This window comes from Cervus elaphus, chromosome 30, assembly GCF_910594005.1.
Source record: "Cervus elaphus chromosome 30, mCerEla1.1, whole genome shotgun sequence".
NCBI lineage: Eukaryota > Metazoa > Chordata > Mammalia > Artiodactyla > Cervidae > Cervus > Cervus elaphus.
This window is the reverse complement of record NC_057844.1, coordinates 28,463,894-28,535,982: the sequence shown is the minus strand read 5'-3', so window position 1 is coordinate 28,535,982 and position 72,089 is coordinate 28,463,894. Positions and strand designations below refer to the sequence as shown.

At 40.2% G+C, this 72,089-nt stretch overlaps 1 long non-coding RNA gene across 1 annotated transcript; it reads left to right on the top strand.

Annotated features, from left to right (window-relative positions):
* Nucleotides 1-37,196: 37,196 nt before the first annotated feature.
* On the top strand, nt 37,197-47,178 carry LOC122686961. The gene is made up of 3 exons (XR_006338963.1): nt 37,197-37,265; nt 37,350-37,441; nt 46,489-47,178. It is a non-coding gene; the product is annotated as an uncharacterized LOC122686961 (long non-coding RNA).
* Nucleotides 47,179-72,089: the final 24,911 nt, after the last annotated feature.

Sequence of the window (72,089 nt, the reverse complement as noted above, 5' to 3'; positions counted from 1 at the left end):
GGACTGCAAGAAGATCCAATTAGTCCATCCTAAAGGCAATCAGTCCTGAATATTCATTGGAAGGACAGATGCTAAAGCTGAAACTCCAATACTGTGGCCACCTGATGTAAAGAACTGACTCATTGGAAAAGACCCTGATGCTGGGAAAGATTGAAGGTGGGAGGAGAAGGGGACAACAGAGGATGAGATTGTTGGATGGCATCACCAACTCAATGGACATGAGTTTGAGTAAACTCCAGGAGTTGGTGATGGACAGGGATGCCTGGTGTGCTGCAGTCCATGGGGTGGCAAAGGGTCGAACATGACTGAGAGACTGATCTGAATTGAGTGTTTTTTGTAATAGTAATATAGGTTAATAAAATAAGTTGGGGAGTATGGTAAGCTAAATAAAATCCCCATGGACTATAGCCTGCCAGGATCCTCTGTCCATGGAATTTGCAAGGCAAGAATAATGGAATGCAATGAGTTCCATTCTCCAGGGGATCTTCCTAACCCAGGGATCAAACCTGGGTCTCCTGCATTGCAGGTGGATTCTTTACTATTTGAGCCACCAGGGAATCCCAAATAAAGTCCTCAAAGATATGCTAATCCCCAGAATCTCTGATTGTCATCTTAAATATAAGTAGAATTTTTCTAATATGATTAAGTTGAGGTTATGGGGAAATTGTCTTGAAATGGGAAAATTGTCTCAGATTATCAAGATGTCTGTAAATGCAATCATTAAATGTCCTTACAAGTAAGAGGCAGAGGGAGATTTCACACAGATGGAAAGGGAGAAGAGAAGGAGGCAGTGAGACCATGGAGGCATAGATTGGAGTAACAGGTCACATGCCAAGGAATGCTGATAACTACTGGAAGTTGAAAGAGTCCAGGAAAGGGTTCTACATAGAGCCTCTGAGGGAAGCACAGTCCAACTGACACCTTGATTTTGGCCCAGTCATGCTATTTGGATTTCTGGCATCCAGAACAGTGAGGGAATAAATTTCTGTTGTTTTAAGCCAACAAATTTATGTTAAGTTGATACACCAGCCTCAAGGCAATGAATAGAGGAAGTATTCCCTTCTATATATTCTGAAAGATTTTGTGTAGGATGGGTACTATTTCTTCTTTAAATGTTTATTAGAATTCACCTGTGAAGTTCTCCAGACATACATTTTTTTAATGCAAAGAGTATAAATTATAATTTCAATTTTAAAGAATTAATATAGAATTTAGATTTTCTATTTCATCCTGAATTAGTTTTTGCTGTTTGTGTATTTCAAAGACTTTGTTGACTTCATCTATATAGTTGGGCTTATTGGCCTAAAGTTATCAGTAATATTTTCTATCATCCTTTTAATTTCTATGAGATGTGTGGTAAAGTCCTCTCTTTCATTCCTGATATTGGTAATTAATTTATTTCTTGTCTCTTTTGTTCTTGTTCAATGTAGGTAGGTGTATATCAATTTCATGAATTTTTTCAAAGAACTTTGTTTTAGTTTTATTGATTTTATCTATTGTTTAATTTTTATTTTTAAACTTATAATATTATTTCTTTTCTTTTCCTTATTTTGGGCTTTACTTATCCTTTTATCTCTTAAAAAGGGAATTTTAGATAATTGATTTTAGTTGTTCCTTCATTTCTGTTATTAACATTTGAAACTATATTTTCCTTTAAGCATTTCTTTCACTAAACTTCATAAGTTTTGATATCTTATGTTTTCAGTTAAGTTTAGCTGAATATATTCTAATTTGTTTTGTGATTTATTTCTCTGATCCTTCAATTACTTAGAAATATATTGCTTAATTTCCAAATATATGGATATACCCAAATGCATTTCTGTTATTAAGTTCTGATTTTATACTTTTGTGGGTCATAAAGCACATGCTATGTGAGTTCAGTCCTTTTGTATTTACTGAGATTATTTTTTTTGGTCTGGCATATGGTCTATCTTGATGAATGTTTCACATGCGCTTTGTTAGGTGGAACATCAATAAATGTCAATTTAGTCATGTTGGTTGATAGTTTTGTTCAAATTTTTCATATTTTTACTGATTTTATGTCTACCTGTTCTATCAATTACTGAGAGGGGTGTGAAATTTTGGCTCAGATTGTTGTCTATTTCAGTTTAGACAGCTCTTGCTTTATGTATCATGCAGTTCTTTTAGTAGGTGTTGTACATGTATGATTGTTATATCTTAACTTTTCTTTTTTTGTCTCTGGAAAGTTTCCTTGTCTTCAAGTCTTTCTTATCTGATATTAATAGAGTCTCTATATCTTCCTTATGCTTACTGTTTGCATGATATGTCTTTTTTATTTTACTTTCAATCTATTTGTACCTTTGTATTTTAAATGCTTCTGTGATAGAGCACATACAGCTGAGTGTTGCTTTTTATATGATATAAATATTTCTATCTTTTAATCAGAGTATTTAGTCTATTACACTCAAAGTAATTAATCATGTGGTTGAATTTAGGTCCACTATTTTGTCATTTTTTTCAGTTTGCATCATTTCTTTTTGTTCCTCTGTATCTCCTTGCCTGTCTTCTTTCTTTGTACATGAAATGTTTTTAGTAACATTTTGATTTAATCTACTGGCTCTTTAGGTATATTTATTTGCATTTAAGGGGGTTTCCCTGATAACTCAGTTGGTAAAGAATCCTCCTGCAATGCAGGAGACCCCAGTTTGATTCCTGGGTCGGGAAGATCTGCTGGAGAAGGGATAGGCTACCCTCTCCAGTACTCTGACCTGGAGAATTCCATGGACTGTATTTGCATTTAGCACTTGCTCTAGGGATTACAACATGGATCTTTTATTGATCACAGCTTATTTAAATTACAATAGGGACCTTACCTCAGTACATGGATCCACACACATTTGTATTTTAATATTCTTTTTGGTTTTTATTTGATGAAATGCTGTTAAATTTTTTTTTTTTTGATAGATGCTAGTTACATAACCAAATGATTGACCTCTTTTAAACGTGAACTTACTGAGGCATTTGCCAAGAGAAAGTCTGAGGAGGAAATTAGAACAAGGTGTCAAGTGGTGTAACATCATACATATAGATTATAAAAGGCAGAGGGGCTTCAGAGAGATTGTGGCTGATGGAGAATGGGAGAGAGGAATATTGTTGCAGAAGGAAGGATAGATCTGAGGTTCAGCCATCCATGAGCTATGGCTTCTGCAAGATAAGGAAAGTTGGAGAGTGGGTGGGTGGGTAATATTTGGAAACTCAGTTGAGACACTTAGTTTTTTTTTTAAGATTTTTTTATGCACACCATAAAGACTTTTTAACAGTCTTTATTGAATTTGTTACAATACTGCTTCTGTTTTAGGTTTTGATTTTTTTGGTGGTGAGGCATATGGGATCTTATCTCCCCAGCCAGAAATCGAACTCACAGCTCTCTGCATTGGAAGGTGAAGGCTTAACCACTGAACTGCCAGGAAAGTCCCTTGGCGCTTTTAAATCAAGAGATTAAAATTAACAAAAAATGTGTTAATATGCAAAAGTATATTTTACTAGCACCTCGACTATATACCTGAGAGTAAGCTGAGCTAGGAAAACCAGCGAAAATTCTTGAAGAAATTTTTAGAAAAAAAAAGAAATAAAAAAAGAATGAATTGAACTTGAATGCTGCCCTAATTTAGAAATCTATTTATTAGCCTCTCTTTAAAGATGAGAAAAATGACTCTTCATGTTTTTACATAGTATGTAAATCTAGGGTAAATTAACAAATTCTTTTTTTTTTGTTATATGTATATAAAAATTTCCCCTGTAAAACACTATCAAGTGAATTGTATTCTACCTCGTTTTTGTCTGTATGTGTGTGTGTTTGTCTCTTCCTGAGGAAATCTTAACTATTGCACCTGTTCTGATTCTCAAAAAAGCATCTTTAATCACCCGACAGATGCGCCAGTGGCAAGGGAAAACATGAGGTCTTGAGCAGCTCATTAGATGAACCCTAGGATAGGATTGGTTACATTTAATTCCCAAAGCCCTCATATTATATTTCTCTTTAAGGGCTGTTGCAATATAGTTTTTATGAGCTGGAAGGTTGTCATATCTTGGGAAATTTTAATATTTCATCTTGTCCTTTAATGTGCCTGCCAAAGTATTTAAAGAGTTGAATAAGAATTATATGTATTAGGATGATGAAAAATGTTTTAACCACTTTAAATGATTTAAACCATTTTCCATTGGAAATAAATTCAGAAAGATAAAATTAATAAAGAGGCCCAGATATGCTGCCACGTGGTATTGACATGGTTGAAATTGGACATGATGATACTCCAGCATTTAATGGTTGACAGTTGAATGTAATCAGTTGCCTCATGTAGATTTCCAAGACTCATCAGCCAGTGACACTCAGGGGCTTCATCTCAATATTTCATCATCTGTTGTTCTCACCTGCTTACAGAGGACCTCCCACCCTTGCAAATTCTTCCCAAAGTATGTTAGGGTGTTCTTGGAGTTTTGCGGTGTGTTCCTGATGAGTTTCTCCTAAGTTCGCCATGCCGCCTCCTCTTCTGTGTCAAAGCCTGATGTGCAGGGAGGGAAGGGGGAGTGCCGTCTTTCCGCGCATAGCACACTCTGTGAGTCTTAGTGGGATGCTGGGCCGTTTGTCCTCTTCGTGTTTTTCAGAGGCTGCAGGGAAGCAGCACTTTTATATTCCTTGCAGTCCTCTCTCTTTCTGGGATGCAGTCCAGGAAGATGAACATGGGATAGTCTGTAGGACAAATACTGCTGTACTCTTAAATAGCTGTTCTCAGTTTCTAAGGATTGATTACTTGGCCAAGTGGGATGTTTTCTTGCTTCTTGGCCCTTTAAGGGGTATTTCTACAGAGTTAGGTTCTCTGTTCTGGGAAGGCAGAGATCATACTTGACTTATTCCTCTCTTTGTCGCCAGAGTAGGCAAATAATAAAAACTTGTTCTCTACCTGGGGCTCTTAGGTCTTTCAGCAAAGAGAATTCTTTGGGGGCTGACCCCGCACTACTTTTAAAATATCTCATAAAGTATCTTATTGTAGTTACTGGGCTAAATTGCCTTCTTCTTAAAGAGCTTGGAAATTGTGACAAAATTTCATTGCCTATATTGATATCATTTCAACTCAGGTGTCTATTTATTTCTCTTATTTTGTTTTTGGTTAAACTATAGACTAATGTGGGCATTTCAACGATTTGATCATGATGAAATGATTTCCTTTTGCCTCACTGTTAACAAAATCTATTGGTCTAGGGTTGACAGAGAAAACACAAAATATTCAGTTAAATTTTGATTTCTAGTAAATATAATGAACAATTTTTTAGTATTATTAAATCCCATGCATTTTGGCAATGGACCATAGTCTCAAATTTACCCTAGAGTTTATTTATTATTTGTCTGAAATTCAATTTTAATTCAGTTCAGTTCAGTTCAGTTGCTCAGTCGTGTCTGACTCTTTGCAACCCTATGGATTGCAGCATGCCAGGCCTCCCTGTCCATCACCAACTTCCAGAGTTTACTCAAACTCATGTCCATTGAGTTGGTGATGCCATCCAGCCATCTCATCCTCTGTCGTCCTCTTCTCCTCCTGCCTTCAACCTTTCCCAGCATCAGGGTCTTCTCCAATGAGTTGGTTCTTTGCATCAGGTGGCCAAAGTATTGGAGTTTCAGCTTCAGCATCAGTCCTTCCAATGAATATTCAGGACTGATTTCTTTTAGGATGGACTGGTTGGATCTCCTTGCAGTCCAAGGGACTCTCAAGAGTCTTCTTCAACACCACAGTTCAAAAGCACCAATTCTTCAGTGCTCAGCTTTCTTTATAGTCCAACTCTCACATCCACACATGACTACTGGAAAAACCATAGCCTTGACTAGACGGACCTTTGTTGGCAAAGTAATGTCTCTGCTTTTTAATATGCTGTCTAGGTTGGTCCTTAACTTCTCTTCCAAGGAGCAAGCATCTTTTAATTTCATGGCTGCAGTCACCATCTGCCATGATTTTAGAGCCCCCCAAAATAAAGACTTCACTGTTTCCACTGTTTCCCTATCTATTTGCCATGAAGTGATGGGATTGGATGCCAAGATCTTAGTTTTATGAATGTTGAGTTTTAAGCCAACTTTTTCACTCTCTTCTTTCAGGTTCATCAAGAGGCTCTTTAGTTCTTCTTCACTTTCTGCCATAAGGGTGGTGTCATCTGCATATCTGAGGTTATTGACATTTTTCCCAGTAATCTTGATTCCAGCTTGCACTTCATCCAGCCCAACATTTCTCATGAAGTAATCTGCATATAAGTTAAATAAGCAGGATGACAATATACAGCCTTGAGGTACTCCTTTCCCCATTTGGAACCAGTCTGTTGTTCCATGTCCAGTTCTTCTTTTTTTTTTTTAAATTTATTTTAATTGGAGGCTAATTATTTTAAAATATTCTAGTGGTTTTTGCCGTACATTGGCATAAATCAGCTATAGATGTACATGTGTCCCCCATCCTGAACACCCTGCCCACTTCCCTCCCCACCCCATCCCTCAGGGTCATCCCAGTGCACCAGCCCTGAGCACCCTATCTCATGCATCAAACCTGGACTGGCGCTCTGTTTCACATATGATAATATACATGTTTTGGTGCTATTCTCTCAAATTATCCAACCCTCGCCTTCTTCCACAGAGTCTGTGTCTCTTTTGCTGTCTCGCATATAGCGTCATTGTTACCATCTTTCTAAATTCCATATATATGCGTTAGTATACTGTATTGGTGTTTTTCTTTCTGACTTACTTCACTCTGTATAATAGGCTCCAGTTTCATCCGCCTCATTAGAACTGATTCAAATGTATTTTTTTTAATGGCTGATACTCCATTGTGTATATGTACCGCAACTTTCTTATCCATTCATCTGCCGATGGACATCTATGTTGCTTCCATGTCCTGACTATTATAAACAGTGCTGCAATGAACATTGGGGTACACGTGTCTCTTTCAATTCTGGTTTCCTCGGTGTGTATGCCCAATAGCATACAGGATTGCTGGGTCATGTGGCAGTTCTATTTCTAGTTTTTTAAGGCATCTCCACACTGTTCTCTACAGTGGTCGTACTAGTTTGCATTCCCACCAACAATGTAAGAGGGTTCCCTTTTCTGCACACCCTCTGCAGCATTTATTTTTTGTAGACTTTTGGATAGCAGCCATTCTGACCAGCATGAGATGGTACCTTATTGTGGTTTTGATTTGCATTTCTCTGATAATGAGTGATGTTGAGCATCTTTTCATGTGTTTTTTTAGCCATCTGTATGCTTCTTTGGAAAATGTCCATTTAGTTCTTTGGCCCATTTTTTGATTGGGTCGTTTATTTTTCTTAAATTGAGCTGCAGGAGCGGCTTATATATTTTTGAGATTAATTCTTTGTCAGTTGCTTCATTTGCTATTATTTTCTCCCATTCTGAAGGCTGTCTTTTCACCTTGCTTATAGTTTCCTTCATTGTGCAAAAGCTTTTAAGTTTAATTAGGTCCCATTTGTTTATTTTTGCTTTTATTTCCATTACTCTGGGAGGTGGGTCATGGAGGATCCTGCTGTGATTTATGTCAGAGAGTGTTTTGCCTATGTTTTCCTGTAGGAGTTTTATAGTTTCTGGTCTTACATTTAGATCTTTAATCCATTTTGAGTTTATTTTTGTGTATAGTGTTAGAAGGTGTTCTAGTTTCATTCTTTTACAAGTGGTTGACCACTTTTCCCAGCACCACTTGTTAAAGAGATTGTCTTTTCTCCATTGTATACTCTTGCCTCCTTTGTCAAAGATAAGGTGTCCTTATGTGTGTGGATTTATCTCTGGGCTTTCTATTTGGTTCCATTGATGTATATTTCTGTCTTTGTGCCAGTACCATACTGTCTTGATGACTGTAGCTTTGTAGTATAGCCTGAAGTCAGGCAGGTTGATTCCTCCAGTTCCATTCTTCTTTATCAAGATTGCCTCAGCTATTTGAGGTTTTTTTGTATTTCCATACAAATTGTGAAATTATTTTCTCTAGTTCTCTGAAAAATCCTGTTGGTAGCTTGATAGGGAGTGCATTGAATCTATAGATTGCTTTGGGTAGTATACTCATTTTCACTATATTGATTCATCTGATCCATGAACATGGTATGTTTCTCCATTTATTTGTGTCATCTTTGATTTCTTTCATCAGTGTTTTATAGTTTTCTATATATAGGTCTTTTGTTTCTTTAGGTAGATTTATTCCTAAGTATTTTATTCTTTTCATTGCAATGGTGAATGGAATCATTTCCTTAATTTCACTTTCTGTTTTCTCATTGTTAGTGTATAGGAATGCAAGGGATTTCTGCAGGTTAATTTTATATCCTGCCTCTTTACTATATTCATTGATTAACTGTAGTAATTTTCTGGTGGAGTCTTTAGGGTTTTCTATGTAGAGGATCATGTCATCTGCAAACAGAGTTTTACTTCTTCTTTTCCAATCTGGATTCCTTTTCTTTTTCTTCTCTGATTGCTGTGGCTAAAACTTCCAAAACTATGTGGTGAGAGTGGACACCCTTGTCTTGTTCCTGACTTTAGGGGAAATGCTTTCAATTTTTCACCATTAAGGATAATGTTTGCTGTGGGTTTGTCATATGTAGCTTTTATTATGTTGAGGTATGTTCCTTCTATTCTTGCTTTCTTGAGAGTTTTTATCATAAATGGATGTTGAATTTTGTCAAAGGCTTTTTCTGCATCTTTTGAGATAATCATATGGTTTTTGTCTTTCAATTTGTTAATGTGGTGTATTACATTAATTGATTTGCAGATATTAAAGAATCCTTGCATACCTGGGGTAAAGCCACTTGGTCATGATGTATGATCTATGATGTAGAATCTTTTTTGGATTCTATTTGCTAGAATTTTGTTAAGAATTTTTGCATCTATGTTCATCAGTGATATTGGCCTGTAGTTTTCTTTTTTTGTGGCATCTCTGGTTTTGGTATTAGGGTGATGGTGGCCTCATAGAATGAGTTTGGCAGTTTACCTTCCTCTGCAATTTTCTGGAAGAGTTTGAGTAGGATAGGTGTTAGGTCTTCTCTAAATCTTTGGTAGAATTCAGCTGCGAAGCTGTCTGGTCCTGGGCTTCTGTTTGCTGGAAGATTTCTGATTACAGTTTCGATTTCCGTGCTTGTTATGGGTCTGTTAAGATTTTATATTTCTTCCTGGTTCAGTTTTGGAAAGTTATACTTTTCTAAGAATTTGTCCATTTCTTCCAAGTTGTCCATTTTATTGGCATATAGTTGCTGATAGTAGTCTCTTATGATCCTTTGTATTTCTTTTTTTTTTTTTAATTTTTTTATTAGTTGGAGGCTAATTACTTCAAAACATTTCAGTGGGTTTTGTCATACATTGATATGAATCAGCCATAGATTTACACTTATTCCCCATCCCGATCCCCCCTCCCATCTCCCTCTCCACCCGATTCCTCTGGGTCTTCCTAGTGCACCAGGCCGGAGCACTTGTCTCATGCATCCCACCTGGGCTGGTGATCTGTTTCACCATAGATAGTATACATGCTGTTCTTTTGAGATATCCCACCCTCACATTCTCCCACAGAGTTCAAAAGTCTGTTCTGTATTTCTGTGTCTCCTTTTCTGTTTTGCATATAGGGTTATCGTTACCATCTTTCTAAATTCCATATATATGTGTTAGTATGCTGTAATGTTCTTTATCTTTCTGGCTTACTTCACTCTGTATAAGGGGCTCCAGTTTCATCCATCTCATTAGGACTGGTTCAAATGAATTCTTTTTAACGGCTGAGTAATATTCCATGGTGTATATGTACCACAGCTTCCTTATCCATTCATCTGCTGATGGGCATCTAGGTTGCTTCCATGTCCTGGCTGTTATAAACAGTGCTGCGATGAACATTGGGGTGCATGTGTCTCTTTCAGATCTGGTTTCCTCAGTGTGTATGCCCAGAAGTGGTATTGCTGGGTCATATGGCAGTTCTATTTCCAGTTTTTTAAGGAATCTCCACACTGTTTTCCATAGTGGCTGTACTAGTTTGCATTCCCACCAACAGTGTAAGAGGGTTCCCTTTTCTCCACACCCTCTCCAGCATTTATTGCTTGTAGACTTTTGGATAGCAGCCATCCTGACTGGTGTGTAATGGTACCTCATTGTGGTTTTGATTTGCATTTCTCTAATAATGAGTGATGTTGAGCACCTTTTCATGTGTTTGTTAGCCATCTGTATGTCTTCTTTGGAGAAATGTCTGTTTAGTTCTTTGGCCCATTTTTTGATTGGGTCATTTATTTTTCTGGAATTGAGCTGCAGGAGTTGCTTGTATATTTTTGAGATTAATCCTTTGTCTGTTTCTTCATTTGCTATTATTTTCTCCCAATCTGACGGCTGTCTTTTCACCTTACTTATAGTTTCTTTTGTAGTGCAAAAGCTTTTAAGTTTCATTAGATCCCATTTGTTTAGTTTTGCTTTTATTTCCAATATTCTGGGAGGTGGGTCATAGAGGATCTTGCTGTGATTTATGTCAGAGAGTGTTTTGCCTATGTTCTCCTCTAGGAGTTTTATAGTTTCTGGTCTTACATTTAGATCTTTAATCCATTTTGAGTTTATTTTTGCGTATGGTGTTAGAAAGTGTTCTAGTTTCATTCTTTTGCAAGTGGTTGACCAGTTTTCCCAGCACCACTTGTTAAAGAGGTTGTCTTTTTTCCATTGTATATCCTTGCCTCCTTTGTCAAAGATAAGGTGTCCATAGGTTCGTGGATTTATCTCTGGGCTTTCTATTCTGTTCCATTGATCTATATTTCTGTCTTTGTGCCAGTACCATACTGTCTTGATGACTGTGGCTTTGTAGTAGAGTCTGAAGTCAGGCAGGTTGATTCCTCCAGTTCCATTCTTCTTTTTCAAGACTACTTTGGCTATTCGAGGTTTTTTGTATTTCCATACAAATTGTGAAATTCTTTGGTCTAGTTCTGTGCAAAATACCGTTGGTAGCTTGATAGGGATTGCATTGAATCTATAGATTGCTTTGGGTAGAATAGCCATTTTGACAATATTGATTCTTCCAATCCATGAACACGGTATGTTTCTCCATCTGTTTGTGTCCTCTTTGATTTCTTTCATCAGTGTTTTATAGTTTTCTATGTATAGGTCTTTTGTTTCTTTAGGTAGATATACTCCTAAGTATTTTATTCTTTTTGTTGCAATGGTGAATGGTATTGTTTCCTTAATTTCTCTTTCTGTTTTTTCATTGTTAGTATATAGGAATGCAAGGGATTTCTGTGTGTTAATTTTATATCCTGCAACTTTACTATATTCATTGATTAGCTCTGGTAATTTTCTGGTAGAGTCTTTAGGGTTTTCTATATAGAGGATCATGTCATCTGCAAACAGTGAGAGTTTCACTTCTTCTTTTCCTATCTGGATTCCTTTTACTTCTTTTTCTGCTCTGATTGCTGTGGCCAAAACTTCCAACACTATGTTGAACAGTAGTGGTGAGAGTGGGCACCCTTGTCTTGTTCCTGATTTCAGGGGAAATGCTTTCAATTTTTCACCATTGAGGGTGATGCTTGCTGTGGGTTTGTCATATATAGCTTTTATTATGTTGAGGTATGTTCCTTCTATTCCTGCTTTTTGGAGAGTTTTAATCATAAATGAGTGTTGAATTTTGTCAAAAGCTTTCTCTGCATCTATTGAGATAATCATATGGTTTTTATCTTTCAATTTGTTAATGTGGTGTATTACATTGATTGATTTGCGGATATTGAAGAATCCTTGCATTCCTGGGATAAAGCCCACTTGGTCGTGGTGTATGATTTTTTTAATATGTTGTTGGATTCTGTTTGCTAGAATTTTGTTAAGGATTTTTGCATCTATGTTCATCAGTGATATTGGCCTGTAGTTTTCTTTTTTTGTGGCATCTTTGTCAGGTTTTGGAATTAGGGTGATGGTGGCCTCATAGAATGAGTTTGGAAGTTTACCTTCTTCTGCAATTTTCTGGAAGAGTTTGAGTAAGGTAGGTGTTAGCTCTTCTCTAAATTTTTGGTAGAATTCAGCTGTGAAGCCATCTGGTCCTGGGCTTTTGTTTGCTGGAAGTTTTTTGATTACAGTTTCGATTTCCTTGCCTGTGATGGGTCTGTTAAGATCTTCTATTTCTTCCTGGTTCAGTTTTGGAAAGTTATACTTTTCTAAGAATTTGTCCATTTCATCCAAGTTGTCCATTTTATTGGCATAGAGCTGCTGGTAGTAGTCTCTTATGATCCTTTGTATTTCAGTGTTGTCTGTTGTGATCTCTCCATTTTCATTTCTAATTTTGTTAATTTGGTTCTTCTCCCTTTGTTTCTTAATGAGTCTTGCTAATGGTTTGTCAATTTTGTTTATTTTTTCAAAAAACCAGCTTTTAGCTTTGTTGATTTTTGCTATGGTCTCTTTAGTTTCTATTGCATTTATTTCTGCCTTAATTTTTAAGATTTCTTTCCTTCTGCTAACCCTGGGGTTCTTCATTTCTTCCTTCTCTAATTGCTTTAGGTGTAGAGTTAGGTTATTTATTTGGCTTTTTTCTTGTTTCTTGATGTAAGCCTGTAATGCTATGAACCTTCCCCTTACCACTGCTTTTACAGTGTCCCATAGGTTTTGGGTTGTTGTGTTTTCATTTTCATTCATTTCTATACATATTTTGATTTCTTTTTTGATTTCTTCTATGATTTGTTGGTTATTCAGAAGCGTGTTATTTAGCCTCCATGTGTTTGAATTTTTAACAATTTTTTTCCTGTAATTGAGATCTAATCTTACTGCACTGTGGTCAGAAAAGATGACTGGAATGATTTCAATTTTTTTGAATTTTCCAAGACTAGATTTATGGCCCAGGATGTGATCTATTCTGGAGAAGGTTCCGTGTGCACTTGAGAAAAAGGTGAAGTTGCTTGTTTTGGGGTGAAATGTCCTATAGATATCAATTAGGTCTAGCTGGTCCATTGTGTCATTTAAAGTTTGTGTTTCCTTGTTAATTTTCTGTTTAGTTGATCTATCCATAGTTGTGAGTGGGGTATTAAAGTCTCCCACTATTATTGTGTTACTATTAATTTCCTCTTTCATACTCGTTAGTGTTTGCCGTACATATTGCGGTGCTCCTATGTTGGGTGCATATATATTTATAATTGTTATATCTTCTTCTTGGATTGATCCTTTGATCATTATGTAGTGTCCTTCTTTGTCTCTTTTCACAGCTTTTATTTGAAAGTCTATTTTATCTGATATGAGTATTGCGACTCCTGCTTTCTTTTGGTCTCCATTTGCATGAAATATTTTTTTCCAGCCCTTCACTTTTAGTATGTGTCTCTTGTTTTGAGGTGGGTCTCTTGTAGACAGCATATATGGGGGTCTTGTTTTTGTATCCATTCAGCCAATCTATGTCTTTTGGTTGGGGCATTCAACCCATTTACATTTAAGGTAATTATTGATAGGTGTGGTCCCGTTGCCATTTACTTTGTTGTTTTGGGTTCACGTTTATACAGCCTTTCTGCATTTCCTGTCTAGAGAAGATCCTTTAGCATTTGTTGAAGAGCTGGTTTGGTGGTGCTGAATTCTCTCAGCTTTTGCTTATCTGTAAAGCTTTTGAGTTCTCCTTCATATCTGAATGAGATCCTTGCTGGATACAGTAATCTAGGTTGTAGGTTATTCTCTTTCATTACTTTCAGGACGTCCTGCCATTCCCTTCTGGCCTGGAGGGTTTCTATTGATAGGTCAGCTGTTATCCTTATGGGAATCCCTTTGTGTGTTATTTGTTGTTTTTCCCTTGCTGCTTTTAATATTTGTTCTTTGTGTTTGATCTTTGTTAGTTTGATTAATATGTGTCTTGGGGTGTTTCGCCTTGGGTTTATCCTGTTTGGGACTCTCTGGGTTTCTTGGACTTGAGTGGCTATTTCCTTCCCCATTTTAGGGAAGTTTTCAGCTATTATCTCCTCGAGTATTTTCTCATGGCCTTTCTTTTTGTCTTCTTCTTCTGGAACTCCTATGATTCGAATGTTGGGGCGTTTCACAGTGTCCCAGAGGTCCCTGAGGTTGTCCTCATTTCTTTTGATCCTTTTTTCTTTTTTCCTCTCTGCTTCATTTATTTCCACCATTTTATCTTCTACCTCGCTTATCCTATCTTCTGCCTCCGTTATTCTACTCTTGGTTCCCTCCAAAGTGTTTTTGATCTCATTCATTGCATTGTTCATTTTTAATTGACTCTTTTTTATTTCTTCTAGGTCTTTATTAAACAATTCTTGAATCTTTTCAATCTTTGTTTCCAGGCTATTTATCTGTAACTCCATTTTGTTTTCAAGATTTTGGATCATTTTTATTATCATTATTCTAAATTCTTTTTCAGGTAGATTCCCTATCTCCTCCTCTTTTGTTTGACTTGGTGGGCATTTTTCATGTTCCTTTACCTGTTGGGTATTTCTTTGCCTTTTCATCTTGTTTAGATTGCTGTGTCTGGAGTGGGCTTTCTGTATTCTGGAGGTCTGTGGTTCCTTTTTATTGTGGAGGATTTACCCAGTGGGTGGGGTTAGACGATTGGCTTGTCAAGGTTTCCCGGTTAGGGAAGCTTGCGTCAGTGTACTGGTGCGTGGAACTTGATTTCTTCTTTTTGGAGAGCAATGGAGTGCCCAGTAATGAGTTTCGAGATGGGTCTATGTGTTAGGTGTCACCTTGGGCAGCCTGTATGTTGACATTCGGGGCTATGTTCCTGTGTTGCTGGAGAATTTGCGTGGTATGTCTTGCTCTAAAGCTTACTGGCTCTTGGGTGGTGGTTGGTTTCAGTGTAGGTATGGAGGCTTTTGGACGGTCACTTATTGCTTAAAGTTCCATGTAGTCAGGAGTTTTCTGGTGTTCTCAGGTTTTGGGCTTAAGTTTCCTGCCTCTGGATTTCAGTTTTATTCTTCCTGTAGTCTCAGGACTTCTCCAACTATACAGCACTGATAATAAAACTTCTAGGTTAATGGCGAAAAGATTCTCCCCTGTTAGGGACACCCAGAGAGGTTCACAGAGTTACATGAACAGGAGAAAAGGGAGGAGGGAGATAGAGATGAGCAGGAGGAGAAAAAGGGGGACTCAAGAGGAGAGAGACAGATCTACGCAGCTGTCTGTTCCCAGAGTGTTCTCCGTATCTCAGACACCTACAAGGATTCACAGAATTGGATTGGGAAGAGAAGGGGAAAGGAGGAAATAGAGGTGTTCTGAGGTAGAAAACAGAGAGTCAAGATTGGGAGAGAATAATCTTCGGTTTAAAGATAGGGCTTCTCTTTTTTTTTGTTTTGGTAAGGTTATAGTGTAGTGAAAATGAAAATGAAGAGTAGTAGAGGAGTACTTAGAGGACTTTAAAAGAAATAAGAGAAAAAGAAAAATAGAAAATAAAAGAGAAAACGGAAAGGAAAAAAAGGAAGAAAAAAGAAAAAAAAGAAAAAGAAAAAAAAGAAAAAAAAAAAAGAAAGAAAGAAAAAAAAAAAATTTTTTTTCCCCCTAATTAAAAAAATTGTAAAAATCTATGTAAACGAAAGTTAAGGAGTAATGGGGGAGTAATAGGGAATTTTAAAGGAAAATAAAAGAGAAAAAATAAAAAAGAAAAAATATAAAAAGAAAAAAAAAATTTTTTTTTTTTTTTCCTTACTTAGAAAAAAAAAAAAAAGTAAAAATATATCTAGGAGTTTCTCTGGAGCTGCTGCGGTCAGTGTGGGTTCGGCTCAGTTTCAGATAGCTCCTCGTTCCAGCTTACACTTCTCGATATCTACAGGGCCCTTCCGGTGAAGTCGGTGTTTTCTACAGGGATTTTAATCTGTTTCACCAGTCCCTTCTGAAGCGGTTCCCTTTGTTTATTTGGCTTCTGTTTGCCGGTCTCTTCAGAGCCTCATTTCCGCCCTGACACAGGCGGGCGGAGGTGGACTCTTATTCAGTTAGCTAGTTCCGTTGCGCTGCTGGGAGGGGCTGACGCTGCGGGGATGGGCTGGCGCTGCGGGGCGGGGCTGACGCTGCGGGGAGGGGCTGGCCCTGCGGGGGCGGGCTGGCGTTGCCGGGAGGGGCTGACGCTGCTTTCTCCGTCTGCGCTGCTCAGGCTCCCGGCTGTTCTATATGGAGCGCGCCCCGCGCTGCGCTAGGTTCCAGCCCTCGGGTGTTACACAAAAGCGCGGAAGGAAAAGCTGCGCCTGCTCTCTGTGCCTTCCCCGTCAGAGCGGTCCAAGCAGCGAGGGGCTTGATGGGCGCACTATCCCCAGGTGTGGCGCACTCACTCCCTTCCGCGGACCCAGTCTCAGTTTCCGCTGACGCCAGTCGGGTGCGCGCACCTTCCGCCCTCTGCGTCCCCAGCCCCAGTCCCTGCCGGCGCCGGTCGGGTGCCTGCGCCCTGTGTCTCGCCGCGACCTTCCCCTCCCCCCTGCCTCCTGCCTCCGGCGGGGCTGGGCGGGTCCGCAGCCTGCGACCTCTTCTTGGGACTTTCTCCGTCCCTTTGTTCTGCGAACGGCCAGCAGTGTGTTCCGGCCGGTTAATTTTCTCTCTTTTGGTCTCCCACAGTTCAGGTTGGCACCTCACAGAAGCTCCCTCCAATTGTCCTCAGGGCACTCAGGCCCGGACCCTAGCCCAAGCAAGGCCGCCTAAGGCTCCCTTCCCGGGACGGGTCTCCGTCCTTAGCTCTTTTGTCTCACTTTTTATCTTTTATATTTTGTCCTACCTCCTTTCGAAGACAATGGTCTGCTTTTCTGGGCGCCTGATGACCTCAGCTAGCAATCAGAAGTTGTTTTGTGAGGTTTGCTCTGCATTCAGTTATTCTTTTGATGAATTTGTAGGAGAGAAAGTGGTCTTCCCGTCCTACTCCTCCGCCATCTTGGCTCCTCCCCCGATCCTTTGTATTTCTATGTTGTCTGTTGTGATTTCTCCATTTTCATTTTTAATTTTGTTGATTTGATTCTTCTCCCTTTGTTTCTACATGTCCAGTTCTAACTGTTGCTTCCTGACCTGCATACAAATTTCTCAATTTTACTTGGTTGTCTTATTTTTCTTTTTTTTTCCAGAACAAATCATTTCTCTTTTCTGTGTTTCCACTTCTTCATCTATAAAAGGGAGTATCAACCTGTGTACCTCATTAAACTAAAGCTTAGATAACATTAAGTACATTAATATTCTTTGTTAAGTAAGAACTTGCCATAAAAATGAGACTTTCCCAGCTGTTTGTTCAACAAATGTCTGTTGTGTACCTGCTATTTGCTCGGGCTGATGTTAGCGCACATTTGCTAATAGTGGATTCAAAACAAGTGGAAGACAGGTTTTGCTTTTAAGGAGTTTTCTATCTAGAAAACAAGCTTCATGGTCTTTTCTTTTAAACACTGCAGAAGAGGAACAAGTTAGTAAAATGTAGTGAGGACTGTGGCATAGCATCCTAGAGGATGCTGAGAACAGAGTCATGAGTTGGATCCAAGGACCTAATGGCTTCTTGCTGAGAATGGATCCCTTGCTGGAATACTCAGCAGGCCTGTGAGTGCTCCTGTAGAATGCCAGTAACAAAGGAGGCATTTGGAAGTTCAGAAGAAAGACTTTAAAACGAGGAGGAAATTTCTCCTGTAGCATAATTTCAGATCCAGTTTCCAAGTTCCAGTATGAGTTAATATGTTCCTATTTTTAATTTGAATTTGAGCTTAAATAATATCTGGATGTAAGAGTTGGACTATAAAGAAAGCTGAGCACTGAAGAATTGATGCTTTTGAACTGTGGTGTTGGAGAAGACTCTTGAGAGTCCCTTGGACTGCTAGGAGATCCAACCAGTCCATCCTAAAGGAAATCAGTCCTGAGTATTCATTGGAAGGACTGATGCTGAAGCTGAAGCTCCAACCCTTTGGCTACCTGATGCAAAGAGCTGACTCATTGGAAAAGACCCTGATGCTGGAAAAGATTGAAGGTGGGAGGTGAAGGCAACGACAGAGAATGAGATGGTTGGATGGTGTCACCAACTTGATGAACATGAGTTTGAGTAAGCTCTAGGGGTTGGTAATGGACAGGGAAGCCTGGCATGCTATAGTCCATGGGGTTGTGAAGAGTCAGACACAACTGAGCAACTGAACTGAACTGGGTATCTGGATAACACACTAACATAATTTTCTTTTCAAATGAGAAAGCCCTCTAGTAGTCCATACAATCCATCTTCTAAGTACATATTCAATGTAGAAGATTATTGTTTTTTCATTCTTTTCTAATTCACTCAATAAGCACATATCAAGCATGTACTATGTAAAATAGACAGTGTGCTAGGAATATAGAGATAAAATAAAGGAATAATCTCATTGAGATGCTCACTTTACATGCTTCTAATAATGAACCCTGAGATCTTGTTAGAGGTTTTAGTAGAACAGATAAGCGTTGAGTGTGCCCTTGACCTAGGAACCATCTTTCTTGCTCAGAGGAATATCTTTTCCCAATGAACATGACATTTGGGTAGGATCACATGATCCAGATGAGTTGACCAACTCTGGTCTCCAAGAAAGTGAGTGATATTACAGACAACCCTTCTTTCTTTCTTTTTATTAATTATTTGTCTGTGCTCGTTCTTAGTGGTAGCATGTGGGATCTTTGATCTTTAGTTGTGTCCTATGAACTCTTATTTGCTGCATGTGGGGTCTAGTTCCCTGACCAGGGATTGAATCTGGGCCCCCTTGCATTGAGAGTGTGGCAACTTAGCTATCGGACCTCCAGGGAAATCTCAGATGAACCTTATTTTTTAAAACAAATCAAAATCTAGTGGGGAAGACAGACATGTGATGCATAGAGTTAATCGTTTCATGAGGGGAATATGTAAGGTGCTGCAGAAGCAGAGGAGAAAGTGGCAGAGAAGGGTTTCTGGTTGGCTCCTTAGAGTAGGCGGCCCTGGGCTTTAGAAGAGCTGGGAGCTCACCAGGGTGTGAACGTGGGCGAGCATTGCTGGCAGGATGAACATCTTGTGCCTCCGAATAGCATTTATCACTTTCTTCCTTATGGCTTCTGCCTTCCTGCCTCAAACTGTGGGCTCCTCCAGGCCTGATGGGGCTGTGTCTTAATTGTCTTTGCAGCCCATCATCTAGCAGTGTGTTTTTCAAATTGCTGTTTTAGCTTGATGGACTAAAGTTGCACCGAAAACATTTTCAAGTAGACTCTAATGGTAAGAATGGAATATACAGAATATTCCCTCCTCAATATGAATTGGGAAGTGGGAAGTCAAAGACGTTTTGGTTCAAACCCTGGTTTACCCCTCATTGGGTTGTATAATCTGGAGTATGACACCCTCGCTGAAACTTTTCCATATAAGAAAAATGAGAAAAATGTTATCTACTTTATATGTTGGTTTGAAGACTGAAAGAGATAATGTGTATGGTGTGATTGGCATAATCACATATTCACATATTAATTCCCCATACCCACTTATAACACAATTCTTAAGCTGATTTTGAATTTAGTTGCTACTTTTGTTGGAAGAAAAATTTAAGGGCCTGGCATACAGTCCACCAAAAAGAATAAAAATTCTACTAGTGTGAAAAAATAATTGTGTTTATAACCTCATACACTTTCATACATATTGCTACATATCCACATATTGCAAATAGATTGTGTTTAGATGATTCTTTCAGGGAAGATGCTTTAGTTGGCTGATGGTTGTATGTGAGTCCCAGATGTGCTCTGGTGAGCCGGCATCTGGAAAATCAGGAGGCTATTTGCAGGATGCCATCAGCATTTTAAATGTTAAATTTAAAAATCCTGAATATACATTTTGCTGCAGAATCCTTACACATAAATAATAACCCAGGAGAAGTGTTTAAGAAAAAATTTTTTTGAGAAAAACACCTAAATATTCTCTCCATGAATCTCTGTGAATTAGGAAGAGCAGGCTGTTGTTTGATTTCAGGAATGTGGTATGCACCCCTGTTCCATGGCAGCAGGGTTTGACTACCTCTGGTCTGTTAGACTGAGCAATTTCAGTGCAAACCAGTCCTAAATTAATATATATATTTCTTAAACTGATATCATTCTAAATATAGACCCAGCCTTGAGAGAGGTGGGTCATTTGGGGGAACAGTCAATTTCTGGAATAATAATAGAAGACTTAGCTTAAGCACTCAGCATGCATCTGTCATTAAGTCACTTCAGTCATGTCCAACTCTTTGCTCTGTGGTCCTCCAATCTCTTCTGTCCGTGAGATTCTCCAGCAAGAATAATGGAGTGGGTTTCCATGCCCTCCTGCAGGGGATCTTCCCTACCCAGGGATCAAACCCACGTCTCTTATGTCTCCTGCGTTGGCAGGCGAGCTCTTTACCACTATTTTTGTTGTTGTTCATTTGCTCAGTCATGTGTCCAGCTCTTTGCGACACCATGGACTAGAGCATGCCGGGCTTCCCTGTCCTTCACCATCTCCTGGAGCTTGCTCAAACACATGTCCATTGAGTCGGTGATGCCATCCAACCATCTCATCCTCTGTCATTCCCTTCTCCTCCTGCCTTTGATCTTTCCCTTTTATGTGTTTCCCTTGATTAAAACACCCAGGACAGAGGGTTTTTTAAAAGTATTCATTTATTTAGCATTGGAAGCTCGGAGTCTTAACCACTGGGCCACCAGGGAAGTCCCTGGACAGAGGGTTTAAGTGGCTTGATCTGTATGAGAGAGTTAACATTCATGGGAAAAATTCCCATGTAAGAAGGGGTGAGTGGATCCTTTGGGACAGTCAGTTCAGTTCAGTTCAGTTGCTCAGTCATATCCGACTCTTTGAGACCCCATGAACTGCAGCACGCCAGGCTTCCCTGTCCATCTCCAACTCCCAGAGTCCACCCAAACCCATGTCCATTGAGTCGGTGATGCCATCCAGCCATCTCATCCTCTGTCATCCCCTTCTCCTCCTGCCCTCAATCTTTCCCAGCATCAGGTTCTTTTCCAATGAGTCAGCTCTTCCCATGAGGTGGCCAAAGTATTGGAGTTTCAGCTTCAACATCAGTCCTTCCAATGAACACCCAGGACTGATCTCCCTTAGGATGGACTGGTTGAATCTCCTCGCAGTCCAAGGGACTCTCAAGGGTCTTCTCCAACACTACAGTTCAAAAGCATCTTTCTTTTGAAGAATGTTACAGCATAACTTCCAGTTCTGTCCTCTTCTCCAGCCACATCTTCTGGTACATCTCCTTTCTCCAAATACATTCCACGATGCAGACACGTTGAGCTGTTAGTGATAGATTTAGGAGGAATTCACAGAGCTGCAAAAGAGAAATATGCTGCAACATATTTTGTCTTAGCACATGCTATTGCTTTTGCTTGGAATATCCTTCACCCTGGTGTCTGCAGTAAAGCTTTTGTTCGTCTTTTAAGATTCTCTTTAAATGATACTTGTTCACTGAAGTTTGCTTCAACATCCCAAAGCAGTTAGTTGATTTTTCCCCCCACTCTGGGCTCTACTCGCACATTTAATATCTCAGTCTTAGCACTTACCACACTATTTTGTAATTTACCTGTTTATCTGTCTCCTTGGGACACACTTTCTTAGCTGTGTACCAAAATCTTTACCCCATCTCTTCTCTTTCTTACTGATAGAGTCTTAATTTTGTTCAGATATCCAGCTTTAAGGAAAACTGGGCTTCCTCCTCAGCTTCTGGGAGTCAATTTTGATTAGCCTAAGCCTATAATGGTAATTCTAACCTGCCTGCCAGTAACTGGTTTTAGTTTGAGTATGTGATACATTCTGACCAAGGATGGGAAATCAGCGGTGGAGATATATCTGAAGCTTGATTGCATGTGTGAATTGCCTGGGATTTTTCTACAAGGCAGATTTTGAGTCTGTCGGTCTGGGGTGGAGCTGAGGAGCCACCTAATAAGTCCCTAGGGACAGTTGAGCCACAAGCTTCCAGTCTGAGGACCACACTGAGTAAGTAGTAAGCTAAGGGGGCTTCTAGGTTAAGTTTCTTTTCTTTAAAAAATTTTTATCAGTATTTTTTTTATTGAAGTATAGTTGATTTGTGATGTTGTATTAATTTCTGCAGTACAGCAAAGTGATTCATATATATATATATATATATATATATGTTACATATATAATGGGCTTCCCTGCTAGCTCAGCTGGTAAAGAATCCACCTGCAGTGCAGGAAACCCCGGTTTGATTCCTGGGTTGGGAAGACCTGCTGGGTAGGCTACCCACTCCAGTATTCTTGGGCTTCCCTGGTTATATATATAAATTCTCTTTAAAATATTCTTTTCCATTCTGGTTTATCATAGGATACTGAATATAGTTCTCTGTGCTATACTATAGGGCCTTGTTGTTTATCCATTCTATATTTAAGAGCTTACATCTGCTAACCTCAACCTCCTACTACCTCCCTTCCCCAACCCCTTCCTCCTTGGCAGCCACAAGTCTGTTTTCTATATCTGTGATTCTTTCTGTTTCATAACTCTTTTCACAGGTCATTTGTGTCATATTTTAGATTCCACATATAAGTGATATCATATTGTATTTGCTTTTCTTTTTTTAATTTACTTTACTTAGTATGACAGTCTCTAGTTGTATCAGTGTTGCTGCAAATGACATCATTCTGTTGTTTTTTATGGCTGAGTAGCGCTCTGTTACATATATGAATTACATATTTTTACTTATTTATCTGTCGATGGTCATTTAGGTTGTTTCCATGTCTTGGCTATTGTGAGCAGTGCTGCTGTGAACACAGAGGGGCATGTATCTTTTGAATTATACTTTTGTCTGGATACATGGCCAGGAGTGAGATTATTGGATCATACAGTAATACTTAGTTTTCTGATGAGCCTCCACAGTGTTTTCCATGGTAGCTGCACCAGCTTATATTCCTACCAACAGTGTAGGAGGGTTCCCTTTTCTCCACACCCTCTGCAGCCATCATTAAAAAAGTCTACAAGTCTCTTTACCTGTAAAAAAAAGACCTGAGAGAAAAACAGGTGCTTTGATATCTCTGAAATCAGCTGTGTGAAGTGTTTCCTGGAGCAGGTGTAGTGTGGTGTTAAGGAAGTATCCAGCATACTGAGGATGACAGAATGAAAAGATGGAGATGGGATTTCCCTGGTGGTCCAGTGGTTTAAGACTCCAGGTTTCCATAGCACAGGACACGCGTTTGTTTTCTGGTTGGGGCACTAAGGTTCATCTGCTGCCCAGTGCAGCCAAAAAAAAAAAAAAAAAGGAGAGAAAAATCCAGTTCTCTTTCTTTCTGTAAATAAATTAGTTATTATCCTGTGCTGTACTTAGTCACTCAGTTGGGTCCGACTCTTTGTGACCCCATAGACTGTAGCCCACCAGGCTCCTCTGTCCATGGGGATTCTCCAGGCAAGAATATTGGAGTGGGTTGCCATGCCCTCCTCCAGGGGGTCTTCCCAACCCAGGGATCAAACCCAGATCTCCTGCATCACAGGTGGATTCTTTACCATCTGAGCCACCGGGGAAGCCCAAATTAGTTATCAGGTGTACAATATACACTATTTTTCTTGGTCATAGATTTTTTTAAATTTTATTTTTATTTTTTTAACACCAAAAACATTTTGTTTGGGGTATAGCTGATTAACAGCATTGTAATAGTTTCAGGTGAACAGGGAAGGAACTCAGCCATACATATACCTGTATCCATTCTCCCTCAAACACTCCTCCCAAACCCAGTTCTAGACCTGATGTTGTAAAGTCTGGAGCTGCACAACCACAACACATTTTATTGTTTATGTTCCAGGAAGAGTTATTTTATAAAATGTTTATTTCAATCTTGTATATGTATATAGTATATGTATGGAGTCATGATTTAAAATGTCTTTCTAACTCTGGGTCATAAAAGTTTGAAAACACTAGCCTGGTGAAAGGGCCACTTTTCCCTCTGGGAAACAAAGCATGTACTTTGCATTCCTGCAGGAGGCAAAGCTGTTCTCAGAGCCCCACCTACCAACCAGGCTTCTGTGACATCCCCTACCCATTCTGTCTCCCTGCAGTCACCAAGCCCCATGCTCAGAAGCCCAGCCTAGGAGCTATCTCCTTTCCAAACTTTGCTGACTCTCTGAGGAAACAGCACTCACTGGTGGCTCAGTGGTAAAAGAATCTGCGTACCAGTGCAGGAGATGTGGGGGTTCGGTCCCTGAGCCAGGAAGATCCCCAGGAGATGGGCATGGCAACCCGCTCCAGTGTTCTTACCTGGAAAATCGCGTGGACAGAGGAGCCTGGTGGGGCTACAGGCCATGGGGTCGCAAAGAGTCGGACGCGATGGAGTGGCTGAGCCCTGTGATCTCCTCATTCAGCTGCTGCCTGTACTTGGCACTGTGGCTTCTCTGAGCCCCTTGTGTGGCCTGACTTCTTACTTGCTGGCTGGCTCCATGCCAGATCACAGAGATCCCAGACAGGGCTGTTTGACCCTTGGGTCCAGATGTCTGTGCTCTGTCCCAGTGGAAAATGGACTGGGTCAGCATTTGGGGCTCAAGGGGCTTTGACAATTTAACTACCTGGAGTTTTGGACCAGATCTTGCTTTGTCTGCTTCTTGGAGTGCTGAGGGAGGGGCACCTTTAAAGATAGACTTTGGTCCTGATGCTGAAGCATCACTCTGGAGACTGTTGGGAGGCACACCAGCCCTGCAAAGCCACTCTAGGAAAGGGGATGTAGAAACTCACCTCCCCGTTGCTTTTCCTCCCTTTCTGTCCCAAGCTCAGCATCCCTGTCTTCACTAGCTCTGCAAATCCATGTCTGAGGTGCTAGCACGAGAAACGTTAGCACCTTTCATTTTTTCTATATACACCCAGCTCTGCATCAGGAAATCCAATCCCAACGCCAAGAGAGAGCTTTAGAAACTCCCCGTGCTATGAAAACCTTCCCAGTCTCTCTACTGGAATTAACCGTGCTTTCCTCCAGGTCCCTCTGGGTTTTGTTTGTGCTTCTATTTGAGTGCATGTCACATGCTGCCTCATTGTAGTTATTTGGCTTTCTGTCTGGCTTTCTGTATTTACTTCTGAGCTCCTTGAAATTGTGTTTTATTCATCTTCACTCAGCAAACTGCTGTGCATGCAGCGGGTGCTACACACACTGAACGGCTGATTTGCTATTATTTTCAGGGTTAAAGGTGGTCAGTGACTTTGTGGTCAATGACAGGGGTGTCAAGACTGTTCAGTGGGGGGAACAACAGCCTTTTCAACAAATGGTGTTGGGAAAAATGCATATCCACATGCAAAACAAATGAAGTTGGACCCTTGGTTTGGTGGTTTAGTCACTCAGTCGTGTCCGACTCTTGCAATCCCACAGACTGTAGCCCACCAGGCTCCTTGTCCATGGGATTTTCCAGACAAGAGTACTGGGGTGGGTTGCCATTTCCGTCTCCAAGTTGGACCCTTACCTTATGGTATATACAAAACTCAAAATGGGTCAAAGATCTAAATATAAGAGCTAAAGCTATAAGACTCTTTGAAGAAAACATAGGGGAAAAGCTTCATAACATTGGTGTCAGTTCAGTCACTCAGTTGTGTCCGACTCTTTGTGTGCCTGCCTGCTAAGTCGCTTCAGTCATATCTGACTCTTTGTGACCCTATAGACGGTAGCCCACCAGACTCCTCTGTCCATAGGATTCTCCAGGCAAGAATACTGGAGTGGGTTACCATTTCCTTTTCCAAGTTGGACCCTTACCTTATGGTATATACAACTTAAAAAATGGGTCAAAGACCTAAATATAAGAGCTAAAACTATAAAACTCTTTGAAGAAAACATGGGGAAAAAGCTTCATAATATTGGTGTGCCTGCATGCTAAGTTGCTCCAGTCATGTCTGACTCTTCGTGACCCTCTGGACTGTAGCTGGCTATACTCCTCTGTCCATAGGATTCTCCAGACAAGAATACTAGAGTGGGTTGCCATGTCCTCCTGCAGGGGATCTTCCTGACCCAGAGATGAAACTTAAGGAGTTTCTTAAGTCTCCTACATTGGCAGGTGGGTTCTTTATCACTGGTGCCACCTGGGAAGTCCATTTATAACATAGGATTTGGTGATAAATTCTTGGCTATGGTACCAAAGGCACAGGTGAAAAAAGAAAAAAAACAGACAAATAACTCCCTCACTCTAAGACTGTTTAACTTGCAGAATGGGAACTATGCTCCGATTAACCACAATTCCCCGCCACCACTCCCCTCGGTCTCTGACAACCACTATTCTACTTTCTGTTTCTACAAATTTGACGACTTTAGACACCCATAGAAGTGGAGTTCAAACCACCGTTTGTGGTTGGCTTATTTCACTTAGCATGATGTCCTCAGGTTTACCCGTGTTATAGCATAATAGAATTTCCTTCCTTTTAAGGCTGAATGTAGTTTTTGGACTTTTAATGTATATTTTATGTTCTGTTTCCACCTCCCGCGCTCCCCACCCCCGCCAGTTTCAAACAGGCTTTTGTACTCTTTGTTATCTTCCTCATCTCAGGCATTTTTCATTTGCACTACATTTTCAAGTCAAATCAAGCTGTTAATAGGCTGAAAAGTCAGTACACAAAAGTTTTCAATGAAAATTACATGAAGACGCTAAAAATATCATTAGTGAAAATCTATTTGTAATTCAGTTTTTAAAAAAATTTTATTTTATTGAAGTATAATTGATTTACAATGTGTACTAATTTCTGCTATACAGAAAAGTGATTCAGGTATATATATATTATATATATATGTATATGTATATGCATTCTTTTTTACATTCTTTTCCATTGTGGTTTATCACAGGCTGTTGAGTACAGTTCCCTGTGCTGTACAGGAGGACCTTGTTGTTTATCATTCTACACATAACAGTTTGCATCTGCATCTGCTAATCCCAGACTCCCAGTCCACCCCTCCCCCGCCTCCCACCCCCACCTCGGCAACCATGAGTCTGTTCTCTATGTCCTGAATATGTTTCTGTTTTGTAGATAAGTTCATTTGTGTCATATTTTCAGTTCCATATATAAGCAATATTATATGGTGTTTGTCTTTCTCTCTATGACTTCCTTCAATTAGTATGATAATCTTTAGGTCTGTCCATATTGCTGCAAGTGACATTATACCATTCTTTTTTATGTTTGAGTAGTATTCCATTCTATATATGTACCACTTTTTCTTTATCCATTCATCTGTCAATGGACATCTAGGTTGCTTCCATGTCTTCACTATTGTAAATAGTGCTGCTATGTGCATAGGGATGTATGTTTCTTTTTGAATTATGGCTTTGTCCAGATACATATTCAGGAATGGTGTTGCTGGATCATATGGCAACACAATTTTTAGTTTTTTGAGGAACCTCCATACCGTTCTCCATGTGGCTATACCAATTTACATTCCCACCAACAGTGTAGGAGGGTTACCTTTTCTCCACACCTTCTCCAGCATGTTATTTGTACACTTTTAAATTAGGACCATTCTGACTGATGTGAGGTGATACCTCATTGTAGTTTTGATTTGCATTCCTCTAATAACTTGAGATGTTGAGCATCTTTTCATCTGCCTGTTGGCCATCTGTATATCTTCTTTGGAGAAATATCTATTTAAATCTTCCATCCATTTTTTGATTGGGTTGTTTGTTTTTTTGTTATTGAGTTATAGCAGCTGTTTGTATATTTTGGAAATTAAGGCCTTGTTGGTCACATATGATTCAGATTCTTGAGAACAAATAACAGGTGAAACTCAAAGAAGAACCAGTTGGAGATTATTGCTTTTGAATTTTCCTGAAATTTAAGCCATTGAAGACGTAACTTAAGACTGGTGGGGACAGAACATATTGGGGGAGACAGAAAAGAAGAGCAGTCTTGGCTGTAGCAAAGGAAAGATGACTTTCTCAGGACAGAAAGGGATGGGGATCAGAGGGTGAAAGGGCAGCAGGGACCTCAGAGGTGAGGTTAGTGGAGCCTTGAGGTCTCTGGAATCCAAGACTTGGCAAAGATTCCATGCCTCACCTGTGAGGTGGAAGGCAAGAGCTTCAGTGGACTACATGAGCTTGGATCTGAGAAAACCACAGCAACTACCCCTTGACTAGGGGTAAGCGGTCTTTGCTCCATTTTCCAGGCACTTCCCAAGCCTCCTGGGTTCTAGTGAGATAATGACTGATATTGAATTTCTTCAAATTCGTTGGGATGGGTCTTAATTCCAAATTAAACTGACCTAAGTACAGTGGCATTTCCATTGTACTTGAGTTTGTGGACTGAAATTCATTTCCACTATGCTCTACAATTTTCTTCAATCTTTCTCCTATATGAAAAGCATTGTAATTAACTTATGTGCATCAGAGCATAGGGGTTTATAGAACAGTGGGTTAATAGATGTGAAAACACTTCGAAAAGTTATTAACACTGAATAAATGAAAAAGGAGAAACAGTAAAGCCTGGCTCAGAGTGAAAACTTTCATTTCATTAATCCAGAAAGCTCCAGTAATCCTGAGACCTGGCAAAACTAGAACGAGTAACTCTCTTTAATAGTGTATGATCAACAATATTAGCTTGAATAGCTTACTATCTTTTATCATCAGAGGTTCCTAGAGAGCAGGAACTAGTAAGGAGCCCAGCTAAATAGGTCACCACTTTTGTATTACAGTTTTTGACAAACAGAAGGGAAGAGAGGGAAGAAAGGAGATCAAAAATTGCTCTCTCTACCTTCTTCCTGCAGTTCTACTTTGCATCTTAATAATGTAGGCACTCTTGGGATGAGTAAGCTAGGGTAAGAGTAAGCTGCTGTCAATCATTTACATTTGCACTTAGCTCTTTCACCTGACCTGAACAGACTTGCTGGGAAGAGTGAACCCTGTGAATAAGCAGAGTAAGCCCCCTGCTAGTGAATAACAAACCCCTTTCTCCAGATAATACAGGGCGATGAGAATAGACTTGGGTGTCTTTGCAGTCTGGCTCAGGACAGTCTCAAACGTACCAGATCAATCTGCTTTTGATGCAAATGGTAATTTGATAATTTCTGCAAGAAATGGTTCAGATTCTTGCCCTTCACTCCAGAGTTTCAGGCTTCAGTCTCCTAACAGTTTAATTCTTAGAGGGTCATTTTTTTTGTTTGTTTTGTTTTTTTGCTGGGAGGCACTCTTTAGGTTGGCAGCCAGGTTTGCTTGAGCACAGGCAATCCTGCACGTCGCAGTGCCCTATCCAAATGGAAAGAAGTCCAGAGGACACATTAATCAGGTGTGAATCTCACAAATGAGAGAATTGTGAAGGGTGGTGGGGTGGCGGAGGAGCAGCATCTGTCTAGTGTTTGCTAGAGCACCAAGCCCAGGAGGATGGGTTGCCTAGCAGCTCCAGTCACTTCAGCCAGTGCTAGGCAACAAGATGCAATCTGTCAGCTGCAGCCCAGCCTGGTTTTCTCCTGGTTTCTAGAAGACATGTAGGTATTTCAGAAGTGTCTAATTAGCTTCAACCTCATCCACTTTACTGTCTGTATCAGGTATCCTCTTTCTGTCTCCTCTCTACCTTCCACCCCGCTTTATCTGATGTTCAAATGCTCTTCCCACTAGGAGGGGACCTAAACCTTGCAGGGAAATTTCGTGCATTTCAGAGAACAGAGAAATGAGAATTTGTCACTTGGATTACATTAGGCATTTCCCCGCTTTTCATTCAGCCAGCTCTCTGCGGTCATTTTCAAGGCTTCTTACTGACATGCAAATTGTTCAACACACGAATAGAAATTCGCTGATGGATACCAAGGAAACCAGGGCCTATATTTTATGATGCAAGCAGCCATTCTGTTGCCTTCTTGCTCCTTCACTACACAGAGAGAAGAGTTTTGTGGTGGTGCTGGACTTGTCTGATTTCTGTAGCCCACTGTCTTCAGTGTGCACTTTCTACGTGTTAATCCGTTTTTTGCTGATTGCTTTCATGATTATTATTATTATTTCTGCTTTGCAGTTGGGGAAACAGAGGCTTGGGAAGTTCAAGTCTCTAAGACACAAAGTCCCTTAGTGGCCCTAAGTGTCACCTGATGCCTCCATGAAGTTGTTGAGACATGATCTCTGTTCACTGGGAAAATTCTAATCTAGTTGAAAAAACTGTAGTGATTCTGAAATATATTATATATTTAAATCTGAGACCATATGTAATTTAGAGGGATTCAGGCATGTGGGAGTCTGTGATGTGGCTTCTTGCAGGGGATGAGGCCCGAAAAAGGCTTAAAGGAGTGAGGAGGGGTTTCAGACTCTCCTGAATCTTCTTCCAGGGAAGCCACTAAAGGGCAAGGCATCTTTGGGTTCTGCATGCCAGTCTTTAATTTTCAGATGGCAGCACAAAAACTGGAAGCCAGGGGGAAACCTAGATTGTACTCTGTTCTCCATTTTGTTTGAACTTGAACTCACAGTTTCACAAGTCTTGTTATGCCTGGGTTTTCATCACACCCACCACTGCAGACAGTCCTGGGGCTGAGCACACTGCCGTGTATCCAGAAGCTGAGTTGAAAATGGGATAAAGATTAATCCTTCCTGTCACTGCAGTGCCCAGTTCCCCAAAGAGGAAACTAAAAAACAAATAGGGGAAATCAAGTGGCTCAGAGAGCAGAAAGGGAAAAACGAATCAGCAAGCTTGGTTCAAGTTCAAAATAAATAAGATGAGGATTTATAAATGTATGAGCTCTCCCTTCACTTTTAGAGTAGCCCACTCAAAAGTCAATTGTTTCTGGAAAGGAAAGGAGGTTTATGACATCTGAATGCTCTAATACCTAGAGCACCCACCTCCACACACACACACACTACGGCTTTGCTAAGTTATTGATTCTCAGACCATCTATGAAGGGTATTATGTAAGGCAATGATCTTAAACTTTAACATACATATAAATCATCTTGTTAAAATTCAGATTCCTGGGTGAGGTATGTAGATTGATGGTAGGGCCCGAGGGTTTGCATTTCTAACAAGCTCCTGAGTGGTACTGGTCCTGTGGGCCCAAGAACCATACTTTGAGGAGCAAGGCTGTCAGAGCTTCCCGATTCAAGTAAGACAATAGGCCAGAGCATCCCACATGTCCTTTTTGGCTGTTGTTTAAGATCAGAGTATGATTTAAACTGAAACTATCAAAGGTACAAAAACTGACAGACTCATTAAATTTTCCTCTCTTTGTTCTCTGAAAAATTCCCCATCAACATAAACTAATTTTCTCCCCCAGCAGCAATTAGATTTGAAGTGATGCTTGACGTCACGGTATACCATCTCTCAGCATCTTTGCCGTAGCACTTTGCAGTAGGTGTTACTACCTTTGTATTCATAGTGAGAAAGTTGATAGTAAGTGCTGAAGTCAAGGCTAGCACCTGAGATCGTTTGCCTTCAAACCCTAGACCATACCTCTAAACCATGTATAAACACCTCACAGACCCCTGAGATGGTGAGAGGGGGCAGGTATTTATAAACTCAGCTGCGCCCCATCTGCTGGGGTTGTCATGGATACTTTAGGGGGAGGGAGGCATGGGTTGCAGGGAGAAGTAGTGTTGGATCAGTCAGCTCTGGGGGAAGACGGGGGATTGTGTTCAGTGTGACTTTCTCTACCTGGTGCCTCCTTCCTTCCTTTTTTTAAAATCTTCTCTTCCTATCTACTCCCTGTGTAGCCACACCCAGGTAGGCTGCTCTCCCTCACCTGGCCTGGTGGACCCAGAGAAATATGACTGAAACACATTTAAAACATGGGATATATTTAATCTATCAGTTTCCTTGTTCCAGAAGTAAAGACATTAATAACATTATGCACTTCCTCCATCACCCTTTCCAGGGTGGCTAGGAAGATTTTTGAGAAGATTGTTCAACTTCAAGAACAGAATTTCTTTCTTTCTCTTCTTAAACAGGGAGGATTTCTTTTGCCTTCTTTTCTTCTTCTTTTTTTTTAATAGTTGTTTATTCAGCTGCACTGGGTCTTAGTTGAGGCACATGGGATCTTCAGTCTTTGCTGTTGCATGCAAGATCTTTTTAGTTGTGGCATGCAGAACCGACCAGGGATTGAACCCAGGCCCCCTGCATTGGGAGCACAGAGTCCTAGCTATTGGACCCCCAGGGAAGTCCCAAGGGCAGAATTTCTAACCATGGATTTGGAGAGATTTTCATTTGTGTGTGTGGGGGAGGGGTTAGTGATGGAGGAGAATATGGAGGAGGGGGCATCTCTGCCCACGGGTGCTCAGATCCACCCCTAGAAGTGCCAGCTGAGGTATGGGGAGAGGGCACATCCCCACTCAGCACCACCATGTGCCTTGGTTTTTAAAAGGTACTTGACACAGTTTAAAAGAAAACAAAACAAATTCGTATTAGGTGAGTTTATTCAACTGGTTTGGAAATGGCCCTGAAGTATGAACACAGGCTGTGGAGACATAAACAATGATTAATAGCAATGTCTGCTGGGCTGCTCGAGGGACCTTTATTACATTTTATCTAACAGCCTCATTAATGGTCTAGAAGAGGTAGACGCTAACAGAACTTTAATTAAATTCATGGTGGATATTAAATTGGGAGTGATTGTGAATCTCAGGAAAGGCAGAAAGACAACCTAAGAGGACACAAGAAGGAGAAGAGAAAATAAAATCCAGCATTAAGAGGCGAAGAGAAAAGCCTTCCAAACACGACTTTCATGGAAATGGCAAGGGTTTTCAGGTTGGCGTGTTGTATGTCCAACACTGTCCTGGGTGCTTTGGGGGTGTTAGCTCGTTTGTTCTTTCCAGTAACCTTGGGACAGGTGCTGTTCTTATCTTGCAGGTAAGGAGACTGAAACAGGAAGAGGTGAAGTGGTTTGCACAAAGCACCAAGTGACAAGTGGTCTAAAAATTAAAAAAAAAAATCCCCTTGAGACTTTTTGTCTTTTATTTCTTTTCCTCTAGGGTTATAAAGCAGTAGTAAAACCATGCTTTAAAAATATTTCTGTTCATGTGGTTTTAGTGGAAATGTATATTTTGTGTATTAGTTTAAGGATAACCTATTTAAAGAATTGCTTTTCAGACAGAGATGTTCATAGTATCCATCTCATTATCACCATGGATTTGGGCATCCGGTCTGCCTTCTCTGAAAGCGGCAGTGACCATGAGCTCTGCCCTTCATCAGAAAGTGTACTGTGTGGTTGGGGCCCTGATGGGCTTGCTACTGCCGTGTCACCCAGCTTCTAGATGAGAGCCCGGCACTCAGGTGATGTTCAAGAAATAATTATTAAATGCATTTCTATTAGGCCACATCAGTTTTGCCCCAGCTTCCATTTGGAATTCAGAAAGCACTAGATAGTGGTTTTAATGGCAGAGAGAAGAGCCGTGGATGCTAGAGAGTGACACACTTCTCTTCTGTGCCCTTAGGGCTTTGAGCTATGGCTCAACAACTGCCATTCCTAACATGTGGCCGGAGTAAGGAACTCATCCCGGTGTCCTTGCTGGGGCTGAGGTCTCGTGGCTAGGCTCTATCTCCTGCCTTCACAGGGTTGGGAGAAGCAAACGAGAGCAGGGCTAAGAAGGTTATGTGTCAACTATGAGGAACAGCGTAAACGTTAGTTGTTTTCTTGTAGCTAGGACCTTACGTGGTGCTTATCAAGTTTCATATGTCCCCAGGCCACTGTTTGGAAAATAGTTAAGCTAGTTTAAGAACTCAAATAAATTTACTGTAACACAGAGAAGCCAAGAGAGTGTGGCTCATCTCTAAAGAACAGGTTGCAACAGACCATGCTTTCTCTCCAGGTGAATTTGGGGCTGGGGCCCAGGAATGTTGCTCTTCAAATGGTTCATGTGATTGTCGTGCTTCACCAGGTTTGAGAATAATGACACATTCATAAGAAAAACTGTTTTCTACAGGGTTGGTAGGAAAGAGTAGGGCTGGGAGAGCAACTGGCCAGAAGGGTTGGGGAATTTGGGGGAAACTTGACTTATACAGGAGAAGAGGTCATAGGTAATAGTGTCAAAGTCAAGGTCAGGGAGAATGTAGGGCCTCCTGTTGCCCAGCTAAGAGCCAGTGGAGTGTTCAGTGTCTGTGTCGGGAGTGAGGTGGAATCAGTAATTGATAGTCCTAGCAACTGAAAATCATCTTGCTGACAGAGGGGAGTTGTTCCTAGGGTCAGCCTTCAGTCATTGATGGAACTCCTCCTTTAACTAGAGCTGCTAACTAGATCCCCTTTCCACGGTACCTTCTGACCCACCTATTTCCCGAACACCAGCAGTGGGTGAAAGTGAGAGACAGAGAAAGTGAGAGAAAGAGATTCTCAGCTCTCTAGTCTGCTCCAGCGGCCATGGCTAAATACTGCAGACCTGGTGGCTTAAACAGCAGAAATTGATTTTCTCATGGTTCTGGAGGCTACAACCCTGAGATCAGGTTGTCAACAGGGATGTTTTCTCCCAAGGTCCCTCTGCTTGGTTTGGAGATGGCTGTCTTCTATGTTCTCACATGGTCTTTCCTCCGTGTGTGTCTGTGTCCGCACGGCCTCTTCTTATAGGGACAACAGTCATATCAGACCAGGGCCCACCCTTATGATCTCATTTTACATTAATCTCCTCTTTAAAGGTCCTGACTTGAAATACAGTCATATTCTAAGGTCCTGGAGTTGGGGTTTCAACAGAGAAATTGGGGGTATAGAGCATGATTCATTCTGTAACAGAAGTGATGGCAGATTTAGGTTTTTAAAAGGCTTCTCTGGCTCCAGGGTGGAGAATGAATGAAGGCCAAGACTGAAAGCCAGAGGCCGTATGAGGCTCCCATGACAACCCAGGTTTGGCTCATACCTCACACTGAGACAACTGACACCTGTCTCTGGCGGGGTTTCCACCCTCCGTCCTGTCTCCCATCATGACTTTATTGCATTTTCATGCAGAATATTCTAATGCTATGAAAATCTAAACACTGATTTACAAGTTATATTTTTTAAAAATGGTCAAAGGAAGCGCTACAGAATTTTACATTGGAGAGTACTCTCAAGATTGAGTTTTTAAAAAAGCAAAAACAAATCTAAAAAATTCCCCAATCATTTAAAGGCAAGAGGGAATCATTTTTGTAACTTAATTATGAAAACATCAGATAAATTAAATCATTTTATATTATCACATTTTTTGCTGAAATGTCACTTGAAATAAAAATAAATGAACAAATACTAGCGGTTCTTTAAAATGTACTTGTCTGACTTGTCAGAGTTTTAAAGAATGAAAGATGAGGGAAAATGATGTTATTTAACTATTGAAAATTCATTTTATTTTCTAGTACTTGAAAATATAAGAAAATCTGGAACAGCAAATTAGAACAAATCAGAATCATATCCCAATTCAAATCATCATCATCATCATCACATATTCACCATAAGGAAATGCTTTTTAAAGCTTTAAAAGGCAGCAGTCTTGAAGAAGCACACTGAGAAAATAAGCCATGACCTAGAATGGAGACAATGACAGATATCAGATTTGTAGTCATTCTGCAATATGTATTTTGTACCCACTGTGTGTAGTAGATAATCTCAAATGTGGTGATGGGCTACCTGCATTAGAAACACCTGGGAAATGTGCCACAAATGCAAATCCTTGAGCCTCATTCCAGACCAAACCCAAACACATGGACAGAAGGCAGAGGCATCAACAACTTGAGGACATTATAAGTCAGTTCAGGTGGTTCTTCAGCCCAGCAAAGTTTGAGGGCCGCTGTCAGAGATAAATGTATATTGTGTTATGTGGGTGGGAAAAGAGAAATCAGTTCCACATGTCTGCCCTGAGGATATTTTTTTGCTGCAACATGTGCATGCGGGATCTTATTAATAGTTCCTGACCAGGGATTGAACCAGCGTCCCCTGCAGTGGAAGCCCAAAGTCTTAACTACTAGACCACCCAGGAAGTCCCTGCCCCGAGAATTTACTGTTGGGTGGGGAAGTCTACTTGGAAACATGAAATCATTAGGAAACACATCATAGCACAGAATTTCTTAACTTCAAGAGAACACCGCTGTCATTTAGCCTAATCCTTTCAATTTGCAATGAGCATCTAATACTGAGAGGAGTGACCCAGCCAGGCTCATGCTTGGGGCATGTGCCGGGGTGAATCCTGGCCTCTGGCTCAGTATTTTGTCTACTCTGTGGTGACACGTTGACCTTTAACCAGCTCATCGCCTCTAATACATTCAGACAAATACAGATGGGGGGTTGGTTTTATTCTTTAAGGGGACACATAATCCTTGCTCGTTTTCCACTTCGAAATAATAAAATCTTGCAAGCATTCTTCAAAACATGGCTCTAGGAAAAACTCACCATCTGTGCTTGTTGTTGACCGAACATGGACTGGAGGAAAAAAAAAAAGGGCCACTCAGGCAGTTTTCATGCCTGTTGAGCTTCACTGATTCCAGGAATTCTGAAGTCATCTCCTGGAATTAATTTTTAACTTATCTAGGTATGTTTCTTAAAATAAAATTTTTATCTTGCTGAGGAAGAAAGTAAAGGGATCAGAGATTATTTTGTCCTAAAAGATTGACGAGGGTTTGCTATCATTGAGGAAGCAAAATGTTTTATGAAACAACCAGAGAAGAAATAATTCTATTACATTGTGAGGGATGTAAGCGCTAAAGAGGGGAACTACCACCAATAAGAAAGTATTGCCATCCTCTTATTGGATGGGTTTTGAAGACAAATGGATAATCCCCTCTCTTGTACTTTTCTTTCTGTTTGTTTTTTAATCCAAGGCCACGGCTTCCATCACCCTTTACATTCTAAAGCCCTCCAAATCCTGATTCCCAGCCCCTACTGCATCAAGGATGTGCTGGAGGTCTTCTCATTGCCTGTTGGTCCCTTGACATCAGGTCCAAAGTTCCCAGATGGCAGACATGGTTGAAAGTTCCGTGAGACTCTTGCTGTGTTCACTAGCAGGTTTATTCCACTTCAAAAGCCAGAACCTGTTAACCTGCAGAGCTCAGAGATGCAGGGATAAAAAGCAGAGATTTTCCATGTGGTAACAAGTGGGGCTACCCTGGCTCACGAGGCTTCCCAGGTGGCTCAGTGGTAAAGAATCCATCTGCAAAGCAGGAGACACGGGGCCGACTCCTGGGTTGGGAAGATTCCCCTGGAGAAGGAAATGGCTACCCGCTCCAGTATTCTTGCCTGATATATTCTAATCCCATGGACAGAGGAGCTGGCGGGCTACAGTCCATGGGGTCACAAAAGAGGCCAGCATGACTTAACGACTAAACAATCCTGCTCACATCCCTTGGTTTCTGGATCCATGCCTTTTTTTTTTTTTCCTACTGGGGACATATCATCGTCCATTGGTCACTGGTTTAGCAAGTCTACTATGTCCTGCAGGGTACACTGCAACCTAACTGGCTGTTCAACTCCTCCTCCAGCAGATAATTTTGTCCCTCTGTTAGGGCAGCAGCTTCTGGGTGATGTGATATGTAAGAGACCACAGGTTCCCTGGTTGGGTGTTCTCCATCACATCTCCTAGTTGTGAAGTGTGGCTGTTGATGTTTGTTTTGCAGGCAGCAGTGTTATGAGGAACTGTGAGAATGTGAATCAGGCACTCTGGAGCCTTTAGACAGCAGTGCTGGCTAGGGCCCTGGGAGCAAAGGAGGTAAGTTCATATTAGGAATATGTCAGTTCTACACTATCATGAGTGGCATAGATAGCTAGTGGGAAGCTGCTGCAAAGCTCAGGGAGCTCAGCTCAGGGCTCTGCGATGACCTAAAGGGGTGGGATGGGGGGAAGTGGGAGGGAGGCTCTAGAGGGAGGGGATATGTGTATACGGATAGCCAGTTCACATTGTTGTACTACAGCAGAAACTAACACGACGTTGTAAAGCAATTATACTCCAATTAAAAAAATAAGTTATGATGGTATGAAAGATTAAAAAAAAAAAAGAATATGTTAGTTCTGTCAAGAGGTATTGCACCACATGGAAGAAGTGCCATATAGTTATTCTCCCACCAATGTGCTGGTTGGTCATCTCCTTTAGGGAGGTGCCACCAAGGGATTTGGTGCTAGTTAGTTTTGTTGGTGGCAAAACAAATTTTAAAATACTTATGTGTTTATTTTATTGAACCAGTAGTCATGTGAATGGAGTAGCCACAGGGCAGGGGTGGAGGCCACACATGGGCCCAACAGCCTGGTTTGGGGCTGGTAGGAGTCAGCTCAGTTTTTTCAGAGGAAGGCCAGGTTGCTGAGCCCATGCATGGCCACCACCCCTGCCCTGCACCTACTCCATCCAAAGGACTATTGGGTCAGTACAATAAACACATAAGTATTTTAAAGTTTCCTCATTTTGGGAAGCCTGGTGTGCTGCAGTCCATGGGGTCACAAAGAGTTGGACACGACTGAGTGACTGAACATTTTAATTATCAAATACAGTAAATATTTATAAATATAACTCAGATAATCAAAAGCTCTTGGGATCGTCCATAATTTTTAAGACTGTAAGGAAGTCCTGAGGCAAGAATGTTTGAGAAGCACTGCCTTTGACCAATCACTGTGTCTCTGGCTGGTCAGAACTTCCTGGTTGTGTGCCTTGTACCCACCTAAGGGTTGGGCATTGTCAGTTCAGTTCAGTTCAGTTGCTCAGTCATGTCCAACTCTTTGCAACCCCATGAATCGCACCACATGAAGCCTCCCTGTCCATCACCAACTCCCGGAGTTTACCCAAACTCATGTCCATCGAGTCAGTGATGCCATCCAGCCATCTCATCCTCTGTCATCCCCTTCTCCTCCTGCCCCCAATCCCTCCCAGCATCAGGGTCTTTTCCAATCAGTCAACTCTTCACATGAGGTGGGCAAAGTATTGGAGTTTCAGCTTCAGCATCAGTCCTTCCAGTGAACACCCAGGACTGATCTCATTTAGGATGGACTGGTTGGATCTCCTTGCCGTCCAAGGGACTCTCAAGAGTCTTCTTCAACACCACAGTTCAAAAGCATCAATTCTTCGGTGCTCAGCTTTCTTTATAGTCCAGCTCTCATATTCATACATGACCACTGGAAAAACCACAGCTTTGACTAGATGGACCTTTGTCGGCAAAGTAATGTCTCTGGTTTTTAATATACTGTCTAGGTTGGTCATAGCTTTCCTTCCAAGGAAATTTAATTTCATGGCTGCAGTCACCACCTGAAGTGACTTTGGAGCCAAAGAAAATAAAGTCTGTCACTGTTTCCATTGTTTCCCCATCAATTTGCCATGAAGTGATGGAACCGGATGCCATGATCTTAGTTTTCTGAATGTTGAGTTTTAAGCCAACTTTTTCACTCTCCTCTTTCACTTTCATCAAGAGGCTCTTTAGTTCTTCTTCGCTTTCTGCCATAAGGGTGGTGTCATCTGCATATCTGAGGTTATTGATATTTCTTCTGGCAATCTTGATTCCAGCTTGTGCTTCATCCAACCCAGCATTTTTCATGATCTACTCTGCATATAAGTTAAATAAGCAGGATGACAATATACAGCCTTGATGTACTCCTTTCCCAATTTGGAACCAGTCTGTTGTTCCATGTCCAGTTCCAACTGTTGCTTCTTGACCTTCATACCTTCAGATTTCTCAGGAAGCAGGTCAGGTGGTCTGGTATTCCCATCTCTTTAAGAATTTTCCACAGTTTGTTGTGATTCACACAGTCAAAGGCTTTGGTGTAGTCAATAAAGCAGAAGTAGATGTTTTTCTGGAACTCTCTTGTTTTTTCTGTGATCCAACGGATGTTGGCAATTTGACTTCTACTTCCTCTGCCTTTTCTAAATCCAGCTTGAACATCTGGAAGTTCATGGTTCACGTACTGTTGAAGCCTGGCTTAGAGAATTTTGAGCATTGCTTTGCTAGTGTGTGAAATGAGTGCAATTGTATGGTAGTTTGAACATTCTTTGGCATTGACTTTCTTTGGGATTGGAATGAAAACTGACCTTTTCCAGTCCATTATCAGCCCCCTCAAAACTCTATAAGCCATGAATGGGGGACAAGTGGTTCCTCTGCCCCCCCAAACCAAAAATAACCTAGGAGCTACTTTCCACAAAAGGGAGAGTGCATATTGTGCTCCAAACCAAACAAACTGAGAAATCAGATAATCTACTGTATTAAGGGTCTTGGTTTCAGTGCTTTTGATCCTTCAGGGCCTGGTACCTTGTAGAACAATTTTGGTCAGTGACTGTATGACTGACTGAATGAAGAGTGGATAAGTAAATGAATGAGTGAATGAGTGAGTGAATAAAGGCTGGAGAATAGTCCAGATAACCTCTTGAGGTCTTTCCAGCCCTATGGTTTTATATACCTCCTGTGAAACAGTGTTCTGAGGTCTGCATTTGTGTGTGTGTGTGCATGTGTGTGTGTGTGTGTGTGTGTTACGTAAGCAGGAGGAGGATGGTAAGCATGACCTGGAGGTGGCAAATTTCAAGCTGCCACAGCCAAGGGGCACTCAGAAGGTCAGACCAGGGGTAACTGGGAACCTGGAATGGATGGAAAGGTGAGGCTTCAGCAGCCTCTCCACTGCCTGCCTCCTTCCCTTCCCTGTCAAGGCCCAGGTGGATCAATCAGAAAGCTGAAATGCTGGTGGGAAGAACTTGGGCACCTTGATGCTGGTCTGAAGGGAGGCCCCGGTGTTTATAGGTAACAGAGAAGGTTGAATATGATACTTACAGATGACATGGCCAGTCCACAGGACAGTGAACTGCAGGCATGTATTTGGGAGCAACTGCTATTTGGGATTGACTGGGGACACTGTTCCATGTACCCAAATATAAGACACACATTTAGGAATGTTCTGACAGGAACCTGGAAAAGAGAATGGCTCATAGAGCCTCACAGAACTGGGTAGAACTAAAAGAGCTATAGGGGGAACGTGACAGAAATACTTTTAACAGATAATTGCACTGGGGTTGCCCAGGGCTGGGAGATGCTGAAATGAATCAGAGCATCATGCCAGCTTCGTTTAGAGCACGGATCACGTCTAGGCTCCAAGCCCTGTGCTCCATGCCTCATTGGTGCTGCTTGCTCCTGGAACTCTGAGAAAGTCAGCACCACCTGCCTATGGATTTCTCTTTCTTCTTAGAGAGAAGGGCCAATGGCTTGTTATCTTCCAAATGTCTAAAATTGAAATGTGTGAGATTGGGAATTGCCAACAGATTTACTGAAGCCTGGCAAAGTGTTTTAAAATTCTAGTGGGGACTTCATCACCCAGTAGAGATGAGTGACTTGTTTTTTTGTAGGGATGGCTGACATGACAGATGAACCCAAGAGAACTGGGAGTAGGGGGGGTCTCGCTGACAGAGCATGGTGTCTGTATCCCGTGTGGCCTGACAACCTGGGGAGTGCTGGAGCTTGATAGCCGGGATGTGCAGTGAGATAAAGAGATTTCTTTTTCCTTGATCTGTCCTCAAAGAACACGTGTTTAAGAATCATCCTATGTCAGAACCTAAGAGCTATCATTAAAACTGAGTCTGTACGTGGCAGCATGTAGAAACTTAATGTCTTCCAATGCCATGTCTTGGACTTTTATAATTTTCTTTGGATCTGATGAGCCACACTTACCTGAATAGGAAAAGTTTAAAGTAAAAAGTGAAAGAATAAACAAGTCATAGATAGTTACTAATACCATTTTAGTGTGCATGCCTTTTTTGGTTTGCATTTATATATATATTAAAAATAAAATTATAATTGTATTTTAAATAAGCAGAAAACTAACAGAAAGATGATGAGGAAATACATACAAATGCATACATTCATAAAGTGATGCTAGCTGAGAGATCAGTAGCTCATTCAAAGGATAACTACTTGGAGGACAAGGCCCTTGAACTGGAATTTAGATTTTCAGTATAGAAGTGTCCTAGATCCTCAAGTTATCTGTCAAAAAACCAACCCCCGCCCCCCAACAAAAGGCCTTTTCTTTAGAATGATGGGTGGACAGCTTTCTGTATGTGTACATAATGTATATTTTTAAAGGCAATAAAGTTCACAATTAAGAGCAGGGATGTATTATCTCACATGTTCGGAGTTGAGAAAGCTGAAGCCAACAGAAAAGAATTAGATGAAATAGGCTGGTGGCAGTGAATGCCGGCACCTTGACATAGGGGACAGTGAGTGAGTGAGACCATAAAGTGGAGGCTTGAAGGCAAGCACTTGCTAGAAATGCTAGGACTGAATAACCAGTGTGTGAAGAGAAAAATGGGTTAAGAAACCTCAACAGGGCCATTGTTTTTTTAAATTGAAATATAGTTGATTTCTCCGGTGGCTCAGATGGTAAAGAATCTGCCTATAGTGCAGGAAACCCAGTTTGGATCCCTGGGTTGAGAAGATCCCCTGGAGGAGAAAATGACAACCCACTCCAGTATTCTTGCCTGGAGAATTCCATGGACAGAGGAGCCTGGCGGGCTACAGTCCATGGGGTTGCAAAGAGCTGAACAAGGCTGAGACTTTCACATACACACACACACACACACACACACACACACACACACACACACGCACACACACACACGGCTGATTTACAATGTTGTGTTACTTTCAGCTGGACAGCACAGTGATTCAAACATATATTTGTACCTATGTGTCTATTTATTCCTTTTCATATTCTTTCCTCCTATGCTAAGTCACTTCAGTCGTGTCTGACTCTGTGCGACCCCATAGACGGCAGCCCACCAAGCTCCCCCATCCCTGGGATTCTCCAGGCAAGAACACTGGAGTGGGTTGCCATTTCCTTCTCCAATGCATGATAGTGAAAAATGAAAGTGAAGTCACTCAGTCGTGTCCGACTCTTAGCAAACTCATGGACTGCAGCCTACCAGGCTCCTCTGTCCATGGGATTTTCCAGGCAAGAGTACTGGAGTGGGGTGCCATTGCCTTCTCCGTCTTTCCCCCTATAGGTTATCACAAAATATTGAGTGTAGTTCCCTGTGCTATACAGTAGGTCCTTTTTGGTTTATCTATTTTGTGTGTAGGAGTGTGTATATGTTAATCTTAAACTCTCAATTTATACCCACCTCCCACCCCCTGCTTAAATAGGGCCATTGTTGGAAATGAAGAAATGAATGAAGCAGGAAGGGACAACAGAGACAATAGTTGATGGTCAGTGGCCTCCTCTGCCCTGTGATTTTTACATGTGGTCCATCCTCATTAATGCTTGTTATCATAAATAATGGCAATATCATTAATAATGATTCCACCAGGAAGAAAGAGAACACTGTCAACCCCAGGAGATGCTGCTAGGGGTTGGTATCCTACTGTATTTGTGAGCATTTTCTGGTAACCCACAAACACTTGTTCTACCATTAAAGTCTAGTTAAGGGAGTGCAGACACAGGCAACAGGATAACTGTAACTTCAGGCAGCATGCGGTAGATACCAAGTGAAAGGTCCAGTGGATGGTTGTGAAGAAGTTCATGGTGGGAAAGACCTTGTGGGCAATGCAGCTCAAGGCAGGGACCCAAATGCTTGGGCTCCCAGAGACAGAGGGAACCTGTGCAGAAAGACATTTTTTACAAACTAATTTTTATTGGAGTCTAGTTGATTTACAATGTTGTGTTAGTTTCTGCTGTACAGTAAAGTGAATGAGTTATGCATTTTTGTATATTCGCTCTTTTTTAGATTCTGTTCCCAAATAGATCAGTACAGAGTACTGAGTAGGGTTCCCTGTGCTCTCCAGTATAGAAAGACATTTTGAAGAAGACAGATTTGGTTGCAGATTAGAGCATGAAAGAATGGAGGAAAGGCTTTGAGGCAGAGACATGAGTCAGGAGATGTTGGGAAAATGCCAAACGGAAGGCACAGAGGTGGTGATGGGAGGGTTAGAAAGAAACAAGTGGAAATATTCACAGAACCTGGTAGCTGACTGGATGCTGGGGTCCAGAGAGAAGTTGTAATCAAAGGTGGCTTCAAACCTGGGAGTCAGAGAGAACCATGCTCATCTTGGCAGAATAGATGCTAGATTTAAAAATCAAGTGATGAACTTGAGATGTGGCAAGTTCCAGGTGCCAGGAGGCGTCCCAGGAGAGGCGTTTGGCAGGCATTTGGTGGTGGTGTCTGGTGATAGTTTGGAACTGAATGGTGATGTGGGGGTTGTGTGCATTTAAGTCTTTGTAATTGAAAACTGAAAATGGGTTTGGAGAGAAAGATGACTGAAGAGAACCCCGGAGGGGTGTGCGTACAGCAGGTCTGCAAAAGGAAGCAGCAGCGGTGGTGGATATGGACAAAGAAGGTGCCGTTAGAGAGTGAGGCAGACTCAGAGTGGCGTGGCACAGAGAGCCAAGGGTTGCAAGGAGGGATGGGTGGGAGACATGAACTATTACGAAGAGCTCGGAGACAATCTGGACAAAATATTTCATAACTTCCTGCTTACAAATTGAGCTTCGGCCCTATTCATTACTATTTTTAAAATATAAGTTCTTACTTTTAGAGCAGTTTTGGCGTCAAAGTAAGTAATAAACTGAAAATTTCTCAGTCGTGTCCGACTCTTTGCAAACCTATGGACTATAGTCCATGGAATTCTCCAGGCCAGAATACTGGAGTGGGTAACCTTTCCCTTCTCCAGGGTATCATCCCAACCCAGGGATCAAACCCAGGTCTCCTGCACTGCAGGTGGATTATTTACCAGCTGAGCCACAAAGGAAGCCCAAATATACAGTTTCCGCAACCTGCCTGTCCCAACAAATGCACAGCCTTGCCCACTATTAACATCCCCACCAGAGTGGCATACTGGTTATATTAGAGGAAGTTACATTGAAGCATCATTGTCACCCAATGTCCAAAGTTTAATTATGGCTTACTCTTGGTGTTGTATGTTGTATGGGTTTTGACAAATGTATAATGACACGCATCCATTGTTATAATATACAGAATAGTTATATTGCCCCGAAATCTACTGTATTCCATCTTTTCATCCCTCCTTCTCCCCTTACCCTTAGCAACCTATTGTCTCCAGAATTTTACCTTTTCCAGAATGTCATATAGTCAGAATCACAGAGTATGTAACCTTTTCAAGTTGGGCTTTTCCATTTAGTAATGTACATTTAACGTTCCTCCATGTCTTTTCATGGCTTGATGCCTCATTTCTTTTTAGCACTAAATAACATTTCTTTGTTTGCTGTACCACAATTTATTTATTTGTTTACCTACTGGAGGACATCTTAGTTGCTTCCAGGCTTTTTTTTTTTTTAATATTTTGGGATATATACCTAAAATAAAGGAATTTAGGTATTGCTGGGTCATATGGTGATTCCATATGCAGGTTTTTTTTTGTTTGGACATGTTTTCAATTCATTTGGGTAAATATCAAGGAGCACAATGGCTCCACCATATGGGAAGAGTATGGTTTAGTTTTGTAAGAAACTGCCAAACTGTCTTCCAAAGTTTTGCATTCTTACAGGCATCTTGCATCTCTATGGGAAGTATCGTTCTGCATTCCCGCCAGCAATGAATGAAAGTTCCTGTTGCTTCACAGCCTCGCCAGCATTTGGCGTTGTTAGTATCTTGGGTTTTTGCCATTCCAATAAGTGTAGTGATATCTCAATTGTTGTTTTAATTTGTAGTTATCTAAATGGCATATGATATTGAGCATCCTTTAATATGCTTATTTGCCATTCTTACATCTTCTTTGGTGAACTGTCTGTTTAGATCTTTTTTCCACTTAAATCAGGTTATTTTCTTACTGTTTCATTTTTAAAGGTTTTTTTTTTTTAAACATTTTGAATAACAGTACTTTTATATCTTTTATTAAAAAGTCCAGATATGTCATTTACAAAAATAATATCTTTTACAAAGATTTTCTCTCACTCTATACCTTGTTTTTTTCAAATATTTTGGGATTTTCCAGCTATCTTTCTGCTTTTGATTTTTAGATTAATTCCACTGTGGTCTGAGAGCAGACATCATATGATTTCTATTCTTTTAAATTTGTTGTGTCTTATGGCCCAAAACATGGTCGCCTTGGTGAATGTTCTATGTGTGCTTGGGAAGAATATGTGTTCTGTTGTTGTTGGATGAAGTAGTCTATAGATGTCAATTATGTCTGGTTGATGGATGGTGCTGTTGAGTTCAACTATGTCCTTACTGATTTTCTGTCTGCTGGATCTGTGCCTCTCTGTGAGAGGGGTATTGAAGTCTCCAAATATAATAGTAAATTTACCTGTTTCTCCTTGAGTTCCATCAGTTTTGCCTCATGTAGTCTGACACTCTGTTGTTAGGCACATACACACACATATTAAGGACTATTATATCTTTTCCAATAGAGTGCTTAGCATATAAGTCAGTTGGTTTACATTCCTGGAATGATAATTTCAACATTTCTGTCATAATCAGAGTCCATCTTTGATGCTTGCCCCATCTCTTCAAGCTGCATTTTAGGATACCTTGTAATTTTTGTTGAAAGTTGGACATGATGTATTGGGTGAAAGAAGGCATCTCCAAGACATCTCCCCAAATATTCTGATTAAGTAGTTTTACAGTGGGGTCCAGGAAACTGCATTTTACAAGTTTTCAGGTGATTCTGATCCATGAACCCTGTGAACCATAGTTTGGGGAAGGTTGACTCAATCTGGTGAAGTCTCAGGCTTTGCCTCCATACAGTGAGGCAGTGACACCTGCTCCATGGTTTGTGTGTGGAAAGCATCTGGCTGTGAATCTGGTCTATTGAGGGTGTTCAGAAATGTTGGCTCCTTTCCCTCTAGGTATCATTGATTTCATTCAACCATGTGCATCCTGTGTCAGAGAAGAGACCAAAATCCCTAGAATGTGCTGGAAGTTGACAGAAATCAGCTAACAAATTAAGGAGCATCAAACGGCAAAGGGTAATAAGAGTCTGTGAAACACAATAGATGTGTTTTGAAGAACATAGGCTGCTAACAGAATGGATTCCCACTGCCTCCCCACAAGTCAGCCATGTATGGAAATCAAAAATTCCACTCCAGTGAGCGCACTTCCCTGCTCTCAAATGCCAGAAACCATGGAGCAGCAAGCAGGCCTGTACCATTACCACTGGCAGCAAGCAGTTTTATAATGAGTTTTGGAAATTTGACTACTTGCCAGCCTCTGATTCATTAATGTAATATTAGAAGAAAATTAACAGAGGAAATTGACCTCAGAGGACATTTGGGGAGAAGGACAAGTCCATGCTGAACCGAGTCAGCTACCAAGAAAGTGAAACCGGTTTGCCCATGAGCCCGGGAGCTTTCAAGGTTCTTGCTTGCAATGTGTACATTCCATCGTCTTAGCTGGTGACTGCTCCTGCTGTTGCTATAGAGTGGAACTTTCAAGCACTGATGTCTATAATAAGCTAGATGAGCTCACTTGTTAATGCTTTTTCCTTCCTGTTATACTTTTCAGTATGTTAAGCTGCTATTTAACTTTGAATTGTCACAATCTGTGGCATTATATAATGCTATAATTTCTTTGCTATATAATTGGTAAAGAACTTTGCGATACTTCTGGTTGGAGGGGGATTAAAAACTATAGAGAAACATAAGGCTGTGTTTATTTAAGAGCATAAAAAAAATTCCATCAACTCTCCCCAAAATAAGTTGGACAAAAACCATTAAGACTTCTTTATTCCTTTTTTTTCTTTCATGCAAAGAGTATACTTTAAACTGAAAAAACTTCCCCCTTTTCACCCATTGTTTGTGGACATAGGATATATAGCAGCAGGGGAAGAGATGAGAAAAATCTACTGAAAGCTGGCTCTGTTTAACAGCTTAAATTCAAATTTGTTTTTAAAAAGAAAGAGCCTGTAATGTTTTATTCAGGTTCAGCAATGGCAACATTGTCAGAATTGAAGCCTGTCTTATGGAAAGAATTTTTAAAATTATGAACTACTAAATAAAGCTTTGAAATAGAATCTGATTTGTCTATGGGGAGGGTTTGTAAAATTTTTTAAAATTTATTCTTACATTTGTTCATTCATTCAACAAACACTGGCTGTTGCCATCTATGCTGGACAGTGGGAGGAAGGAGGGGAGACAGTTGTGCCCTTCAGGAACTCTCTGCTCTCCCTTGAATCAGCTTCCATGGAGTTCTATGTGTGCTCCATCACAGCGTGTTGGATATTTTATTGAAACCACTGATTCAGCAAATACCTGATGAATATTTCCTTTGTGTTGAGTGAGGGGCTACGGAGTTCCTGTCTACCCCATGGGGCTCTTGTGGGGATTAAGTGGGTTAATGCAGGTAATGTTTAGCACCTGGAGCCTTGGAGGTGTTTAATAGATATCTGAGGAATTGAGTCAGTCATCTTAATGCCCAGTGGGAAGCTGTTGCTGGGAAAAGATTGATAGTGGTCCTGTGGTGTAGACTTTAGTAGGATGAGATGATGGAGAAAGGAGTTTACTATCTTGGGGCAGCAATAATTCTGCATATCTCTGGCAGTCATGCTTTTCGACCTTCTGGTCTACCCACTTTTGCTTAGGTTTCTTTCTTTGGTTTCAGCTGCTTTGTGACTTCTTTCCTCCCTCCCTCCCTCTCCTGCTTCCTTCCACCTCTCCCTCCTCCTCTCCAGGCTTCCTCATATTCATTCTATTCATACTGCTGTCATAAAACCCCACCAATATTACTCCATACAATTTACTCAGGTTAATGTAAGAGCAGCCATTGTGGGACAGGCTACCCAGGAGGATCCATAGGAACACTGAGTCATTGATCTGTGAGAGTTGGGGCAGGGGGCCAGGCTCAGCCTCTAGAGGTTGGGCTGACCTGAGAATGGAGTCCCTATTATAGTTTAAAGTGCCTAAATACAGTTGACCCTTGAACAACCCAGGTTTGAACTGTGCGGCTCCGCTTATTTCAATAGTAAATACTATAGTGCTACACCATTTGTAAATGCAGAGGAACTGTAGATGTGGAGGGCCAACTATAAACTATACTCAGATTAGCCTCACCACTGTTCAAGGGTCAATTGTGCATACACAGCTATTAATATTAATCTATACACCTACATATGAATCTGGCAGGTGAGTTCTTTACCATTAGCACCACCTGAGAAGCCCTGTGCATGTGTAAAATCTTTTTCAGGGGAGTTTTGGTATTCTGAGTTATGGAGCAAAAGTGGATGATTGCTCTGTTTAGGAGCACTGAGACTAGGATGAGTGCCCGGGTTATTTGAAATAAAATGAACGAGGAGTTATGATTCTTAATAGTGGTGGTGGTGTGGGGTGTGGGGAATACCACTTGAAGAGTTCAGCTGTCATTTCCTCAGTGTTCATTTAGGTATTTTAAGTATGCAAGATTTTAGACAAAGAAACTATGTATCTTCTACACTTACAGAAAAATTTTTCCACAGACCTTGTAAATAAAACCTTGTTTATTGCTTCCCAAAGGATCAATCCCTAAACATACTCTCTGCCTTCCATGAGGGCAGTGCCTCTCCTACAGGTCAGTAAGCTCATGAGGGCAGGGCATGTTTACTTTCGGTCCCCATAAGTCCCCAGAGCCTGGTATGCTGCCTGGTGCCCAAAAGTGCTCAGTCTGCATCTATCCATGTAAAATTGTCAGGTGTGTGAAGTCATTTTGAAATGCTGTGTTTTATAGCTCAGATACTCTAAATGAAAAATGATGATTCCTCTGATGAGAAGCACTGAGACTAGGATGAGTGACTGGGATGTTTGAAATAAAAGAAATGAAGCATTATTGATTTTTAGTAGTGGTAGAGTGAGTGGGGTGTGGGGAAAACACTAAACGGGATTCTTGACCAAGTGACAAACTAGAAACCCTAGGAGAACTAGGAGAACTTATATAGCAAACATGCTGTTAAGGAATAGTTCTACTAGTGGGATTTTAAACCCTTGATGCAAATTTCAATAACATATCCTGCTTTCAGGTAGTAATTGTTTGAGGAACTGAGAATCTACAGGATGACACCCACACTTCTACAGCGAAATTCATGGTGGGGGCCCAAGGCTGGCTGTTACTGTGATGATGTAAACACTCACTGTGTAAGTGGGTTCAGTCTTCTGACTAGGGGAGGAATCATGTATAAGGAAGACGTGAGAAAAATGAAACAAATCCTGACTTCACCTTCCAAAGAATAAATTTATAGTTTAGCATCCACAAAAATGACCAAACCGAAGCCATTTGAGTAATCCCTGGTTATATGGAACCCAAACAGGTGAACTCAGCAGGACTGGTTTACTGACTAGAATCATTACCCAGTCTGCACAATTGGTTGCAATCAGTTTTAAATCAGATCAAAATATGTATGAGGGGCAAAGAAGTTGACTCAGTGGCTTACCTAAAACATAGTCACTTTCTAAGGATGAAAAATATGTGTAGTTAAGCACACAAAAAAATCAGGATACAATGGAAAGTAAAATCTCAGTATAGTATCTGTTAATGAATTATTGGATTACATTGATATACTTTTGATTAGAGCTGACAAACATTCTGATCTATTTAATGTATTTTCTTCCTTAACCACAGCAGCATTTTTCATGATATTATGTTATTAATACAGGATTCCAAACCTTCACTAACTATTAATTGCTTCCTGTGTTGAAGATAATGACTTCATATAGCAGGAAAGTTTGTTTTAGCAAACTGGCAGAGTATGTCTGCAAACAGGCAGCTGAATTGGACACAACTGAAAGATTTGGTTTTCAAATTTGCTATGGCTCATTAGGATAGTATTTGGAGCAGAGGGACAATTATTTCTTGGATCCCGGTGCTTGCATAGTTGTTTAAACAGGCCACAGAGGAATGGAACGACCATATCTTTTCCTCGAATCCATTTAACCATGCATGTATGCATATGATTATTGTCTTTGGTGCCCGTGAACCCAAACATAAGAATATTATTTCTAAATGTTGCCAATATCCGTAATGGAACTACTTATAAAATGACATTATATGAGGTAATTTTGCTATTATGTTGTTTTTAACTCTTTTTTGTTTAGTGTCAATCTCTAGCAGTTTCCTTTATTGCTAACTACTGCTGAAATGCATAGTACTCAGAGGTGCAACTCAGAACTGTCAAACCTGGATCCAGAATCTCGACTGAAACAGTCATGAGTGCTGACCTGGTCCTAGTCTCCTCTTCTTATTCAAAACTGGTCTCTCAGTTTTGAAGACCCAAACTGGGAGGGTCTTCACTTGCAATTTTATGAGGACAATAGAAATAGCTGAGGAAGACTAAAATCATACTATAGATTAGAATGAAAACTATACACAGTTTATCAGAAACTCAAGTATTATCACATATAATGAAATCCCTTAATGGGGGGCCTTCCAGAGCCCAATTTATAATTTAAAAAAATTAGGTAAATCTGCCAGCAGTTTTTCTGTATAAGCAGGAATGAGACCTAGGAGCATAAATACATATGTGTATGCTCAGTTGCATACGATTCTTTGCGACCCCATGGACTGCAGCCTGCCAGGCTTCTCTGTCCATGGAGTTTTCCAGGCAAGATACTGGAGTGGGTTGCCATTTTCTACTCCTATATATATTCTGTGCTGTGCTTAGTCACTCAGTTGTGTCCAACTCTGTGACCCCATGGACTGTAACCCATCAGGCACCTCTGTCCATGGGGATTTGCCAGGCAAGAATACCAGAACGGGTTACCATGCCCTCCTCCAGGGGATCTTCCCAACGCAGGGATTGAATCCAGGTCTTCTGCATTGCAGGCAGATTCTTTTATTAATTTTTTAATTAATTTTAATTGGAAGATAATTACTTTGCAATACTGTGATGGTTTTTGCCATACATCAACATGAATCAGCCATGGGTGCACATGTGTCCCCCATCCTGAACTCCCCTCCCACCCTATCCTTCTAGGTTGTCCCAGAGCACCGGCTTTGAGTGCCCGGCTTCACGCATCCAACTTGTATTGGTCATCTATTTCACATATGTTAATATACATGTTTCAATGCTATTCTCTAAAATCATCCCATCCTCACCTTCTCCCACAGAGTGCAAAAGTCTGTTCTTTACATCTGTGTCTCTTTTGCTGCCCTGCATATAGGATTGTCTTTACCATCTTTCTAAATTCCATATGTATGCGTTAATATACAGTATTGGTGTTTCCCTTTCTGACTTACTTCACTCTGTATAATAGGCCCCAGTTTCATCCACCTCATTAGAACTGACTCAAATGTGTTCCTTTTATAGCTGAGTAATATTCTATTGTGTATATGTACCACAATTTCCTTACCCATTCATCTGCCAATGGACATCTAGGTTGCTTCCATGTGCAGGCAGATTCTTTACCATCTGAGCCACCAGGGAAGCCCACTCCTATATATATATATACATACATGTATATGCATATATATATTAAATGTGTATGTATATTATGTATATATGTAATTGTGATAAAATATATATAACATAAAATTTACCATTTTAATTATTATGTGTATAGTTATTGACATACCACCATCACCATTATCAATTTCCAGAACTTTTTAATCATCTCAAGGTGAAACTCTGTATCCTTTAAGCAATAACCCCTTACCCCTTCTTCCAAACCCCGAGAACCATCATTCTACTTTCTGTCTTTATGATTTTGAGTACTCTCGGTAATCTCATGTAAGTGGAATCATACGATATTTGTCCTTTTGTGTCTGGCTTATTTCGTTTAGCATAATGTTTTCAGTTTTCATCCATGTTATTATATGTATCAGAGTTTCCTTCCTCTTTAAAGCTGAATAATATTCCATTGCATATCTTACTACACTTAGTTCATCTATCAATAGACACTTGATTTGTTTATATCTTTTGTCTGTTGTGAATAGTGCTGCATTTAACACGTGTGTACAATTATCTCTCCAGGACAATGCTTCCAATTTTGGGAGTATATACACAGAAATTACTGGATCATATGATAATTCTATTTTTAAGTTTTTGAGGAGCCTCCAAACTGTTTTCCATAGTGACTGTACTATTTTGTATTTGGAGTATGTATATATATTTATGTATATAATTCATTTATTGGTTTTTGGTTGCACTGTGTTTTTGTGGCTGTGTGAGGGCTTTCTCTAGCTGTGGAGAGTGGGGGCTACTCTTGGTTGTGCTTCTCATTGTGGGGGCTTCTCTTGTGAGGCATGGGCTCTAGGCGCTCAGGCTTCAGTAGTTGCTGCATAGGGTCTCATTAGTTGTGGCTCGCAGGCTCTAGAGAAAGGGCTCAATAGCTGTGGCGCACAGGCCTTAGTTGCCCCGTACCATATGGGATCTTTCCAGACCAGGGATCGATCTCACGTCCCCTGCATTGGCAGGTAGACTCCCATCCACTGTACCACCAGGGATGTCCTGGAGTATATCTTTTGTGATGCAATCTCTTTTTCACATGAAAATGTAAGGCAAGCAGTTCCTCTGTCCTGGAAGAAGATGTCGGAAGTCTCTCTTCCTTTAGTGTTCAGAGCAGGGGTAAAAGAGGTGGATTAATGGGGCCTTATTGATGCAAAAAGGTCTATATCTTAGTCCCTTTATCATCTGTGTTATCCACTAGTGTTTTCTGCACTGGGCAGAAAGGGGAACACCTCGACACTTCCCATGCTGCACCGTTAAACTCTATGGCCGTAGAACCCCAGAGAGAAACTGTTAACATTTCCTACCATCCTATGGGCTCTGGTATAGAAAACTTGGCAGGGCACAAAGTTAACATCTTTTCTTGATGAAAAATAGTGTGACAACATTAAGTTCCATATTAATGGAAGAAATACTTTGGCACTCATTGGAACAGTGCTTTGAGTATAAAAAATGACATGAGGAATAGGGTTGCATTCTGAGTCCTATTTGAAACAATGATGCCACCATTTCATTTGTCTGAATGGAGCCTAACATGGTGGAAAAGAGATTAGGAAGGAGATTTCTATTCATTTTTAGGTCCTTCTTTGAAAATTGAGTCATTTTATCTCTTTTAAATGAAGATTCTCATCCCAGTGCCCTCTACCCTCCCCACACACCAGAGTCTCATAAAATAGGTTTTTCTACATGACTGATTAGTTTCCTTCTCTATACAGATTTTGGGGGAATTGTCATTTTGTGCCTATGAAACAAAAGAAAATTTGATTCAGAAGATTAAAAACACATTCTTGCCTGCTCTAATTATAAAGATTAAAAGCATCAGGCCTCATCTAAACAGTGAACTTAGAGGATAAATATATGTTTGTCCAGATCTTTACCAAGCTTGAGAGAGCACATTTCATTTGTTCTAAACCCATCCACACGGAGCCTTCCACACTCTGGGTCCTGACGCCCCCATGCTGCGCCTCTGTGCTGTCTGGTTTGTGTGGAAGGACAGTGACACAACTCCAGGATGAGGGCTTTGTTGGTGTCAAGAGGCTCTAGACTTGAGCTATTTAAGTGGCACAAATAAAAAACATAACGTGTGTCTTTTTGTGAGTGTTTATGTTTGTGTTTCATTCTACTCAGATGAATAAAAGACTTCTTTTCCACAACTGAGTAAATGAAATGATCAAGCAAGAATGTGCCCCACATGTGTTCAAAAGCCAAGGAAATGGCTAGCTATATTTAGGATGCTATTCACTGTAATAACACTAAAAATACTTTTTAATTGGCCCAGTTACTTCCTGATTATTGAGATCTCCTATATAGTTTTTTAATTATCTAGGTCCTTGTGATGGTTAATTTTATATGTCTACTTGGAGGTGTTCTGGGGTGAGATTAACATCTAAATCGATGAACTTGGCATGGAGCAGGTTGTCCTTCATGTTACAGGTGGGCCTCACTCACGCAGTTGGAGGCCTGAGTGGAACAAAAAGATTGATGTCCCTGGGCAAGGGGGAATTCTCTGGAAGACTGCCTTTGGACTTCATCGGCACCATCTTGGGTCTGCAGTCTGCCAGCCCACACTGCAGATTTTGGGCTTGCCAGCCTTCATAATCATGGAACCAATTTTTTCTTTTTTTATAACACATAAACCTCTCTCACTCTTTCTTTCTCTCTCCCTCTCCTACTGGTTCTGCTTCTACAGACAGCCCTGACTAGTATGCTTCCTTTCCTATATTTACATTTCTCTTCTGTCCCTGAATTTCTACATTTTGTAAAGTGAACTCAGATCAATATTTTATGCTTTTTCTTCTTTTAGTGGTAAACTAAGATGACTTGTTCTATATAATAAAAAAAAAATAGATGTAAGAATATATAGGGATAAGTAGATGAGAATGTATCAGTCAGGGTTCTAGCAAGAAATAGAATTCTACCCCAAAGAATTTAACCAAAAAATGATTATTTACAGAAGTGTAGACATGGTTAAGGGAACTATAACTAGGAATAGTGAAACCCTCAGGGAACCAACATTAGCAGGAAGTGGTTACCACCCAACAGCCTGAAGGGACAAAGGCCATGTTTCCAGAGCCCATGAGTCTTAGAGGGGCTGCCTGGCAGCGGCTGCTGTCTGAGGAGGAGGTGGCCACAGTCAGACTATGACTGAAACAAGGAGCAGAGGAAGAAATACCCTGATCTTTCTCCCATCCTTTCTCTGATCTCCTGCCACTGCCTTTTGTTGTCTGAACCCAAGCAGATGTCAATGGCCAGGAACTGGGAGATGCAGTCTGGAGAGCCCAGCCTCCTGGGGCACATGACAGTATAGAGGGGATAGATCTGGGGAGACAAACGGGATAGCTTGCAGATCTTCAAAACAGCCCAAAAGATTTTGCTAAGGACTGAAGAATAATCACCCTTCACCTCCAGTTGACCTCTCAGCTTTGATGACTGAAGAAAGCCTCTCCCAGCTCTGTGCATGAGCTTTTTCTTTCTGGAAACTTGCTCTTTTCCAGAGGGATCAGTATGATTCTACTCACTGGATGTAACAGGAAAATTTATAAACCATGGAAAGAACTTTCTGGAACATCTGTGAGTGATAAGACTGGATGGAATCAGCAAGAGGCCTATTTGCAGAGCATGAGAGAGGAGCCTGAGGAGCTCAGAAGTTGAGCCTGATTCTGAGGCTTCAAGTATTTAATTGAAAACAGAGCAGGCAGCCAGTGAACACAAATGAGTACAAAGGAAAGAAATGCTGATTACTTACAAAGATGCCCCGATGTCCTAAATCCCAATGTTCATCCATTCATTTGTGTAAAAGCATCTTATTTTAAAAAGCAGACACTTTGTATAAGCTGCAGAAGGGTGGGTGATACAATTGTGTGGCCAACTCTGTCTTAGGAATTAACTGTTGAGATTATTTGCCATAAAAGAGGAGGTCAGAATTGATGAAGGTACATTTTGTATTCTTCACAGAATATTCTCCCAAGGTCAGCATGAGATTACAAAGGCTCCAGTCAGCTGGTGAGACTCTTGGCCTTGTTTGCTTCTCAGTGTGGGACTTCATATGTAAAGCAGACAGAAAGTAGCTGAAGAAATAATTGCTGAATGTATCCGTTCAGTCCCTATGGTTATCACCAATCACATGTCTTAGTCTGCTCAGGCTGTTATAACAAAATACTATAGATCAGGTGATGAGATGATTAGATAGCAAAATTGAGTTTAGCTAGCGAAGTTGAGGTAAGACTGCCGATTCCATCCAATCTTATCACCCACAGCTATTCCATCACCGACTCAACAGATGTGAGTTTGAACAAACTGCAGGAGACAGTGAAGGACAGGGAAGTCTGGCATGCTTCAGTCCATGGTGTCACAGAGTCAGACACCACTAAGTGACTGAACACTGAACAGCAAATAGATCAGGTGGCTTAGACAACAGATGTTGGTTTCTCAGGATTCTGGAGGCCAGAAAGTCCAAATTCCAGGTGCCAGTCAATCTGGTTCCTGGTGAGCACTCACTTCCTGGTTTGCATCTGGCTGCCTTCTTACCATGTCCTCATGTGGTAGGAGGTCTGGTGTCTCTTTCTCTTTTTCAGTTCAGTTCAGTTCAGTCGCTCAGTCGTGTCTGACTCTTTGCGACCCCATGAATCGCAGCATGCCAGGCCTCCCTGTCCATCACCAGCTCCTGGAGTTTACTCAAACTCATGTCCATCGAGTCGGTGATGCCATCCAGCCACCTCATCCTCTGTCATACCCTTCTCCTCCTACCCCCAACTTCTTCCATCATCAGGGTCTTTTCCAATGAGTCAACTCTTTGCATGAGGTGGCCAAAGTATTGGAGTTTCAGCTTCAGCATCAGCCCTTCCAATGAACACCCAGGACTGATCTCCTTTAGGATGGATCTCCTTTAGGATGGACTCCTTTAGGTTGGATCTCCTTGCAGTCCAAGGGACTCTCAAGAGTCTTCTCCAACACCACAGTTCAAAAGCATCAATTCTTTGGCTCTCAACTTTCTTCACAGTCCAACTCTCACATCCATACATGACCACTGGAAAAACCATAGCCTTGACTGGATGGACCTTTGTTGGCAAAGTAATGTCTCTGCTCTTTAATATGCTATCTAGGTTGGTCATAACTTTTCTTCTGAGAAGCAAGTGTCCTTTAATTTCATGGCTGCAGTCACCATCTGCAGTGATTTTGGAGCCCCCCAAAATAAAGTCTGACACTGTTTCCCCATCTATTTCCCATGAAGTGATGGGACCAGATGCCATGATCTTAGTTTTCTGAATGTTCAGCTTTAAACCAACCTTTTTTAAGTGGAAAAAGCCTCACTTTCATCAAGAGGCTTTTTAGTTCCTCTTCACTTTCTGCCATAAGGGTGGTGTCATCTGCATATCTGAGGTTATTGATATTTCTCCTGGCAATCTTGATTCCAGCTTGTGCTTCTTCCAGTCCAGCGTTTCTCATGATGTAATCTGCATATAAATTAAATAAGCAGGATGACAATATACAGCCTTGATGTACTCCTTTTCTTGTTTGGAACCAGTCTCTTGTTCCATGTCCAGTTCTAACTGTTGCTTCTTGACCTGCATATACGATGACACTAATCCCATCACGAAAGCCACAGCCTCATGACGTCATCTTGCCCTAATTACGTCCCAAAGGCTCCCTCTGCAAACACCATCCTGTTGGGAGTTAGGATTTGAACATATAAATTTTTGGGGGGACACTAACATTTGGTCCTTGATGAGATGGTACAAGTCACACACTGTGAAGATGTTTGCAAAATTGCTGCTAGGAGTATTGCTAAAGTGTTAGCCTTTTTCCTTCAACTTGACTTTGATCCATTATTCTAGTGTTTTAAATCATTGGTTTTACACATACAGAGATTAAATGTATTGCATCTTACTTCTCTGGCAAAGGAAGAACGTGGTCCTCCAGCTCAGTGACAGATGGCCAAAGTTTACAAAATGACTAAGAAAACATAATCAATGCATTAAAACAATGTTCACTGCTAACACTGAACTATTTCTTTTCTATTTTGATCCATAAGGTAACAGCTCTCTAATCTGGAAAAAAGAAAACACTGAACATTATTTAAAAAGAACCAACACCCTCTTTAGCTGTTCAGAGCAGTTTCTGTTTTTGGATTAAAAGGCACTAAGAAAAATACTGCTAAGGGAACAGTTACATGAGGCAACCTTGAGGAGAAAATTGCTGACATGAATGGTATTCCACTGTATTCAGTGTGATTAAAATTGAATTATCTTCCTTATAATACTTTGTGACTGAAAATTTGCTAGGCAACATGACATTAATGAAACATCTGGAAAAGAATTAGAAAATAATTACTGTTTACATGAAAGCTATTCAATTGTTTATGCAAGAAAATCTCTCAACTTTACTATGCTGTCATTCTCCAAAGTGAAATTGTACACTTGAATGTCTGTTGTCGCTCTATAACTCTATCCTTATATCTACATCTCTCTCCCTTATAAATGTTATTCTCATGGTTAATCAGAATGTCTCAGGATTTGTAGAAGTTAGAAACCTAGGGAGAGGGACTTCCCTGGCAGTCTAGTGGTTAAGATTGGTCCCTCTTCCAGTGTGTGGGGGACAGGTTTGATCCCTGGTTGGGGAACTAAGAGACCACATGCTATGGGGTGTGGCCAAAAATTTTTTTAAGAAAGAAAAAAATTCTAGGGAGAAAATATCTTCCTGACATCACAATCAATTCATTTGTTTATTTACATGAAATTGATCAAAGTAAATTTTTGAGAGATTAAAATGATCATTCTCTGTGTCTGCAATAGGGTGATCAGAAGCTCTAGGCAGAGAACACAAGTATGTCTGTGATTCCCTTCGTACACTGTCTGACCCACTGCCACGACTGCAGGTATTTTCATTATGATAGTGAAGGTTAAGAACAAGGGTACCAAGTGAAGTTGGGAGTCATGGTTTGGAGGCAAAGGAGTGGATCTACACAAGGGCCTGAGGGTCCATGTGAAAGAGGTGAAACCAGCAACCTTTCTGGTAGACACTTCAGTCCTTGACTGAAGGCTGTGTTTCCAGAGATTGAATTGAAACCTCTACTTGGGGAATTTAAAGGCAGGAATGGATCACATTGCCTGTGAATTTTTTTAACATGATAATGACTCTTAGTACCTAGAATAAGGAAATAAGAGGTCACATTGAAGTAACACAAGAGTGGAGAATCAGGGAGACTAAAGCAATGAAACAGACAGACTGACATCATGCCACAGGATGTATATTCTTCCTTAAAAGTTCAAAGATGCTACAATTTCTGTGGCAGATATTACCCTCCTAATAATCCCTAAGAGGTCTTCCCACATACTCAGTGGTAAAGTCTGTCTGCCAAGCAGGGAACCCAATTTTCAGTCATTTGAATGTATCCTAAGGCAATTATGTTAGTTAGATCATATGAGATGATTTCATATGAGAAACACACATTTGAATTAAATACAGTGATGATAACAATGATATGCATTGAACACTTAACATATGCCAGACTTTTCTAACTACATTACTTCTATCAACTAATTTCATCAAGGAGAGAGAACAAGCATCACAAAAATATAAATTTTATTGTTGGCAAAGTAATTCACTTAAAAAATGTATCTGCTAAATAAAATAAGGTGAAAATAAAACACTGTGGTCCCATGGATCACTGGTGACACAAAGAGGTATGATATTTATAATGTCTACCTTGGACAAGGGATTAACATCTGGAATATATCAGAGAAACTTCTGCATGTCTACAACAACAAAATAATCCAATAGAAAAATGGGCAAAATGTGGAAGAGGATGTTTACATAAGAGGAAACTCTTCAAGGTAAAAAACAGATGGACAGATGCTCTAACATTATTAATAAAGGAAATGAAAATAAAATAATGAGATATCACGTTGTGCCCATTAACTAGGCAATAATCAGAGAGATGGATGTTGCCTACTGTTGTGAGGATTGTGAGATTAGGAGCATCCTGGCCTTCTGGTGAAAGAGTAGACTGGGCAGCCATCTGTGAGGCGGTGACACTACTCAGCCCAGCTGAGTGTACATCTAAGCGTGTTGAGGCAGGAGGCAATCTGATGTCCTTCATCAGAAGCAGATGGATAGAATGTGAGGGTGAACCCCCTGGAGGACCATACTGTAGCTAGAAGCCTCGGATTCAATTTTCATGTAGGAGCATGGGTAGATCTTAAGGTTACAGCACTGAGTGAACAAAGTTAGACACAGTTGAGATATATGACATAATTGTATTTCTATAAATAAAAGATACATCCTAAACTACTTAACACTTGGAAAAAATATAATGAAAAAGCTTCCTAAAAAAAAAAAAAAAGCTTCCTGATATTACATTTGGCAATAATTGTTTGGCTCTGACATAAAAAACACAGGCCATGAAAGAAAACAGTTGATAAGTTGGACTTCATAAAATTATAAACTTTTGTGTACCAAAAGGACACTATCAAGAGAGTGAAAAGGCAACCCATGGAATGGGAGAAAATATTTGCAAATCATATATATCTGATAAGGCGTTAATACCTGGGATATGGAAAAAACTCCTACAACTCAACAACCAAAAAACAAGCTACATAATTTAAAAATGGGCAAAGAAATTGAATAGACACAATGCCAAAGAAAATATGCAAATAGCCAATAATCATGTTTAAAAATGCTCAATATCACTAGTCATTAGGGAAGTGCACGTTCAAACCATGGTAATAAATCACTTCACACCTATTAGGAGGCTATTATTAAAAGAAAAACAAACCAGAAAATAGCAAGTAGTGGGGAAGATGTGGAGAAACTGGAAACTTATGTATCACTGGTGGGGATGTAAAGTGGTAGATCCATTGTGAAGAAAGAGTATGGTGGTTCTTCAGAAAATTAAACTAGAATTGCCATTCGATCCAGCAATTCCCCTTCTGGGTATATACCACAAAGAAGTGAAAGCAGGAACACTGATCAAATATTTGTATACCTATATTCATAACACCATTATTCACAATAGCCAATCAGTGGAAACAATCGAAGTGTCCATCAACAGATGAATGAATGAACAGAGTGTGGTACAGACATATAACAAAATATTACTCAGCCTTAAAAAGGAAGGAAATTCTGACTCATGCTACAATGTGGATGCACCTCAAAGATGTTATATTAAGTGAAATGTCAGTCACAAAAGAACAAATGTTGTCTGATACCACCTCACCTATGTGAGGGACCTGGAGTAGTCAGATTCATAAAGAGAGAAAGCAGTATGATGGTTGTCAGGGTTTGGAGGGAGGGGAAATGGGGAGTTATTGTTTAATGAATGCAGAGTTTCAGTTTGGTTTGATGGAAAAATTATGGAGATGGATGGCTGTGATACTTGCATCACAAGTATATGTATCACAGATACTCTAATTTATATTGCAAATGCATTTACTGAAACTGAACTATACACTTAAATTAGTTAAAATGGTAAATTTTATGTTATGTATATTTTATCACAATTTGAAAAGTGAAAAATAAATTTAAAAAGACAGGAAGATTCTGTACTTCCAATTCAGGGGGCACAGGTTCAATCCCTGGTCGGAGAAGATCCCACAGGACATGTGGTGTGGCAAAAAAGAAAAAAAAAAAAGACAAAAAAATATGTAGTTTTGATAGTTTCAGAGAAGAGTTTCAGGGAAGTGTTTCAGAGAAGTTTCAGAGAAGAGTAAAACAATTTTTTTTAAGAAGATGGGAGAAAATGGGAGTTTATGTCTTACTGATATGAAGCAGTCAAAACATGTAATAATTAAGTGGTTGATGTTACACAGATTTTAAAATTAATGAATTAATTAGTTCAAGAATAATTTTTAAGAGAAAATATATATTCACACAAAACAGCAAATACCTGTTTCAAGGTATTTCTAAAACACACTAGGATGTTTGATGTGGGAAGGGGAAATGGGTTGGTTACAAGGATAAAAGGGAATAAACAAATAAATGGAAAGGGATACTGGAAACATACTTGTAATCTCTCAACTCAATTCAGTTTAATAAATACTTATTAAGGCTCTACTTTTCCCAGACACTTTATTTGCTCTTTCTGATGGTATCCAAGCCTAAATATGATTTATGAACATGGAGTAATGAGACTGTTTATTAATTTTAGTCAGAGAATTTCATGTGCCACAAGAATAGAGATAAAAATAAAAATTTATTACTGGAGGAAAGTTCCTTCTGAGATCTCTTATCTTTTTTATATGGAAAGATAAACTGACATATAATAAATGAGATTCTATCTTCAATGTAGCTTTTATCTCAAGCAATGATATTAAACCATTAAAAGCTAAGAAATATAATTAAAAATAAGCCATAACATAAAAAATATGATAGATTTGGGGAAGATGAAATGTTGTTTGGATTATTTGGTATCAGTCTTTTATAAAAATAAAGCCTTAGAAGTACAGTTATTTATTTCTAAGCCCAATTACTACAAATTCAACATGCCCTAATAAAATTCATCCTTAATAATTCTCAACCATTCATTAAGTCAGAAAACATTTATTAAATCCCTACCATGTACCAGACACTGGGGCTCAATTACCATTCTACACCATTACTTTCAAACTTATATCTCTACCCCAGGTTTCTCTGAATTCCAAACCCATAGCATAACCTTCTTTATATGACTTGACTCTATCAAAAGAACTTTAAACCCAACATGTCAAAAAAAAAAATCCCTTGTTATTCAGCCCCAGGAAATGTTCTTTCAGTTATTTTTCTCTAGAAGAATAGTTTCACAATCCATCTCATTGGCACAAGCCAGAATCTTGGTGATTCTGGAATCATGATAAGTGATTATCCTGATCACTCTCTCTGTCATTTGTCTTATTCAGTCAGTTACCATGTAATATTGATTTTCTTTTTTAAGTATTTCCCCAATGCATTCACTTTCCTCCACCTTCAGTTGCCATCACAGTCCAAGCTACGTTATTATCTCTGATTTCTTGATGGGGCTCTATGCCAAAAACATACCCAGCCTTCCAAATCATTCTCTACACTGAAACCAAATCTGGTCACATCATTTCCTATCCCTCCTCCCCTCTTAAAAATCAATGTCTCTTAAGTTGGAAAAAAACAGTCTTTAAGGTGACCAGTGATGCATCCACAGTATGTTCCTACCTTCTCTCTGTCCTCTCATCCTACTAGCGCCTTCATTCTCTTTGCCCTTCCACAACGGCCTTCAAGTTAAGTCCCTTGTATGCACCATGCTCCCTCCTGCCATAGGATCTCTGGACGTGATCTTCTCATAGACTGGATTATTATTCCGCTGCTTCTTTCTCCCCTTTTCCTTTTCCTTGCATAGTTCATCCACTCACTTATGAATGCTTATTGAAAACCTACTGCTTCCAGGCACTAATTCAGGTGCCCCTGACTCAGTGATAAAATAAACTCCCCACCCTCTTGAAGGTTTCATTTTAGTGAGTTGAACTGAAGACTCTGGTGTATTAACTCGGACTGAGCTCAACATTCCTTCTTCAGAGAAGTCTGATCAAAGTCTGAACAAAGAGATCAGGTCTCTTTGTTACAAGTTCTCAAAACCCCATGTACTCCTGCTAGTACTAAGTCAACTCAAAATGCATTAAAGACTTGAAAGTAAGATCTGAATCCATTAAAAGTTCTAGAACAAGACATAAGCTCCTTGCCATCAGTCTTGGCAATTATTTTTTAGAGTTCAAAGCAAAAGCAAAGGCAGAAAAGCAAAAGTAAACAAGTGGGGCCACCTCAAACTAAAAAAGCTTTTGTTTAGCCAAAGAAACCATCAACCAAATAAAAAGGCAACATACTGAATGGGGTAAAATACTTGCAAATCATGTATTTGATACAGGAGTTAATATCTAAGATTCAGGACTCTTTGTTACAAGTTCTCAAAACCCATGTACTCCTTGGTAGTACTTAGGCACAGACGGAAGGGTAACTTCCCTGGAGGGTTATGGGGTCCAGAGCTCCATGGAGAGGCAGATGTATGTGGTGGTCATGCCTGGGGAGCTCTCCCTGATGGTCGTAATTTCTTTGTGAGTCATAGTCTAGACCTGCTTTGTCTAGGACAGTAGCAGCTCACCACATGGGACTACTGAGCCCTTTGAATGTGGCCAGTCTGAAGAGATAAGTTATGAGTGCAAAATACACATCAGATTTTGAAGACTTTTAATTACAAAAAGTAATGTGATATATCTCGTTTTATAAAGTTGCTGTGAACACTGCATTGTTCAATACTGAACCATTGCTTCTAGGGGAAATACTGGGTTGGGTTCCTGAGAACCTCTGGTTATGACATTTCCACCAATTGATCAACATATAATCTTGATTTATGTGTGTTCCTATGTAAAGACACTTTATTTAATATCTCTTATCTCATTAACATTAAACTCATGGCCAACAGCACTGTAACTCATGACGAATGAAGCTTATCTAACACACATATTTTTTCCATAAGCACATCACAGTCTTCTTGTGCTCAGGAACAGTAGACAGCACTTCAAATTATGCTTAGGAGTTGGTTTAGACAAGAGACTCACCAACAAAAAAACCCCACAAATATAAAAAATGTGGCAGTAAGTAGACTGCAAAAAGGACGCTGTTTATATAGGATGAGAGCTGAGACAGAAGGCAGAGCATTGCCTTGTTTGACCTCAGTTGGCATGTGAGTCAGGTGATTCAAATTTTTTACCACTCTTCACATGCACACAAATTGAGGTTAAAACAAATTTTAATGAGTAGGCAAATTTACAAAAACAGAATCAGTGATCCACCAAAAAACTTGTTTGAATTAATAAATGATTCACTAAAGTGACAGGATACAAAATCAATATACAGAAATTTGTTGCATTTCTATACAAATAACAAACTATCAGAAAGATAAATTAAGAAAACTAGAGTTGGACATGACAGCAATTGAACAACTCTCCATTTATAATTGCATCAAAAGAATAAAATACCTAGAAATAAATGTAATCAAGTAGCTGAAAGACGCTCTACACTGAAAACTATAAAACATTGATGAAAACATTATAGAAGATACAAATAAATGGAAAGATACTTCATGCTGATGGTTTGGAAGAATTAATATTGTTAAATATTCATGCTACCAAAGCAATCTATAGATTCAGTATGATCTCTGTCAAAATTCCAATGGAATTTTTCACAGAAGTAAAATTGATGCTTTCAAACTGTGGTGCTGGAGGTTCTTGAGACTCCCTTGGACAGCAAGATCAAACCAGTCAATCCTAAAGGAAATCAACTCTGAATATTCATTGAAAGGACTGATGCTGAAGCTGAAGCTCCAATACTTCAGCCACCAGATGTGAAGAGCTGACTCATTGGAAAAGACCCTGATGCTGGGAAAGACTGAAGCCAGGAGGCAACAGAGATTGAGATGGTTGGATGGCATCACTGAGTCAATGGACATGAGTTTGAGCAAACTCCGGGAGATGGTGAAGGACAGGGAAGCCTGGCGTGCTGGAGTCTGTGTGATCACAAAGAGTCGGACATGACTTAGCAATTGAACAAGAACAGTCCTAAAAAATTGAACAAACAGTCCTAAAATTCATAGAAAACCACAAAACCCCCAAATAACCAAAGCAGTTTTGAGAAAGAAGAATAAAGCCAGAGGCATCATACTCCCTAACTTCAAGTGATATTACAAAACTACAGTAATCAAAATAGTATGATATTGGCATAAAAACAGACACATAGATCAATGGAACAGAATAGAGAGCTCAGAAATAAACCCACACATATGTAGTTATTTAATTTATAACAAATGAACCAAGAATATATAGTGGGGAAAGAGCCGTCTCCAACAAATTGTGTTGAGAAAACTGAATAGCTCTTAGCAAAAGAATGAAACTGGACCACTATGTAACACCATAGACAAAAGTCAACTGAAAATGCATTAAAGACTTGAAAGTAAGACCTGAAATCTTTAAAAGATCTAGAACAAAACATAAACTCCTTGACATCAGTCTTGGCAATTATTTTTTGGATTTCAAAGCAAAAACAAAGTCAAAAAAGCAAAAATAAACAAATGAGACCACCTCAAACTAAAAACTTTTCTTTTGAAAAGAACCTGTATCCACCAATGGGTGGACAAAGAAAATGTGATAAATATAGATACCAGTTAAGTTCAGTTCAGTCTCTTAGTGGTGTCCAACTCTTTGCAACCCCATGGACTGCAGCACGCCAGGCTTCCCTGTTCATCACCAACTCCCGGAGCTTGCTCAAACTCATGTCTGTTGAGTCCGTGATGCCATCCAACCATCCCATCCTCTGTTGTCCCCTTCTCCTCCTGCCTTCAATCTTTCCCAGCATCAAGGTCTTTTCCAATGAGTCAGTACCTCGCATCAGGTGGCCAAAGGATTGGTGTTTCAACTCCAGCATCAGTCCTTCAAATGAATATTCAGGACTGATTTCCTTTAGGATTGATTGATTTGATCTCCTTGCAGTCCAAGGGATTCTCAAGAGTCTTCTCCAACACCACAGTTCAAAAGCATCAGTTCTTTGGTGCTCAACTTCCTTTATAGTCCAGCTCTCACATCCATACATGACTACTGGAAAAACCATAGTTTTAACTAGATGGACCTTTGTCGGCAAAGTAATGTCTCTGCTTTTTAATACACTGTCTAGGTTGGTCCTTAGCTTTTCTTCCAAGGAACAAGCATGTTTTAATTTCATGGCTGCAGTCACCATCTGCAGTGATTTTGGAGCCAAAGAAAATAAAGTTTGTCACTGCTTCCACTGTTTCCCCATCTATTTGCCATGAAGTGATGGGACTGGATGCCATGATCTTAGTTTTCTGAATGTTGAGTTTTAAGCCAGCATTTTCACTGTCCTCTTTCACTTTCATCAAGAGGTTCTGTAGTTCTTCTTCACTTTCTGCCATAAGGGTGGTGTCATATGCATATCTGAGGTTATTGATATTTCTCCTGGAAATCTTGATTCCAGCCTTTGCTTCATCCAGCCCAGCATTTTGCATGATGTACTCTACATAGAAATTAAATAAGCAGGATGATAATATACAGCCTTGATGTACTCCTTTCCCAATTTGGAACCAGTCCATTGTTCCATGTCTGGTTCTCACTGTTGCTTCTTGACCTGCATATAGATTTTTCAGGAGGCAGGCCAGGTGGTCTGGTATTCCCATCTCTTTAAGAATTTTCCACAGTTTGTTGTGATTCACATAGTCAAAGGCTTTGGTGTAGTCAATAAAGCAGAAATAGATGTTTTTCTGGAACTCTCTTGATTTTTTGATGACCCAGTGGATGTTGGCAATTTGATCTCTGTTTCCTCTGCCTTTTCAAAATTCAGCTTGAACATCTAGAAGTTCTCAGTTCATGTACTATTGAAGCTTGACTTGGAGAATTTTCAGCAATACTTTGCTAGCGTGTGAGATGAGTGCAATTGTGTGGTAGTTTGAGCATTCTTTGGCACTGCCTTTCTTTGGGATTGGAATGAAAACTGACCTTTTCCAGTCCTGTGGACACTGCTGAGTTTTCCAAATTTGCTGTCATACTGAGTGCAGCACTCTCACAGCATCATCTTTCAGGATTTGAAATAGCTCAACTGGCATTCCATCACCTCCACTAGCTTTATTCATAGTGATGCTTCCTAAGGCCCACTTGACTTCACTTTCCAGGATGCCTGTCTCTAGATGAGTGATCACACCATCATGGTTATTTGGGTCGTGAAGATGTTTTTAGTACAGTTCTTCTGTGTATTCTTGACACCTCATCTTAATATCTTCTTCTTCTGTTAGGTCCATACAATTTCTGTCCTTTATTGTGCCCATCTTTGCATGAAATGTTCCCTTGGTATCTCTAATTTTCTTGAAGAGATCTCTAGTCTTTCCCATCCTATTGTTTTCCTCTATTTCTTTGCATTGATCGCTGAGGAAGGCCTTCTTATCTCTCCTTGCTATTCTTTGGAACTCTATATATTCAAATGGGTATATGTTTTCTTTTCTCCTTTGCCTTTAGCTTGTCTTCTTTTCTCAGCTATTTGTAAGACCTCTTCAGACCATTTTGCTTTTTTGCATTTCTTTTTCTTGGGGATTGTCTTGATCACTGCCTCCTGTACAATGTCACGAACCTCCGTCCATAGTTTTTCAGGCGCTCTGTCTATCAGATCTAATCCCTTGAATCTATTTGTAACTTCCACTGTACAATCGTAAGGGATTTGATTTAGGTCATACCTGAATGGTCTAGTGGTTTTCCCTACTTTCTTCAATTTAAGCCTGAATTTAAATATACATATATATGGAATATTATTTAGTCATAAAAATGAATAAAATCATTCACAACAACTTGGGTGGACCTTGAGGGCATTATATTAAGTGAAATAAGTCAGACAGAAGATGACAAATACCATATGATGTCACTTACATCTGAACTCTAAAAACAAACAAATCTCCCCAAAAACCCAAGCTCACAGATACTGGGAACGGTTTGGTAGTTGCCAGAGGCAGGACTGGATGGTGGGTGAAATGGTAAAAGGAGTTAAAAGATACAAACTTCTAGTTATATAATAAATAAGTTGTGGGGTGTAATGTATAGCATGGGGACTACTGTTAATAATACCATATTGCATATTTGAAAACATATGCAAATCCTAAAAGTAATCTTAAAAGTTCTCATCACAAGAAAAAGAATTCTGCAAGTGTGGTGAGAGACATTTTGCAACATGTACGAGTCTCGAATCATTTTGGTATATACTTAAAACTAACATAATGTTGTATGTTAATTGTACCTCAAAGAAAATATTTAAAAAACAGAATCAGTGGATAATAAGGGTCCAAGTTATATTGGATATATTGGACTAAACAAAAAATATTATTAAAATTAATTTCACCTGTTTCTTTGCACTTTTTAATTTGGCTGCTAGGTAACTTGAAGTTATTCAAGTAACTCACATTACATTTTTATCCGACTCACTGCACTAGATCATCTGTTAAGAGAGGGCGTCAGAAAAGGGTCTTGAGCACTTTCTTTGAAATTTTCTAAGGTCCCTCGAGTGTCTGCGAATAGCCAGATACACACAAAAGGCTACAAACAAGGTCAACAGAAAGCTTAGAGTTCTGGCTGAATTTACAGAGCTTGACAAGAGTTATAGAATAAAGTCAGAGGAAAGTATTTGTCTTATCCTACAAACTATCCTTCAAGTTTCAAGTCCATCAGGAACCATTAATTACCAGCTCTGAGTCTGGTTCATCGCCCTGGGCCAAGTTCCTCCAGCTTGGCTCCCAAATCCTCCAGGTACCTCAGGTGTGAGAAGGAGGTGGGGATGGGTCTGTGTCCCCCCACCTCTCAGGAGTTTTCTGAGCAAGAATTGTTCAATATATAAGGCTCCTTTTATTTATTTTAAAGCAATTTTTTTGGCTTGTTTTTAGATAATTAATTTATTCTTTGGCTACCTTGAGTCTTCATTGCTGCGTGCAGGCTTTCTCTAGTTGCAGCGAGCAAGAGTTTCTCTCTTGTGGAGCACGGGTTCTAGGGCACATGGGCTCAGTAGTTGTGGCTCATGGGCTTAGTTGCTCTACGGCACGTGGAATCTTCCCAGAGCAGGGATCAAACCTGTGTCCTACGCATTGGCAGGCAGGTTCTTAACCACTCGACCACCAGGGAAGTTCTAGAAGGCACCTTTTAAGGGATGGGATTCTGCAGCTAAAATCAAGTTTGAAAGGCATTGCCCCAAGTCCTGATGGTGAAAACTGAAGAGGCATACAGGAGAGGCTGTCAGGAGGCCTGAGGTCGGAGGTGGCAACCAAGGCCAGCAGCAGGCCTCTTCCCCTGGGGCAAGGCGGCCCTGAAAGGAACACACTTTGCATTAGGTGACTAACTCAAGTGTTTATGCCTTGGAAAAGCAGGGTAGATTTTAAGTGTGTCTGAAAATACTGTTTTCATTATCAGCCGTTAGATACTCGAGAACAGAATGAAACTCCCAAACTAGATTCCCACTCACATTTACTCCTTGACTCCCCTCAACATTGCTGGAGGTATATTCTACAGACAGAAGACTACCATATGCTGAGATGGTATTTATCTCGAGTTTGATGAGCAGAAAAGAAAATTACAGGATAAGATTATCTGTTTTTTTTTTTTTTTTTTTTTTTAAGATGGCTACTTTAAAACACAGGTCGATACACAATACCAATTTCTCCATGTTATTCCCTCTTTTGGAAATACCTATTCTACCTTCCTCCAGTCCCTTTTTGGTTTGCAATGTAACATGATTTAAGGAAATTTACTTGGAATGTAAGTTGCTGAAAATTTTGTACATACTGAATAATAGTGGTCACGATTTTTATTCTTCTTTCTGTATTTGCAGAATTCTACACTTGCTATAATGAGTTTTAAATTTCCTTGTATTCTTATTTCTGTAAGTGGCTTACATTTCCATAACAATAGCCCAAATAGTGAATTTAACAAATTGTAGACTGTAAAAAGGAATTCACTTCTTACCAGACTTAAAGAAACATTCCTATTGTCTCATTGGGTACTATTGTGTTCTTTCCTGTACTAGAGGAAAATTCTATATTGCATATAATGTGAGGTGCATGCATCTTTATAAAGGTGCATGCATCTTTATGTCATTCTATACCTTTTTAAGGAAACTCAGCACATCCTTGCTGAATTATTATTTAATGTATACATCACAACCTTGATTTCTCAGTGCTTATTTTCTAAAAGGACACAAAATAACTATGACCCATACTCTCCTTATTTGAACACATATGGATCATGTTTAACTTAAAAGTCACTGTAAAGTTTGTTTTGCCAATGTTTTGCATGAACACTATTATTCTACAAGCCAACTTGCCTCCTTTTGTCTCTGATGCTTCTTCGGTCAGTTCCTGCTCATTACTGCACGCAGCACTCTTTTAAGTTTTTTATAGCAATTCTCTATATTCTATTTGTAACATGGTCTGAATGTCTTGTTAGGTTTCTGGTCAAATTTCTCTATTCGGCAGATGTCTTCATTAGCCTGCCTCCGACAACTCCTATAGCTTTCCCTGTGAGGTTTCCGCTAATTCCAGAGCTATTGGTACACATGAATGGCTTATATCTTTTTTCCCTTACAATGAACTTCCTTGCCTTTGTGAATCTTGAGACTCATCAGGCAATAAGCCAGCCAGGAATCAGTTTTGGTGTGTGTTTTTTACTCTTAATGAACTAAGATAATGGAGGGACCCCGGCAGATTCTGATACTTCCTGGGACATGAGCTTTCTGGCTGGATTTTATGCGGATCAACCCTGCAATGCCAACACCTCTGCGTTCACTTCACGGTTTCCTTATTTGACTTGCTGACTTCTGCAGGGGTTCTCACAAGAGCAGCTCTCTGGCCATCTTGCAGGCTTGATATAGATGTTTTTAATCAACACTTTTTTCTGATGATAAACTAATAATCTAGAATCTAGAAAATCTGGAAATTATAAAAACATCCAAGAATTAAAATTACTTGGAATCTTACTCCTCAGAGGGAATGAGTATTAATATCCTGGTGCATTTCCTTTTAGTCTTTTTGTTGAAATACACACACACACACACACACACACATACACGTGTGTGTATACATGTATATTGTTGCTGTTTAGTCGCTAAGTCATGCCAGGCTCTTGCAACCCGATGGACTGTAACCCACCAGGCTCCTCTGTACATGGGATTTCCCAGGTAAGAGTACTAGAGTTCGGTTGCCATTTCCTTCTCCAGAGGATTTTTCCAACTCAGTGTTCGAACTTGCGTCTCCTGCATTGACAGGCAGATTCTTTTTCAGTGAGCCGCCTGGGAAGCTGTATGTCACAGGGTGTCACCATTGAACCCATACTGTGTCCTTCTGAGTTAGACTTTGGAAACTGACTGGGCTTCTGACCTCTCTAGGCATAAATGTGTGTTTGATGTGCTTGAAGTCACAGTTCTCCAGAGGGTATGTTTAGAGAGAGGAGTGTGTTGGATTTTGTTGTGTCTCTGATGGTCCAAGTGAAGACAGAGATGAGGATCAAGGCAGCAGGGAGA